The sequence below is a fragment of the Symphalangus syndactylus genome, chromosome 21, assembly GCF_028878055.3.
Source record: "Symphalangus syndactylus isolate Jambi chromosome 21, NHGRI_mSymSyn1-v2.1_pri, whole genome shotgun sequence".
Classification (NCBI taxonomy): Eukaryota; Metazoa; Chordata; class Mammalia; order Primates; family Hylobatidae; genus Symphalangus; species Symphalangus syndactylus.
Window position 1 is genome coordinate 54953749 of NC_072443.2, and position 70974 is coordinate 55024722.

At 50.5% G+C, this 70974-nt stretch overlaps 1 protein-coding gene and 1 pseudogene across 5 annotated transcripts; one reads left to right on the forward strand and one right to left on the reverse strand.

Annotated features, from left to right (window-relative positions):
- Window positions 1-7411: 7411 nt before the first annotated feature.
- On the reverse strand, window positions 7412-31730 carry HDAC11 (histone deacetylase 11). Of its 5 annotated transcripts, XM_063630701.1 has the most exons (11): window positions 31355-31415; window positions 30310-30458; window positions 28431-28531; window positions 16943-17059; window positions 15275-15317; window positions 13034-13110; window positions 11890-11952; window positions 10840-10936; window positions 9542-9720; window positions 9271-9346; window positions 7412-7618 (listed from the first exon to the last, which is right to left on the reverse strand). In XM_063630701.1, coding segments are annotated over exons 1-11 (984 nt in total). In that variant the 5' UTR covers window positions 31357-31415; the 3' UTR covers window positions 7412-7538. The 5 variants fall into 5 exon arrangements, with proteins under 5 accessions (XP_063486771.1, XP_055115744.2, XP_055115742.2 ...); XM_055259769.2 differs by lacking the exon at window positions 31355-31415 and adding an exon at window positions 31594-31730 and having other exon boundaries at window positions 7412-9346; XM_055259767.2 differs by having other exon boundaries at window positions 7412-9346.
- A 19738-nt stretch (window positions 31731-51468) lies between these two features.
- Window positions 51469-52059, forward strand: LOC129471520 (proline-rich protein 3-like; annotated as a pseudogene).
- The last annotated feature ends 18915 nt before the right edge of the window (window positions 52060-70974 follow it).

A 70974-nucleotide genomic window follows, 5' to 3' on the forward strand; every position in this document is an offset into this window, starting at 1 on the left:
ACCTACCACGCACCAGGCTGCATTCCATTCTCAGGAGTTCCCGTCCCCAGGACACAGGCGAGAAAGCGCAGAGGCCGGGCACATCGCAGTCAAGCGGGCCCAGCCCCGAAGCATCTGCCCTCCCCACATCACTCTCTAGGTAATGGGGTTGGGAGGGACCCTTTGGGGTTGGGGAGCAAAGGGGAAAGAGCAGCAGTCCTTTTTTAAAGGACGATGAGTGTGACACGTGACCAAGGAACTCGTGCACCAAGTGGGCGTCTGCCGGCTCGTGTTTAAGGCACATTCCTGAGCTCCAAAAGGAGAAATAAAACTGTTCCCTTGTCTGTGAGCTGAAGAGGCAGCAATATTGTGGGGTAACTAGGACCAGATGGGCTCCAGGAATTTCCAAAGGCCTTTTAGCATATTAGACAAAATAGCCTCCCAGACACACACCGTAACTTTGTCTGGCCGCCTGGTATCGGTTACCGAGACAACCAGCGGGCTGTGCATGCTGGCTGGAGGGTCCCAGAAGGGAGCGGGCCTCTGGCAAGGCCCCGGCACACTCCCTACTGCCGCAGCAGGAGCCCCCCTCACACTTGATCCCTTCCCTCTGGTTCCAAGACCAGGGCACACCCTGAGAAACTCAGCCTCTCAGGGTTGGCAGGGGCTAGGAAAGTCCCAGAAACTGGGAAGTCCCAGATGGCTCCCACAGCCTCAAGCCTCCACTTGCACCCCTTTGAGGGGTGTGAGAGGTCACACCCCGCAGGGCACCCAGAGTGGGGGTGACTGCGGCCAGCTAGGTGTCAGCCCGGGGCTCTACCACCCTGGCTGGGAGAGCCTTGGCGGGCCATCAAACCTCCCCCAGTCCACTTTCCTCATCTGCAAAACACAGTTACGTGAGGACAAAGCCATTTGATACAAGCGTGGCGCCTAGAGTGTGCCAAAACTAGCAAGTGCTCCTTCTGCACTGGCCACTATCATGGTGCTCTGTGCACAGTTCTGGCTATGAGAAAGTCTTTTCTCACTCTGACTTAGGTAATATTATTAGCTAAAATTAACTGAGCATTTGCCACGTGCCAGGGCATTTGATGGGGGAAATGGCTGAGGCTTAAGATGGTGGTTGCCTTACCCAATGCAGCACAGCTAGACCCAAGCTCTACTCACTGTGGACACTGCCCTGCTGAACCCACCTCCCCATGGGTTCCAGCTCCTGCTCTCTCTGGGTCTCAGTTTCCCTCTCTGTGCAAGGAGAAGTTGGACTGCATGGACCATGAGAGTTCTTCCCACACTGGCCCTCTAGACCCTCATCCTGTCCTCAAATGACCCAGAGATGCAACAGGTCTGGAGAAACTTGGAGACCAGTAGGAGGGAAGACACAGTCTGTGTGCTGGCACCCAACACAGGGCCTGGCACCCAGAAAATAGCAGAGAGGTCACTGAATACAGCAGGTCCTCAAATAACATCATTTTGTTCAACATCGTCTCGTTGATAAGAAAAAAATGTCAATTTCTGGCCATGCCCGCTGTCTGTGTGGAGTTTGCAACCTTCCCCCAACATCTGCATGGGTTCCCTCCACATACTCTGGCTTCTTCCCACATCCTGCAGATGTGGGTGTTCGGTGAACCAGTGTGTCTACATGGCCCCAGTCTGAGTGTGAGTGTGTCTGTGAGTGTGCCCTACAGTGATAATGGGGTGATATCCAGCTCAGGGCTGGTTCCCATCTTGTGCTCTTGGGACAGGCTCCAGCCGCCCCAGAGCCGAAACTGGAATAAGTGGGTACTTATCTTGTTTTTACTACTCTTTCTTAAATGTATGTATACCTCACATTTATTTCAATGTTTAATATTAGTGGTGCTTCGTATTAGAGAAGTTTGATGTTGTTTTTGTGGCCAAAAATATGCTGTAGGAACTTAACTCTTGTTTATATCAATTAGCCTATGGTAAAATTGGTTTTCTTATAGCTGGTGTGTTAGTCCATTCTCCAACTGCTATAAAGAAATACCTGAGACTGGATAATTTATAAAGGAAGGAGGGTTAATTGGCTCAGGGTTTGGCAGGCTCTACAGGAAGCATAGCGCCTGCATCTGCGCAGCTTCTGAGGAAGCCTCAGGAAACTTACAACCATGGTGGAAGGCAAAGAGGGAGCCCACAGGTCACATGGCCAGAGCAGGAGCAAGGGAGAGAGGAGGGAGGTACCATACACTTTTAAATGACCAGATCTCATGACAACTCACTCACTGTCATGAGGACAGTACCAAGAGGATGATACGAAACCATTCATAAGAAAACCACCCCCATGATCCAATCACCTCCCACCAGGCCTCACCTCCAACACTGGGGATTACGTGAAATTACATTTCAACATGAGATTTGGAAGGGGACACAGAGCCAAACTTTTTTTTTTTTTTTTTTGAGATGGAATCCCAATCAATCTGTCACCCAGGCTAGAGTGCAGTGGCACAATCTCAGCTCACTAAAACCTCCACCTCCCCAGTTCAGGCGATTCTCCTGCCTCAGCCTCCCCAGTAGCTGTGATTACAGGCACACACCACCATGCCTGGCTAATTTTTGTATTTTTAGTAGAGACGGGATTTCACCATGTTGGCCAGGCTGGTCTTGAACTCCTGACCTCAAGTGACCCGTCCACAGCCTCCCAAAGTGCTGGGATTACAGGTGTGAACCACTGGCCTGGCCTGATTCAAACGATTTCATGTGGTTTCACTTAAAGTCAGTTTCCAATAACCTATCAAGGACTTAAATGTGGACTTACTGTACTGCTTTGCAGGGTAAATAAAGTTGGAGGTGTTGATTACAGTAATGTTGGCAACCCCTGCCCCTCAGTGATACAAGAGCTGAGGCTGATTAGGTGCAGTTCTGATGCTTAAATGGGTTCATTCCTTCTCACAACCACTCTGTGAGGCCGGTGCTAGCGTGAACCCCATTTGACAGATGGGAAAACTGAGGCACGAGGAGCTGTCACCTGTCCAAGGCCACATAGAGGGTAGAGGCAGCAGTGGGACTTGAATCTGCTGCCCTGGCTCCCAGAGTATGCATGCACTGGTCACGCTACCTGCTTCTTTCAGAAGGTCACTGTCGGCTGGGGGCGGTGGCTCATGCTTGTAATCCCAGCACTTTGGGAGGCCGAGGCGGGCGGATCACCTGAAGTCAGGAGGTCGAGACCAGCCTGGCCAACATGGTGAAATCCCGTCTCTACTAAAAATACAAAAATAGCCTGGCGTGGTGGCAGGTGCCTGTAATCCCAGCTACTTGGGCAGGCTGAGGCAGGAGAATCACTCGAACCTGGGAGGCGGAGGCTGCAGTGAGCCGAGATCACGCCACTGCACTGCACTCCTTCCTGGGTGACAGAGTGAGACTCTGTCTCAAAAAAAAAAAAAAAAAAAAAAAAAAAGACAAGAAAGAACGTCACTGTCTCAGGACCACCAGCAGGGGTAACCTGCAAATTCTGGATGTGAGGGGGACCCAGACTGGTGCTTTACCTGCCTAGCCTCCTTGACCCTCAAGCCACCCTAGGGAAGGAAGGGATTATCATCCCTATTTACAGAGCAGGAAACTGAGGCACAAAGCGTGAAGTGATTTGCCTACAGCCACCAAGAGCCTAGATTCAAACACAGATCCAAGTCCAGGCCTGAATTTTCCCTGTATGAGACCACCCTCCCCGAGGAAAGATGGCTGTCTTCCCACAGTTTAGAGATGGTGACCTGCCCAGCCCCATTCCCCAGGGCCAAGGATGGGGAGGTGCAGCAGGCTTCAGGGAGGCTCCCCAGCATGCCAGGGGCCAGGCCTGATGATATGTGTCCCCGGGTCCTTTCAGCTGAACAGACCCTGCCAACTCTCCAGCCAGGAGCCTGGAGCCATGGGAGGGTTGGGGGTGCTCAGGCCCAGCCCTAGGTGGGTGCATGCGAGGACTGGGCAAGCCTTGGCCTGGGGCCCTGCCTAAAAGGGCTGCCCTGCAGCTCACTGGGAGGCCCCACACCAGAGATGGAAACAGGACTTTGCCCTGTTTCTGAGTCAAAGACGTGATGAGAACAGAAGAGGGTAAAGAAGCCCCGGGCCAGTGTCACATGTATTATGCACCCGCTGTATGCCAGCCTCATTCCCACTATTTACCAGAGTCCTCTATAGAGGAGGCAGTAAGGCTCAGCCCAGGGCCACAGCGCAGGTATACAGCAGAGGCAGGACTGAAACCCTGGCTGGACAACTACAGAGCTGCGTTCTTTCTCCGGAGGCCACTCTCCACCCTGAGCTGAGGTCACCCTGAGCTAAGGTCCTGGCTTTTACCTGCCCTGTCCACTGTGCCTCAGCCCTAATAAAATCAGGGAGTTCAGAGGTCAACACCCGGGGTGGTGGTAAAGACTGACCACTCTGCCACTCCACCGTGTGTGGCCATGGGCGAGGGCCTGCAGGCCCCTCTGAGCCTTGGTGTTCCAGCCTGGACAATGGAGCTCCAGGACCGTGCACAGGGAGGCTGCTGTGAGGATAAACAAGGACCAGGCACGCAGAGAGTGGCATGGGCCTCGCCGTGCACGGGCCTCTGCAATCCTCTCACACACGTGGCCTGGCACATGGCACATGCTCACCACAGCCACCCCCTGGAAGGAGGCTGCCAGGTGAGGAGGAGAGGAGGCCGGGGTTCTGCTTTGCTTGCCAGGGGGTGCCAGGCTCCTTCAAGCCCTCCACAAATCGACAACGCTGACAGCCAGCACTGAGCCAGCACTGAGCTAGGGTGAGCAGGCCTCCTCAAAGGACACCTCCCTTCTTGTCCACCCCCGCATGCCCTGTCCAGCTGCAGCGCCGAGGCTGGGCCTCTGCGGGTGGAACAGGCAGGTGGAACAGGTACTCTTCAGGGCCCCGGCCCCAGCTGCACGCGCCAATCCATGATGCATTTCTCAGCTGCCTGCTCTGTTTTACGACTATTTTTAAATTCACTTTGCACTTTGAAAGTTCAAGCTGAAAGCCAATGGCCCTTTAGAAAGCCCAGTGTATGTTTTCCAGCTGAACAGCATTTCCAGGGCAGGACATGGGAGCGCCCATCTCTGTGGGCACCAGCCTGAGTAGACAACCATGTACCCACAGGTGCCACACTTCCCTCCACCGGGCCCTGCCACCACCGCTGAGGGGCCGTGGGACTGCCTTTCCCATCTGGGTCCCTGTCTCATCTGGAAAACAGCGGTGCGGAGGCCTGCCTCTCCCAGGGTTGCTGGTAAGGGTATGAGCTGGGGAAGGGCGTGGAAGTCCAGGCAGCGTGCAAGATGCCATGCTCACCAAGACACTCTTTGCCAGAGGGCCTGGCCATGGGGAAAGGGCACTAGTGTTGGAGTCGGATGGATGTGGGTGCATTCCCTGGCTTTGCCATTGCCCAACTGTGCAGTCTTTGGCAAGCAATTTCACCTGAGTTTCTGTTTCCCATCAGTAACATGGTGGTGGTGACGATGGTGATGATGAGTGCCGACAGCCACAATCAAGCATGCTTGATTGAGTGCTTACTCTTGCTTTAAACCCTTCACAAACATTCACTCATTTAATTCTCCAACACCTAGGAGGTAGGTGCTATCATCCCCATTTTGCAGATGAGTAAACTAAGGCACACGGCTATCGAGGGGAGGAGGCAGGACTCAGAGCCAGACTGGAGGGACTGGAGCCCACGAGTCCGCTCCCTGGGCCTCCCTATCAATCACGTGACGGTGTCACTCCCAGAGTGGTGCAGAGCCTCTCGCGTTGGCCCTGGGCATGAGCAGGGTGTCCCCAGCCAGTGCTGGCTGAGCTGAATGAAACCAACCCAAGGGCAGGCTGCCCTGGAGGAGTTCCTGGCCCTAAACCCCAAATGTTTGGCTGAGCAGCCAGGGAGGCATCATAAAAGTCTTCCTTTAGGTCTGCCCAGGAGTCCTGCTAGGCAGGGAGGGGCCCCGTGCCAGCAACCGCCTTTGTTTATGCCTGAGGCAGCAGAGTAGGGATGGTCATGCCTGCCTCTGCCCCCGCTGGGGCCCTATTAGCCTAGCCTGGAGGGGTGGGTTCCGGGCAGGGGCCAGGTTACAGCCGGGCACTGCTGCTTCCTGCTGTAACCTCCCTGCGTCTGTCCCGTAGAGAACAGAGCTGTGTCTCCCAAGATGAAATCCCTCTCCCCAAGCCTCAGCCGGCTCACTGGCCAGGCATGGTGCAAGGTCATGCCTCCCAAGGTCCCCCCAGATCACGAGTCTGATGGCCAGTCGTCCTCAGCCTGTCCCTGCTCTTATCCAGGGCTGCCAGCAGCCACTGGGGCATCAGGGCTGCTGTGCCACCTCTCAGCCACTTCATGAAGCTGACCTGCTCCACTGGGATTGATTTAACTTGTGGCGTAATTTACACACAGCAAAATGCACAGATCCTGCAAACAGGTCCAAACACTTCACCTGGCCTCAATTCTTCCACCTGACCTACAGGACATTCCTCCCCCTCACCCTGACAGTTACTGGGAGCAGCAGAAAGCCACCCAGTGTCCTGAGTGCCTTCCAGGTACTGAGGCTCTTATTCCCAGGACAACCTCTTCCACGAGCATCTTTAAGGAAGAAACAGCTCACAGGTTCTGGAGCTTGGGCCTGGGCTCCAGTCCTCACTCCTCCACTTAGGGGCTGCGGGTGCTCAGCAAGTAACTAACCTCTTTCCTGCCTCTGCTTCTACACCTGTGAAGTAGGCATGGAAACAGGTCTCACCTCGGAGCGCCATGAAGTTCCATATGCAATTCCTAGCCAGAGTCTGGATAGGGCCTGGCCCTTAGTACCACCCGGTCAGCATCAGCCTTTATCAGTCTCCTCCTACCCAGCACAGGGCCAAGCGGGACCCCTGCCTGCTACCCCATGTCCTTGTCCCTGGCACCCTGTCTGACCCTCAAGGGGCCACCCTGCCCCCGACCCAGGCTGTGCCACTGATACTGGGGATGCTCTGGTCACTCTGCCCGGCCAAGGCTCTGCCTTTCCCCCTGCCTGGATACCCCACCCCCCACCCCAGCGCAGCCTCATCTCAGGGCAGCCCAACCCCATAAGTGCTCCAAAAGCACCCCAGGCCTGGAAGACACCCCATCCACCCACTGTCCTGCCAGGGCCCCCTCCCACTGTGCAGCAGAGCCACCATCACAGCCCAGCTGTGCCTGCCCACCCATTCCCAGGCTGTCCCAGACCCCAGCTCAGTGACCTTATCACCCTGGGATCCTAGACCCTTCTCTGTCCAGAGTAACTCCCCCCACCCCACCCCCCTGCCAAGTGTGAGGCAGCTGAGAACTTTTACTTTGGGATCTGGCAGAGCTGGATTCAAGCCTGGCTCTACCACTGTTGAGATCTGCTGAGAGGTGTGGCCTGGGGCAAATTTCTCACCCCTGCCAAGCCTCAGTTTCCTCATCTGTGAAATGGGAATCATTACCAACTCCACAGGACTCAGAGGATGGAATAACACACTAGCATTTATTGAGCAGCTACCCATGTCAGGCCAAGAACTTTCCATTTTCATTTCCTTTCACCCCTAGGAGGTAGGAATTCTTCGCCTCCAGCACACACAGCAGCCTGGGCCAATCAAGTCTCTAGGATTCTCCAGGAACAGAAGCTCAACAGTGACAAACCGTGTCTGTAGCTGAGCCCCAGAAGTCGCTGGCCTGTGTTGGGTGTGAACGGATGTTAGGTGCCTCAAGTCAGCAACAGAGACCAACGGCAAGGGTAGGGATCTGAGTGCATTGTTAGAGCCTCGGGGTCTGGTCCAGGAGGCCAGCATTATTGACATTTTGTGATCTTGGAACGCTTCTCCCTGCAGCAGAGGGAGCATGAGAGGGGCCGGGAGACAGTGGGAGCACCCCCTCACTGTAATGAACACAAGTCCCGTAGGGGGCTGATGGAGCAGGGCCACCTCAATGGACCCACTTTCCCTTCTCAGCCCCTGATTTGATCAGGGCCACAGCTGCTGGCTAGCAGGGGTGGATGCTCCCCTGCCCACTTCCTGGAGGTCCCTCAATGTCCCCGTGAGTAGGGCTTGAGGAACAGGCCAGAGGTCTGGCCCACCTGGGGGCCCTGGGCATGGAGAAGGATTGGGGCCCAGGCACTTTGGTGAGGCCAGTGGAGGCCACAGTCCCACCCAGGGCCCTGCCCCAGCTACCTATGTTCACAATCCCCAGGCCAGGATAGAGATCCTCGCTGCCCTCTCTCCAGGAAGCCCTGCCCCGCCTCACCAGTGTCTGGGTCCCTCCCTGGGCCTGGGTTCCTGCAGGACCTGGCTTGGGCACCACCCTGCATCCCTGATTTCCACCTGTGAGCCTGGCCTGCCCATGTCCCCCACCCTTCTTCTGCCCCCTCTCCACCTGGGTCAGCGGCCCCCTGGAGGCGATAGGGCTGAGGCCTGTCCTTGAGCTAAGAATTCCTCCCCCAAAACCTGCCCCTTGCACTGGACAGGCAAGACTGCTGCTAAGGCAGTGATCTGGGGGCTGCAGGCCTTCCCCACCTTCACCCCCACAGAAGGGCCTGGGAAGGCAGGTCCGACCTTGCTTTATTGAGGGGGAACTCCAGATGAGGGAACCCACCTGTGCCCCTTCCTGACCGCCTCTCACAGCCAGGTTCAGGGTGCCCACATGCTGCCTGGGAACCAGGCCCACCTGGAGGCCTAGCTCTAGCACCTCCCGGCCATCCACACCAGCACCCATAGCTTTCAGCTCTGGGGCAAAGAGGGCAGCAAATCCCATGACCAAGGGGAGGGAGGGAGGCCCAGTCAGGATGCAGGCCTAGTCAGGATGGAGGTGGAAGCTTCCTCACTCTGACCTGGCTCTGCCATTCTCAAAACCAGAACACCCCAAGCCCAGGGCCCTCGCTGTGCCTGGGACCTAGCCTGTCCTCTCCGATTCTCAGTTAACTGCCTGCCTCCCTGGACCCATGGGCCGGTGACTTCGTGTGGGTCCCCCTGGGACACAGGCTCTGCCTTCTGCCCCCACCCATAGAGGCCTCAAGCCCTTCTGGCTTCCAGCAGGGAAAAGTAGAGGAAGGGCCAGCTCCAGGCCCCAGCCAGGGATGGCCCTGCCCCTCCATGCTCACTGAAGACTGCCTCTACCACCCCATGAGGTTAGAAAACAAAAAGCACTAAGGGGCGGATAGGCGGGGCCAAGTGACAGGCAGGGCAGCGAGGGTCAGGGCACTGCAAGGGGAAGCAGCGGTGTGTCTGAGTTCTGTGCAGAGATGCTGGGTGACTCAGGCCCAATGAGCCCCAGGTCAAACAGATTAAGGATGGAGTCAGCAATGATGCGGGCTGTGCGCTTCTGGTACCCGCCTGAGGTCACCATAAGGATGGGCACCCGGCGGCCACGGACCATCCGGAACACCAGCTCATCCCGCTTCACGATGCCCTGTTAGGGGAAGAGGAGGGTGACTCAGGCAGGCCAGACCCCCACGGTGTCAGGAAGTCCTGCTGCAGGGCTAGCCCTGCTCCAAACTGCTGTTGCTTCAGCCCATCTCCTCCCTGACATGAGGCCGCCCACCTTTCCTGCTGCTGCTAAGTCCATAGAGCAGACCCTCCCACGGCCCCAAGGGTCAGGACGTACCGCTGGGCTGATGGACAGCCCCCCAAGGCGGTCCCCCTCGAGGATGTCGGTGCCTGCATTGTATACCACCACGTCAGGCAGGTGCTCCTGGAGGGATTTCTTGATGTTCCTCTCCACCTTATCCAGGTACTCATCATCCTCTGTGCCCCACTCCAGCTCCACCTTCCGCCTGATGGCCTCTGGGAGAGAGACATGGATGGCCTCAATTTATAGAGAAGGGAAACTGAGGCTCAGGACAAGACTGTGGACACCAGGCAAGACTGGAAACTGGTCTGTCGGATTCAGCACTGCTCGGCCTCATTCCACCCAAAACTAAGCTGAAAAGAGCACCAAGAGCTGCAAAAAGGGGGACTCAAAGGAGAGAAGGGGCATTGAAGCTGAGACACTGCCCTGGGGGTGTGGAGATCTGTATTCGCAATGTCAGATTTCACTGCCTCCTCCGGGTCTTGCCTACACACATGGACACCCTGTCCTGCCCTTAAGCCCAGGCTCAGCACACGTGAGGTTCTGTTCGGAAACTGGTTCCTTGGGCCATACTAGCTGCTGACTTAGCCATACCAGACTCATCGCAACTGGTGCAAAAATGTCCCCTACCTGCAAAGGTGGCAGCCCTGTTTTTAAATCTCATCTGAGAGTCTCTGCCTTTTGATTGATGAGTTTAATGCATTTTCATTTTAACGATTATACATGAATTTCTTTCTTTCTTTCTTTTTTGAGATGGAGTTTCGCTCTTGTTGCCCAGGCTGGAGTGCAATGGCGTGATCTCGGCTCACCGCAACCTCCGCCTCCCAGGTTCAAGCAATTCTCCTGTCTCAGCCTCCCGAGTAGCTGGGATTACAGGCATGCGCCACCACGCCCGGCTAATTTTGTATTTTTAGTAGAGATGGGGTTTCTCCATGTTGGTCAGGCTGGTCTCAAACTCCCGACCTCAGGTGATCCGCCCACTTCAGCCTCCCAAAGTGCTGGGATTACAGGCATGAGCCACCACGCCCAGCCTATGTGAATTTATTTCTTATTTCGTACTTTCAAATTTATCCTATTTTTCTTTTTTTTCTTTCATCCTTTCCTGCTTTTTGCCAGACAGACGCATGTTTATTGGAAGGGTTATGTGATCTTGGGTGGGTCGAATGACTTCTCCAGGTCTCGGTTTCCTCATCTGTAAAATGGAAAGGATCACCTCACAGGGATGCTGTGAACCACTGCAGTGGCTTCTGCAGGGCCTAGCAGGCAGGAGACACTCAGGAGAGAGCCTCATCCACAAGGACACACCCAAGACGAGGGTAGGGGCAGCAGCTTACGCTTGGCAAAGCGGTCCCCGGGGTAGATGTGGCGGTTGTAGACATCCATGATGTACACACGCTTGTCGTCCATGAAGTCTCGCTCATGCCCATTGCCCTGTGGGGAGGTCACAGTAGCTGCCCTCGGGTAGGTGCCCTAGGCAAGGCTGGGGCTCCGCCACCCACCCCTCCGCTCAGGAAACTCCCCATTTGCCAGGGCAGCACGGCCTGCTCTCGGGGGCAGCAGGTCTCATGGCTGTTAAGGGGCAGAGCTGGGATTCAACCTTAAAACCAGGCCCCGACACCTTCTAGCATGGGCTTGAGCAAGCCCAGCCCTCTTAGGTTCCCTATCAGAGGAAGAAATCCTGCTCTGCCGCCCTCTCAAGTCTGTGGTGGGACTGGTTGGGATCAGGGATATGAAAAGCAAACTGTAAAGGACTGTCCACATGCGACCTGGCTCAGGAGTTCGGGGTCACAAGAACCCAAGACAGGGCCCCAACTAGCACAAAGCCACAGCAGTAATGGTGCGGGGGCGGTGCCTTCCGGAGCCCACCGGGTCCCCTCCCTGTCTGAACAGAGGCACTGGCCTCATTAGGGGTCCTGAGGAGGAGGTAACCCTCTGCTTTGACACTTTACTTCCTAGGCGCCGAGTTCTTAAATGGTGACCCCAGGTGCCTGAGCTAAGCTATGTGTGTGGGCATCCGCCTGAGGGGCAGGTGGCCAGTGCTCAGCAGCTCTGGGCAGGGGGCAGCGCCCCAAATTATTCGTAAGCAATGGGGACCCACAGAAGAGCTCTGCACACAAGAGCAGTCCCATCAGAGTGGGCTTCAGGAAGAGCCTCATGTGGGGGCAGTCAGGAGGAGGGAGGGAGGACTCTTGGGAGCAATGAGGAGGACCCGCTGTCCTGGATAGAGCAACAAAGACAGACCCTGCATTTGTAGCCCGAGAGACAGAAGACAGAAGCCGTGAGAGCCGTGGGGACATGAGGAGGGAGACTCTCCTGCCCCGGGGAGATTCTGGAACTGGGGGTGGCAGGTCCCCCAAGAGTCCAAGCCCCTGCAGGGCACTCACCTGATGGGCATCCAGATCAATGATGGTAGCCCTGGAGATGCCCTCCACACGCTCAAACAGAAACTGTCAGGGAGGAGAGGGTAGACATGAGGACCTGGGGTGGCCAGAGGACCCAGCCCTATAGCAACTCCCAGCTGGCTGGCAAGGGGCGGGGAGGGGGGCCTAATGCTTGTGGGTAATCAGGACACCCAGCAAAGATGTCACTTGCCAGGGAGAGCTGTGCAGCTCCAGCTGTGGGGCTCCATGTGTGCATGCAGGAGGTGGTCAGGGAAGGCTCCCTGGAGGAGGGGGCATGTCCTGTGCCCTGAAGGGTCATAGGTCAGGAGGTAAGTGGGTCATTCAGGCCCTGGATTTTCCCAGATTCCCTGGGAAATGTGTAGGGGTTAAGGAGAGAATCCCCACAGCCCTGGGACTTCAGTCCCCAACCTCTGCCTCATCCTACAAGGCCAAGTCCTAAATGTCCCTTCTTCCAGGAAGCCTTCATTGCCTCCTCCCCAGGAAGGTCTCCTGTGCTTCCCCCTTCTCCTAATGGCCTGCCTCCCCCTATCAGTCTATGTGCCCCATGAAAACAGGGACACATAGGAACAGGTCAGTCTGTTCCTGATGCCCAGCACGAGGCCAGGCACAGAGTGGCAGGGGAGTTGCGGGGCCCCACAGACCAGAGGCCAGCGCCAATTCTGCCCCTGCTAGCTGCATGCCCTCACCTCTGTGGGCGCCTGTCTGTCTGCGAGGATTCAGGGAGTGAGTCCTGGAGCACAGCGCGGGTTGGAGCATGCAGAGGTGCCAGGTGCTATCAGCACCATCATTCTTTCCACTCCCTACTCCCTTTGCCAGCCATGCCCTTCTTCCTACAACTTAATACGTGGCTATACAGCAGATCCTGGCCCTCTCTAGTCCCCTGGCTCTGTGGGAGGCTGGAATAACTCCCTTCCACCACAGGCAACCCTTCTAAGCAACATGGAAGAGGAGCAAGTGTCAGATCTGGATTCAGTTCCAGCCTGGCTGAACAACCCAGACAAGCCCCCTCCTTGCTCCAGCATAGGCCCCTTGTCTATAATTCAGGGTGAGAACAGTTAATTTGGAGCTATGGGGAGGATTTCAGGAGGGCTCTTGGAGGCGAGACCCCACTTGCTCATAGACACACCTTGATGGCGAGCGTGATGTCTGCATAGGCACAGAAGCCCCCGCCACGGTCGCTGGAGCAGTGGTGGAAGCCACCCCCTGCGGAAGGGCAGAGAGCGGTGCTGCTCAGAGCCAGGCTCCCAGGCTCAGTCCAGGAGCACCTCCATCCCTTCACCTCCCCCAGCTTCCTCCCTGCTCAGCTCTCAGGGACCTGTGCCTCGGACTCTGGGTTGGCAAACTAAGCTGAGTGCTGGGGCACGTCACCATCCCCAGGCCAGAAGGCAGCCGCATCTTCAGGGTGTCCCCAGCAAGTCCTCAGTGCCACTCACACCCCTAAGCAACAGAGAGCTCATCATTCCAGAGGCAGAAAGCTGCTCCTTGTCCCCACCAAGCTGGGCCTGCCTCCATGTGGCTCCCCACACCAAGAAGGAGTGGTGGTATGGGGGCCACGCGGACTCTGCCAGTGGCCAAAGGGGGTGGTCAGGAAGGGCACCCTCTGCTGGTCATGACTGCCTACAGCCACCAGGAGGGCCCTAGAGCCCGGGATCCATCACCCCTCAACCCTGAGACACAGCCTCAGAGCCCTAGGGCCCATAGAGACCCCTTCCCCTGCAGCCCCTGGGATGGCCTGAATTGCAGGGACCCTGTGAAATTGAGCCCAACAACTGCTCCGTCAGACAGTGTGCAGCTGGCCCTGTGGATACCAGGAACTTGCCTCTCCCACCCCCCAGGAGGCTACTGTTGGCTCGTAATGATGAGACGACAGCCACAGTAAACACCTGACTGAGCAACTGAGCTTGCTGAATGAAGACTCCCTCCAGCCCGACGAGGGGCATTAGTATCATCATCCCCATTTTACCAACGAGGAGACTGAGCCACAGAGGAGGTCAGCAACTTGCCCAGGGTCACACAGCCAGGTAATGGCAGAACCAGGATCAAACCCAGGGTGGATCGGGATCCAGGCTCTTAACCTCTACCAGGCAGTAACACCTGCCATGGGGAGGGCCATCCAGGCCCTCCTCGGAACCCTGCTGTAGACACGCAGGGCACAGATCACTCCCAGGTTTGTGCAGCAGAGTACCATAACATCATTACTATGCCAGACCGAATGCTAGGAACCTGGTAATACCAAGATGGAAGAGACCCAGCCCCTGCAGAGTGGGGCTCCCCTCAACTGCGCAGTGGCCCAAGGTGGACTCTCCCTTGCAGAGTTCAGAGCCAAAGGCTGGGGGACCCTGCTTTAGGGCTCTACACAAGCCAGTACGCATCTCTCCATGTCCATTTCCTCATCAGTGAGACAGGCCTGACAATTATGCCCAGCTCAAATAAGAGTCTGGGTGAAGGCCGGGTGTGGTGTCTCATGCCTGTAATCTTAGCACTTTGGGAGGCCGAGGCAGGCGTATCACCTGAGGTCGGGAGTTCAAGACCCAGCCTGACCAACATGGAGAAGCCCTGTCTCTACTGAAAATACAAAATTAGCCGGGCATGGTGGTGCATGCCTGTAATCTCAGCTACCCAGGAGGCTGAGGCAGGAGAATTGTTTGAACCTAGAGGCAGAGGTTGCGGTGAGCCGAGATCACGCCATTGTACCACTCCAGCCTGGGCAACAAGACAGAAACTCCGTCTCAAAAAAAAAAAAAAAGAGCCTGGTGAAAAAGAGCTTTGTAAACTGTCAAGTGCTGTGCCTCCAGGAGGGACAATTACAGGGACAAGGGAGCCTCCTCGTTGCGTGCAGCCCTCCCATGAGCCAATCTTGTGGGAGATTCAAGGGGGCTGGGGAGCTCGGGCACTCTGGACCCTTGAGAAAGTGGTGGTATTGACCCTGGATGTGCCCACCCAACCCAACATGACCACGCCTCTGTGGGCTGTCCTGGGCCCCAGGACACAGGTGGAGTCCTTCAGGAAGACACAAGGCAGGCTTCAAACCATGCTGAGCCGCCCAGGGATGGCACAGGCTCTCTGGAAGGGAGGAAGCTCCCTGCCACTGGAAGTGTGCAAAGGAGGGGCTGGGGAACCACCCGGGGACCTCCTTAGACAAGGATCTCACGTCAGATGGAGGCACTGGTCAGTCTCTCCCAGGTACTAGGAGGCTACACATCAACCTCCAGTCCACTCCACAAGGAGGCTAGGGTGACTTGGGAAAACCAGAGCTTCTGAATTCACAGCTGCCACCTCCAGGATCCTCCCGCCCTCCCCCAGCCCCCTTTCAGGCCAGTTCCACCAAGCCGGGCTGGACATTCCCAAGGACATTCCCAGCACTCACCCACATTGATGGCCCAGCCTCGCTCCACGGCCAGCTTCCCTGCCTTTGGAGACAAGCAGAGGGTGAGGGGGTGCAGGCAGCCGATCCACCAGTCATTCATTCACTGATTCATGCACTCATTCCAGAAACACTGCTTCTAGCCAGCTCTGGGGGAAGGATGAGCTGAGCTACAAGGTAGGGGTATAGAAGAAACTCCCTACCCCAAGCAACAGTCCAGGAAGTTAAGTGCCAGCTTGGCTGGCATATGAGATATACAGTGCATAAGCACCTTTGCAATTGTGCAAGGAAACTGGAAAAAATAAAAGTACTTATCATCCATCACATATGAGCTGACAATAATTTTGATATGGCTTTCAAAGGGAAAATAGGCAAAGTTTTGCTCATAGAAATACAGTAGACTGGGCCGGGTGCAGTGGCTCATGCCTGTAATCCCAGCACTTTGGGAGGCCGAGGCAGGCGGATCACTTGAGGTCAGGAGTTCAAGACCAACATGTTGAAACCCTGTCTCTACTAAAAATACAAAAATTAGCCAGGCGGGGTGGCATGTGCCTGTAATCCCAGCTACTCAGGAGGCTGAGGCAGGAGAATCACTTGAACCTAGGAGGCAGAGGTTGCAGTGAGCCAAGGTCACACCACTGCACTCCAGCCTGGAGGACAGAGCGAGACTCTGTCTCAAAAACAAACAAACAAACAAAAAAAGAAATACAGTAGACTAACTACTGAAATCTTCCAGGAAATCGTAATTTTGGGGATGGGCAGTAATATTCTACTAAGCTAAAAAAAAAAAGTACAAATTCACAAACATAACAGAACTGTAGGGGATCAGTAGGTAGTGATCCAGGGCTGGGTTAGATCCTCATACATTTGCATGTGAAACATTCCTCTATCTCCAAATAACTAGGCAGTCTGTGGCACATTTTTTTAAAAAAAACCACACACACAATGTGAAACCTAATTTTGCTGTGGGGATTCTTTGTTGCCACACCCACGGTGGGGGAGAGGTGGAGCCTTATTCATCACTGAAGTCATGGAGGGTGAGTTCTCCATCTTAATTTTGGGTGCATTAGGGCTGGGCGTGGTGGCTCAAAGCCTGTAATCCCAGTACTTTGGGAGGCCAAGGTGAGTGGATCATTTGAGGTCAGGAGTTCAAGACCAGCCTGGCCAACATGGTGAAACACCGTCTCTACTAAAAATACAAAAATTAGCCAGGCATGATGGCGAACACCTGTACTCCCAGCTACTCAGGAGCCTGAGGCAAGAGAATCGCTTGAACCTAGGAGGCAGAGGTTGCAGTGAGCCAAGATCACACCACTGCACTCCAGCCTGGGCGACAGAGCGAGACTCTACTCAAAAAAAAAAAAAAATTGGCAAGGGGGTGTGCATTAGAGCCATAGTGCTAGGATATCCACTTTTGTGGGTGGAGAGATATATACTAGCAATTACGGTAACAAATAGGAGGTCATAGGAGAAGGAACGATGAGAATTCTAATGTCTCAAGATGGGGAAAAAAGGCTTTTGGAGAAAGGGTCATTGTTGCCGAGCCTTGAGGAATATTTAGGATTCTGTTCAACTACTAAGTGGGAGGAGGGCATTCCAGGGCAAAGGAGGTGAGAAGGACCCTGGGGTGTGGGGGCCCCCAGCCCAGCCGTGTCCCCCCACCCCACCTACCATTATGGTTCCTCCTGTCTGGGTCCGAAGGGGCCTCAGCACCTTCCTCTGCACAAGGAAGTTGGGGAGGAAGATAACAGGGGGGATTTCTGTGATGGTAGCAACAGCAAAGGACCACTGCGGAAAAAGACACGGGCTGTTGGCCTCCGCTGCCCCACCCCGAGGCAACCCGTGAGAAATCGGTTCCCCGGGAAATGCCTTGAGGACAGTTTCCAGGTGCCCTTGGATGAACTCCCTGGTCAAGCACACTTCCTTTGGTAGAAAAGAGAGCCAGAGCCACAACCCTACCGGGCTCCTGACAAGCTCTGGGCTCAGTAAAGAGCAGTTTACACAATGCATTTCTTAAAGCTAGTTGGCCAGGGTTCCTCAGCGTTCTGAGGCCCTTGGCTGCCCTCTTGTGCCCAGAACAGGAGCTGCAGAGGGCTCCAAGTCAGCAGTGCAGGTCTAGGACTGCTTTGGGATAACAAATTGGTCTAGACCACCCACTGTACAGAAGGGGACACTGAGGCCTAGGCAGCGAGGATCTTCCCAAGGCCACACAATGAGTCACTGACAGAGCTGGGATGGGAGCCCTGGCCTCTTGCTCCCTCGCACTGCATTGCCTCTTCGTCCATTGGGAATCGGACCTTCCTGGCAAAAGGGATGCACTGCCCTCATCTCCAGCTGCTGAGGCTGGGGGGTCTAGGGTACCTGAAAGGTATCTGCACTAAGATCAGGACAGAGTGTGCCCTGTGACCTCCAAGTCCACCAGGTAAACATCCATGGCACTGGCTGCCCAGCTGCACCCAAACCCCAAGCCATCTCCTGGCTGAAAACGCATCCCTGCTCCCCACCCACGCTAGGCAGAGCCACCCACTTTGTAAATATTTACTAAGTGCCTGCTAGGTGCCCCAGGTGGACACTGGTGGGCCCATTCTCATGCCAGGACACTTGCAGACACTTATTTGAAGTGTGATGAGTGTGGTGATGAAGAGGAGAACTGGGTGGGGGTTATTAGAGAGGCTTTCTGGTAGGTGGTGGCATCTGCGGGAGGTAAAGTGTGAATACGAGTTATCCAGATGCAGAGGTCAAAGGAAAATGGTATCTGTGGGCAGAGAAGTGTGTCCATGATCCAGAGAAGGTGGGTGCAGCTGGAACAGGGCAGGCTGAGCTTATCACACAGGGCCTGGTCTGCTAGCACAGGCTCACACATTGTCGTCACAGCAGTAGGGAGCCATAGATGGTGCTGTCCCAAGCTGCTCTAGCTGCAGCAAGGAGAACCAATTAGGGGAACAAGAATAGAGAAGCAGCAGCCCCAGGGGAAGCGTGAGATAAGAAGGGTCTGGGGTGGTAAAAGGAGCAGATATTAGCATGCAGCATGCAGGGACAAGGGGTAGAGGGCCCAGGTGTCGGGTCTGGGGCCTGTGAGGGTAATGGCACTTGGAGGTGAACCTGAAGCAGGGTACAGGGGTGGCACTAGGTTCTGCTCTCCATGGGCCAAGTCAGCCCCTGGGGCAGCCAGGTGAGACAGCTGAGGTTTAAATGAGGCTGGAGCTCAGAACAGGGGTGGGAGAGTGGGAGGTGAAGGGCTGGGTTGGGACTGCAGGCTTCCCATGCTGAAGGGCAAGGCCTAGACAGAGAACCCCTGGGGACGATCAAGGGCTTCCCTGGGACAGGGTGAGGTGTGGAAAGACCTGAGGTGCAGTGCTCAGGAGGCCAGGTGGAGAGAGGGTGGCTGGAAGGAGCGGGTGGAGGGAGGCACCAAGCTGCAGAGACATTCCATGAGAGGAAAGTGGGAAGTGTGGCCATTGCATTCACCAACCAGGAGGAGGAGTTTTAGGATGGGAGAAACACGAGCATGTTCAATGACAGAGAGCAGGCAGCAGGCAGGGAGAGGGTGGCCAGGGATGGGTGTGATGGCAGAGGGGGGACGAACCTCAGAGGGCCAGGAGGTGCTGTAGCCAGGCCACTTGGGGCCGGACAAAAGGCAGGACACATCCTAGGTCAGGCCCCAGGAGGGGCCTCATGGCTTAGGCCCTGGCCACCAGGGGAGGCTTCTGTCATAGTCCTGGGAGTGCCAGGCACCCAGCCTGCCCACACTGCTGGGGAATGCCCGTGGCCACTGGCCCAGGCCTGCAAGGGCAGCTGAAGGCGGGGGAAGCTGGCATCACTCCCTCACTCTGGTAGAGAAGCCAGTGAGCAGGGTCCCACTTGTGGTCGGGAAGGAGAGGTGCCCATGGGGCACCACTTCCATAAGCCCAGGCCCTCTGGTGGTAACATGGAGGCATCACAGGGCCTGGGAAGGGGTGGGAGTGTAAGAGCTGGGACCAGCACAGCCAGACAGCTGCAGGACACACCCATGAGTGTATGTATGTATGTGCATGTGTGTTGTGTATACGTGTGTGCACAGGTATGTCCGTGTGTGTGTGTGCATGTGTGTATGTTGCTGGACAGACCCAGAGAAAGGAAGGTCCCTGCCCGAGGTCATCAGCTCCTCTTGTTCACCACACTCATTCCACTGCCCAGCACAGGCCCCGCATGTGGCCGGCATGGAACCATGGTTTTCCATGAATGAATGAGCAAACAAATGAGCTGCTGAAGGAGCACATGGAGTCACAGCCTCCCTCCCTCCCTGGGAAGTCAGCAGGGGACAGAGACTGGAAGACAATGCAGCCGAGAGCCCAGCATGGACACAAACCACGAGAAAGGCATTCTCTCGTGTGCTCCACAGCCACGGGTCTCGCACAGCACTCCTCGAGAAGGCTTCCACTGGCAAGTCGTTTGGGAAGCACAGCTTATGCCGCCGGCCTCCTGGAGATTCGCAGCACACCCTAGCATGCTAAAGGCTCTGAGAAGTTCTGCAGCAAATAATCCATTCTAACTTTCCTCCCCCAAGATGTCAGAAGATCTGCCTGCCCTCTTTGCTTTTTAAGTCACACACACTAACCTTCTGCAAAACTGTAGTGGCATGGGACCTCAAAGAGGTTCCTTGGTATCCTCCACAGACCGGGCCTGACCTGGTCCAGGGGCCAGGTGCAGCCACCCAGGAGCATGCATGGGACTTGGCCAGCAGGACCAGCCCCCACAGGAGAAAGTATGTGTGTCTGCTGTGCCAACGTTGGCGAGACGAGCCCCTCAGCGGAGCAGCAGGCTTTGGACAGTGAAAAGGAGGCTGGCACTTGGGCCTTCTCCTGGTGCAGCAGTGGTTTCTGCACAAGGCAGTGATGCGGTTGCCAACACCCTAGACCAGCACCATCCAATCCAGTGGCTGCCAGCCACAGGTGGCTACTTACGAATGACTGTAAATTCATCAAAATTTTAAAAATTCAAGTTTTGTTCCTCAGTTATACTCTCCATATTTCAAGAGCCACGTGTGGCCAGTGGCGACTGCACTGTACAGAACAGATCTGAGCATTTCCATCATTGCAGAAGGTTCCACATGGCAGTGCCGCTCTAGGAAAAACCACCCATCAGTGGCCAAGGTGAGAAATAAACAGAGTGGGTGGGACGGACTAGTGGCGGGGCCCTGGGTGAGGGGAGGAGAGGGAAGAGGGCCCGGGCTAGAGCAAGCTCTATGTGGTCAGAGGAGGTGGCAGGTAGGAGGAGCTCAGGGCACCACCAGGTGACATCTGGAGATTCACTTTCTGACCAACACTTCCAGGGATAGCCCCCGAGGGAGCTGTGGGTGGGGTGGGTGGGGGGTGCTGCACTGCTGACAGATACCTTATCTGGGACACACAGCACGCTGCGGTGGGACTGCCCAGATCTGCCAGCAGGTCAGGCTCCCTGATAGTCTCGCCCTGGGCACTGTGGGCGAGGCTAGGACTGGGGTGGGTGAGGCTAGGACTGGGGTGGACAGGCTCAGAAGGTCCCCAGAGTCAAATTGGTCCAAGTCTGGGTTCTGCCACTGGCTATGTGAATTTAGAATTCACTTCTCTATGCCTCTGTCTCATCTACAAAACAAGGCTTTGGATGAGGACTTAGAAGTGGAAACCAGTCAGAGAGGCCTGTCCTCGCCATCTAATCTAAAATCCCCCCACCCGGCCAGGCTTGGTGGCTTACGCCTGTAATCTCAGCACTTTGGGAGGCCGAGGCAGGTGGATTACTTGAGGTCCAGAGTTCGCGACCAGCCTGGCCAATGTGGTGAAATCTGGTGTCCATTAAAAACACAAAAATTAACCGGGCATGGTGGCGGGTGCCTGTAATCCCAGCTACTCAAGAGGCTGAGGCAGGAGAATCGCTTGAACCCAGGGGGCGGAGGTTGCAGTGCACCGAGATCGTACCACTGCACTCCAGCCTAGGTGACAGAGTGAAACTCTGTCTCAAAAAAATTAAATAAAATACTCCCACCTGGGGCCCCCTGGAGCCACCTTGGCTTCATCTTCCCAGATAGCACTTCTCTCCCTGCTACAGACTGTCCCGATTAGTATCTATCTCCCTCAAAAGGATGCCAGCTCCAGGAGGACAGCACGCCTCTGCTCACTGCTGTGCAGACAGTGCTGAGGCCATGCCTGGCACACAGTAGGTGCTGGCCATGCATGCCGTTGATCCCCTTTTCTGACTGGTGCACCAGAGCCCTTCTCCTGATGGAAGCCACCTCACCTGCACCATCCCGGGAGAGCCATGACTGACAAGGGCCTCTAACAGCCAGGCCACATGCTTCTGGGCAGGGCAACCCTGTGGTGACATTCACGCCCCAGAGATCATGGAATCAGGCTGAGGCCACACTTCCAAACCCACATCTGTGCCCAGCTGCTCACTCTGCCCACTCCCCACTGCCTGTGCCTCTTGCAGGTTTCATCTGAAATCACCTACACCATCTCAGCTCTGCTTCTAGGGATGTGGTTATCAGACCAGCAGCATCCACAGCACTTGAGAATGTATTAGAAATGCAGATTCCCAGTCTCTACCCAAGACAACGTGGATCAGAAACTCTGGGAGGGGCCCAGCCATCTGCTGGAACAAGCCCTCCAGGTGTTTCGGATACTTGCTCGGGTTTGAGAGCCACCATTCTAGGGAACCCAACCTAAGGCAGTGCTGGGTGAATGAGCACACTTGTGAGCATGGGAGGTCTGCCCCAGACTGACACCACCACCTGCCAAAGGGCATGGCCTGCATGTAGCCAGCTATGAGGGCCCCCATACCTTGTCAGCCTCTGAGGGACCCCACAGAGAGCAGGACATGACTGGGGCTGGCCACATCTCTGGGACCTACTGCCCCATCCACTCAGCTCCACAAGCCTCCACCTTCCAGACACCTGGTTTCCTCAGGCGGACCCGCTACCCTCAGGTTCAAACCAAGAACTGCTCTCAGGGAAGAGCTAGGCTGCAAACCCTCTAGGGCCCCCACTGCTTGTTTTCGGTGGGTCCTTTCTACCAGTAGAAGGGGAGCAAAAGCAGATAAGGGGAAAACACGATCTCTCAGTTGACGCACAAAAAGCCTTTGACAAAATTCAATGGCCTTTCGTGATAAAATCACTCAACAAACTAGGAACAGAAGGGAACTCCCTCAACATGATAAAAGGCATTAAAAAATTTAACCCCACAGCTGACATTATACTCAACCGTAAAAGATTGAAAGCCCTCTGTCTAAGATCAGGAACAAGAAAAAGATGCCTGCTCCACTACTGCTATTTAACATAGTACTGGAAGTTCCAATCAGAAGAATTAGGCAAGAAAAATACATAAAAGCCATCCAAATTGGAAAGGAAGCTACCTCTCTTCACACACGGTATGATGTTATATATAGAGGATCCTAAAGAATACACATACACACACACACACACACACACAAAACTATTAAAGCTAAGAAACAGGGCAGGCGCAGTGGTTTATGCCTGTAATCCCAGCACTTTGGGAGGCCAAGGTGGGCAGATCATGAGGTCAAGAGATCGAGACCACCCTGGCCAACATGGCGAAACCCCGTCTCTACTAAAAATACAAAAATTAGCTGGGCATGGTGGCGTGCACCTGCAGACCCAGCTACTTGGGAGGCTGAGGAAGGAGAATCGCTTGAACCGGGGAGGTGGAGGTTGCAGTGAGCCGAGATCGTGCCACTGCACTCCAGCCTGGTGACAGAGAGAGACTCTGTCTAAAAAAAAAAAAAAAATGCTAAGAAACAAATTCAGCAAAGTTGTAGGATACAAGATCAATACAAAAAAATCAACTGATTATTGTATATACTAGCAATGAACAATCTTAAAAGGAAATTAAAACAATTTCATTTATAATAACATCAAAAAGAATAAAATGCATGGGAATAGATTTAACCAAGAGGTGCAAGATTTGTCCATTGAAAGCTACAAAACACTACTGAAAGAAATTAAAGACACAAATAAATGGAAAGACATCCCATGTTCATGGATTGAAAGACCGAATATTGTTAAGATGGCAAAACTCCCCAAAGCAATTTACTCAATGGAATTCCTGTCAAAATCCCAATGGCCTTTTTTGCAAAAAATGGAAGTTGATGCTATAATTCACATGGAATCTCAAGAGACCTCAAACAGCCAAAACCATCTTGAAATAGAACAAAGTTGGCCGAGCACGGTGGCTCACACCTGTAATCCCAGCACTTTGGGAGGCAGAGGCAGGCAGATCATGAGGTCAGGAGTTTGAGACCAACCTGACCAACATGGTGAGACCTCATCTCTACTAAAAATAGAAAAATTAGCTGGGCGTTGTGCCAGGCACCTGTAATCGCAGCTACTCGGGAGGCTGAGGCAGGAGAATCACTTGAAACCGGAAGGCGGAGGTTGCAGTGAGCCGAGATCACACCATTGCACTCCAGCATAGGCAACAAAGCGAGACTGCATCTCAAAAAAAAAAAAAAAAGAACAAAGTTGTGGCTCCAAAGCCACAATAACCACAGTAAGCCAAAGTAACAATACCAAAATAGTGTGGTATTAACATAAGAACAGACATATAGATTAAATGAATAGAATTGGTGGGGCGCAGTGGCTCACACATGCCTGTAATCCCAGTACTTTGAGAGGCTGAGGTGAGCAGATCACTTGAGGTCAGGAATTTGGGACCAGCCTAGCCAACATGTTGAAACCCCATCTCTACCAAGAAACATAAAAATTAGCCAGGCATGGTGGCACACGCCTGTAGTCCCAGCTACCTGGGAGGCTGAGATGGGAGAATGGCTTGAACCCAGGAGATGGAGGTTGCAGTGAGCTGAGATGGAGCCACTGCACTCCAGCCTGGGCTGTCGAAAGAGTGCAACCCTTTCTTAAACAAACAAACCAAAAAAAAAATGGATAGAATTGAGAGTCCAGAAATAAATCCATACATCTATGGCCAGTTGATTTTCTACAAAGGTACCAAGACCATTCAGCGGGGTAAAAACAGCCTAACAAATGCTACACGAGTGCAGAGTCAGGCATGAGGCCCAGGCAGGGGTTGGGGGGCAGAATGGGATGAGGCAGGGGAGACAGTGGATGTTACACAGCACACACAGAATGACCAGGGAAAAGCAGCCTGAGAAACCTGAAGGACTCTCTAGGGCAGTCTCTGGGTGCCCACAGCAGAGGAAGGAGAAAAGAAACATTGCAGATATCTGCAGGGAGGTGGGCGATGTTCCTGAGCTGCAGCCCTAGGTGCCAGATGATGTCTGAAATGGGCTTGGGTCCCACCTGGGCAGCAAGGGCATGTCACACCATATCACCCTCCTGCTGAAAACCCTCTTGTGACTGTCAAAGGTCCCTGGAACAAAATATACACTCCTCCCACGGCCTGCAAGACCTAGTGTGGCCTGGGGCTCTGGCCTCCCTGACTGCACCGTGTGTGAGCCACAATGTTTTATTCCCTTCCATCTGACCTCCCAAGCATTCTTCTCCCCTTTGGGAGATCAAGTCCCCTCCACTCTCCAGGCCTGGGATTCTGAAACATTCTTCCTTCAAAGCTATACACGAGGGCCAGGAGCGGTGGCTCACGCCTGTAATCCCAGCACTTTGGGAGGCCGAGGTGGATGGATTGCTTGAGGTCAGGAGTTCAAGACCAGCCTGGCCAACATGGTGAAAACTCCGTCTCTACTACAAATACAAAAATTAGCTGGGTGTGGTGGTGGGTGCCTGTAATCCTAGCTACTTGGGAGGCTGAGGCAGGAGAATCGCTTGAACCAAGAGGCAGAGGTTGCAGTGAGCTGAGATCACGCCACTGTACTGGAGCCTTGACAACAAAGCGAGATTCCTTCTCAAAAAAAAAAACTCTACATGAGTATCACCTGCGCCTTTGTTTAGTCTCAACTCAAATTATCACCTCCTCTGTGAGGCCCTCCCTGACCATCCAATTACCCTCTATTTTTCACTTTCTTCATAGCCCTTGGTGCTCTCTAAAATGCTCTTGGGTGGTTGCTTCCTTAATTTTAATCTTCCACAACTCAAATGCAAATCCATGGTGGCAGGGAGCCTTGCTGTCTTATTCTCTCTGTACTCAGCACACAGTTGGCATTCAATACAGATGCGTTGAATGACTGACTTTTTGTTTGTTTGTTTTGTTTTGAGACGGAGTCTCACTCTGTCGCCCAGGCTGGAGTGCAGTGGCGGGATCTCAGCTCACTGCAAGCTCCGCTTCCCGGGTTCACGCCATTCTCCTGCCTCAGCCTCCTGAGTAGCTGGGACTACAGGCACCCACCACCGCACCCGGCTAATTTTTTGTATTTTTAGTAGAGACGGGGTTTCACCATGGTCTCGATCTCCTGACCTCGTGATCCGCCTGCCTCGGCCTCCCAAAGTGCTGGGATTACAGGTGTGAGCCACAGCGCCCGGCTTAACTACTTCTTCATCTTTTTTTTTTTTTTGAGATAGAGTTTCACTCTTGTTGCCCAAGCTGGAGTGCAATGGTGCAATCTCGGCTCACTGCAACCTCTGCCTCCCAGGTTCAAGAGATTTTCCTGCCTCAGCCTCCCGAGTAGCTGGGATTACAGACATGCGCTACCATGCCTGGCTAATTTTGTATTTAGTAGAGACAGGGTTTCTCCATGTTGGTCAGGCTGATCTCAAACTCCCAACCTCAGGTGATCAGCCCACCTTGTTCTCCCAAAGTGCTGGGATTACAGGCGTGAGTCACCGCACCCGGCCTACTTCTTCATCTTAATAGGTGCTGTAGAAACCATCATGTTTCTCCCTTTGCTCTGGCTGCCAGAGAGCTCCAAGCCAAATATGCAGCTGGATCACCATCTTGGTTAACTTTTTCAGTTAACCTGAAATTCTGAATTATCCTCCTACCCTCGACCTCAGTTTTCTACTTGGGACTCTACCTGTTAATACTTTTGTTATTTTTTTTAAGAGACAGTCTCACTCTGTCATACCAGCTAGAGTGCAGTGGTGCAATCATAGCTCACTACAGCTTCAAACTCCTGTGCTCAAGGTCTCCTGCCTCAGGCTCCCAAGTAGCTAGGACTACAAGTGCATGCCACTACACCCAGCTATTTTGTATTATTATATATCACATAGTAAGCTGCTTTCAGGCTTTTGGGGGACCAAGGCCAGGCATGCAGCCTGCCCTACACAGTTCCCCTGAAGGCCCTTCAAATGGGTGGGACCCTGGAGCCTAGGCCCCCCACCCCCAGCCTGGTTCACTCACACCCTGGCCCCATTCTGTTTTGGTTTCTCCCTGCCCCAGCTGAGCACCTCCTGTCCCTTCCTTTCCCTCACCCTCGGGACTCTGGCAGGCATGTCTCCTGGCCCAGCCCTAGGCTGTGGACTGTGACCACGCATGCCTGGGCCCCAGGAAACCAGGGCAGCCAAGCACTGGGCTTCCTGCCAAGGCCTCACACCCCTCTCTCTCCCAGGAGCCAGGTTTCAACCTCTTCCTGGTAATCCTTCATGTGCTCACACTGTCGTGGCCCTATCTAGAATTCTCACACCTCAGGCTGGAATGGGGGAGCAGGGAGGCAGCAGCCCTGACTGGGAACCTAGAAGACTGGACTGGATGACCTGCCAGGGGTCTCCCCGAGGCCTGGCCAACTTCCCAGGTGACCTTGAGCACAGCCTCTTTCTGGACCTAGGCTTTTCCAACTGTGGAGCAGAGGAGCCTGCTGGCCTCAGGCATCCACTGTGGCTCTGAGTCTAAGGTGAGCTCAGCCAGGGACCTGGGGGTCGGGGCTCCCACATTCTTGGGGCAGATAACCTGAGGCATCCCTGACCCCACCCCCACCAAGGCAGGCTGGCAGTACCAGATTCCAATGCAAGCCCCTGCCCCAACCTCCCCTCTGTTCCCACAAAGAGCACTGAACTGAATGCCTCAGCCCTCAGAACTTCAGCCACTAATGGGAGCTGTGTCCTTCCCTGGAAAGAGGTCACAAGCAGGCAGCTAGTGTGCCCAGTTCGGTCTACAGGTGGGCTTTTACAATCTTATAATCAGTGCCACATTAAGAAATCAGGGCCGGGTGTGGTGGCTCACGCCTGTAATTCCAGCTCCTTGGGAGGCTGAGGCAGAAAAATTGTTTGAACCTGGGAGGCGGAGGTTACAGTGAGCTGAGATCGTGCCACTGCACTCCAGCCTGCTCAACAAGAGCAAGACTCCGTCTCAAAAAAAAAAAATCAGGAAATGTCACTTAATAATCTGGATTCCTGGCTCCTCTTTGAAGACCAGGTGCTCCGGCCATGCCAGGCCCACAGTGGAGCTGAGTAGCAGCCCCTTGGGAAGGGACAGGAGTTCTCCAGTTCACCCCAGACTCTACCACCGGCCCTCCCACTTGTTTCTCTTCTCTGCTGAGCCCTGAGGGTTTCAAATTAGTTTTTAGACCAACAATTTTCAACAAAACTTCAGCAGAAGTACTTAGACCAGAGTCTTAAACTTCAGCCTAATGTAAAAAATAGGGTGGGCGCGGTGGCTCATGCCTGTAATCCCAGCACTTTGGGAGGCCGAGGTGGGCAGATCACTTAAGGTCAGGAGTTCGAGACCAGCTTGGCCAACACGGCGAAACCACGTCTCTACTAAAATACAAAAAAAAATTAGCCAGGCATGATGGCACACGCCTGTAATCCTAGCTACTCACTCAGGGGGGTGAGGCAGGATAATTGCTTGAACCCAGAAGGCGGAGGTTGCAATGAGCCGAGATCACGTCACTGCACTCCAGCCTGGGCGACATTTCAAAACAAAAACAAACAAAAAAAATGAACAAATGAACAAAATAGACCAAAGTGAAAGAGCTATGTATGGTTGGAGGAGGACAGGGGCTGGGGTCTCTGAGGCCTGTCGACAGAGCACAGCTTGAAAGTCATAACGTAGAAGCCTGAAATTCTATGAAGGCTTTCATACGCCCTGGAGAAGGGGAGGTCACCACCCTCAGAGTGGCCTGGCCCAAACTGAGGTCTGCCGTTTTATGACCTCTCTCCTTCTCTTGGGACCACAGACTCCCATGTTCCTCCGACACTAGGGACATGAATGGGTGCCCTGTGAGACTGTGCTTCCCCAGGTTGAGCCACATCCTGCCTCTGGCCACTCCTGGCCAGCAGCCCCCTGCCCCAGGCCCGCAGCCCCCCAGGCCCGACATCCTGTACCTTGAGCTCATTAAGATAGCGCCTCGTGTGCACCACCAGCAGGTCCTCCTCCGAGGCCTCCCGCGCCTCCACCAGCATGCTGTCAGACAGAAGCTTCTCTTCTGAAACCACAGAGGGAGCACCCTGCTTCCCCACTGACCTCAAGGCCATGGCCAGCCCCAGACCCTCCCACAGGCTGCAGACTTGGCCTGTGGCAGCCCCTGCCCCAGGGGTAGGTAGGCACTGCTGGCCTGTGGGCCTTCTGAGAAGGGGCAGCCTCCCCAGCCATTGTGGACAGTGGCCAGTCCCTCTGGCCAGGGAGCACTGAACATTGTACACACAGCAATCCCCATGTTTCCCAAGCCACTGATAGGCACAAGGAGAGCTCAGGTGTGCCAGACAACCTTCAGGGGCAGGTGGCACAAGGGTCAGGGATGTTGACCCTCAGAGTGAGAAAAACTCTTCTTAGGAATTCTCCCTCCACCTTCCCCCCTCTTTTTTTTAATTCTTTTAAAGAGACAGGGTCTTGGCTAGGTGTGGTGGCTCACGCCTGTAATCCCAGCACTTTGGGAGGTTGAGGCAGGTGGACTGCTTGAGCCCAGGAGTTCAAGACCAGCCTAGACAACATAGTGAGACCTCATCTCTACAAACTATCAAAAAAATGAGGTGGGAGGATCACTTAAGCCAGGGAAGTTGAGGAGGCAATGAGCCTTGATTCCACCACTGCACTCTAGCCTGGGTGATGGGAGTGAGACCCTGTCTCAATAAATAAATAAACAAATAAATAAATGTAAGACAAGGTCTTGCTCTGTAGCCCAGGCTGGAGTGCAGTGGCACAACCATAGCTCACTGCACCCTCAAACTTCTGGGCTCAAGTGATCCTCCTGCCTCAGCATTTCAAGTAGCTAGGACTATAGGTGCATACCACCACCCCCAGCTAAGTTTTTTATTTTTATTTTTGTAGAGACAGGGTCTTGCTATGTTGCCCAAGCTAGTCTCAAACTCCTGGCCTCAAGTGATCCCCTAGCCTTGGCCTCCCAGAGTGCTGGGATTACAGGCATGAGCCACTGCGCCCAGCCTCCCACTACCTTCTGATGATATCACAGGAGGCTCATTGTGGCATGGCCTCACAACACCTGCCTGTGCTTTGCTCATCTTCCGTTCAAACCACCAATCAGTCTCACAGCCTGCAGGCAATAGTAACCAGCCTGGATTGAATTATACTGTTGTTTTCATTGCATTTATTTTTTTACCATGACCTATTTATGGCAAGTGAAACTGCCTTTTCCCATTTTGATGACATAATGTTTCCTTTTAAAACAAGTTTAAGTGAATTTCCCACCTAAATCAGGCCCCTCGATTACAAACCACAGTTAAAACGATGTGCTCTTCAAAGCATCATTTTGTTCAGGCGGATGAGCCCTAAAGGTAGGGCGCCTGGAGCTCTGAGTTCCAAACCCAACTCCGCCTCTTAGTAACTGTGTGACTGTGCGCATGTTTCCTAATCTTTCTGGGACACAATTTCCCCCATCTGTAATCAAGGGAGGTGCAGTGGAGGTGCTCTACCTCCTGACTCTCTGAACCTTAGGGAATGGACTCCTCCAAGCTTCACCTTCCCTGTGCCCATCAGTAATCAGCTACCTTTCCACTAGGCCTCTTGGGCAGAGGCAGGACTTAGGTCCACAGGATGGGAAGCCAGGGAGAGTCTGAGTCAGGGACATCATATCGTGCTTAGCAGTCTGTGTTGGAAAAATCATTTTGGGCGGAGGTATGGGTGGAAGGCCGTCCGAGGGCTGAAACTGAAGATGGGAGAGAGCCTGAGGCTTATGTTGGGGATGAGGACGGAGAGGACAGGTGGGTTGGAGGAAGGAGATGAGAGTCCAAGGGGGGCCTTCCATACCTTTTAGGAAATTGATCACTTTGCCCCATTTTCCGGCATCAAAGGGATGCAGCTTCTCCAGGCCCATGAAGGTGATGTTGTAGCGCGGCGAGTACACGATTGGCCAGCGTGTCTCTGGCACATGCTGGTACAGCTGGGTCGTGTGTAGCCTACCGTGTGGAAAAGGACAGACGCACAACTGGCGCAACCTCGGCAGAAAGCAGCTCCCTCCCGAGCCCGCCTGGACTGACCCACCAGCCTTTGCCCAGCACCACTAGCTCCTCAGCCACAGACAAGGGCCGCTCAACAACAGCTGCTTACACTGGCTGTCTTTCCCCGAACCCAATTCCAATCCAGTTCCCACAGCAGCCTCGGGGGCAGGCACCACAATCGCACCAGAGGCTCAGAGAGCAGACCAGGTGTGCCCAAGGTCACAGTGCAGGTCTGTGGAGAAGCAGGCGTGCACTCAGGTGTGTCTGGCTACAAGGCCTCCGCGCATCACCTCTGCACTGTAATAAACGCCCCCACAGCTGTGTGGCACAAGGCTTCGACTGCAAAATGTGTGGCTGTTGTGAGGACTCAGAGAATGCAACTGAGGAGCTGAGCACAGCAAGCACTCAGAAACGCAAGTCGGGACCCAACCGGAGCGAGGGCGGGGGGCGGGGATCCCCTGGCCCCGCTGCGCGGCTAACCCTTCCCATCACACCCTGGCAGTCGTCACCCAGAAACAGAAATCCGCCCCAGTGGCTGCCTCCGTGGGGGCGTCCGCGCAGCCAGGGGGCTGGGCAGCGCAGACGTCAGACCCGCGCATGTCGCCCGACCGCTCCGGGTCCGGGCCCGGGCCCGAGGCCGGCGCGCGTCCCTCGGGCCACCGAGCAGGGGCGCGGGGCTGGCCTGGCGCGCCGGGAGGGCCTGGCAACACCCGTCCCGAGCGTCCCTCACCCCTCACCCGCAAACCTGGGCCCTTAGCTGGCGCGCCCGCCCGGCCGTCCCCGCCCTCGCCCTAGCGCGCCCGCCCACCGGGACCCCTGGGAGCCCACCCCTGCCCTCGCCCCGCGGCACTCACATCCCGGGGCCGGCCCTCCCAACGCTGGCCGCAGCTCCGCGACCGGGCGGGGCGGGGCGGGGCGGGGCGCGGGTGGGGCCAGCCCAGGACACGCCCCCGGGCTTAGCCGCGTCCTCTAGGGGCGGAGCTCTGGCCGACTTGGCCCGCCCCGCCAGTGTCTGCGTCACAGAGGGCCCGCCCGCAGGAAGGCCACCCCCAACGCCCATCAAGCCCGAAGTCCCGCCTCCGCAGGCAAATACCCGGCGGAATCCCGCCTGGCTCGGAAGCTCCGCCCCCTGGCGGGAGGGCCGCGCGGGTTTCGGCCGCGCGGGTTTCAGCCCCGCGTCGCGGAAGGGGCGCGACCACCGTAGGTCTTGTTCCTGCGCTCCGCAAGCTGGGCAGAAAAGGCGAGAGGCTGGGGGTTAGAAACGCCAGGTTCCCGGCGAACTGTGTCGGGCCTTCGCTGTGTGACCTTGGGCTGGCGTCTGCGCTCTCTGGGCCCTTGTTTCCGCGAGTGAAACGTAGGGGCGGGGGAGTTTCTCCGGCCCTGCCGCCTGTGACCTAAGGAGCCCCGTGACCTCTCCGACCCGAGCCCACCCCCGGCCCAGTCTGCGAGCAGCTCCGGGACAAGCACTCCCGGCGAAGACATGTAGGCTCCCAGAGTCTGCGTTTCCCTCTGTAGAGCAGGCCTAGTTACTGTCTTCAGGGTGTATGCGTCTCCGTCCCGGACCCGCACCCTCACCGCCGGGGTAAGCTGAGCCAGGCCCAAGCGACAGCTGGGGGTGTCCGTGGGGCTGCAACCCAGGAGGAGGCCCCAACAATAGAGCCCCAGAGGACGGAGACAATGGGCCTCTCTGTCGGCCCAGTTGCCCCGGCCATCCAAACAGAAGCAGCTGACGGAGGACTGCCGGGCCGGGATCCCTGGGCTCCGCGGGGGCGGCGGTGTGCCAGGGCGGGGCACAAGGGAAGCGCACAGACGTTTTAAGAGTGGCCCCCGTGTGCCTGCCATGATTGCATGATGGCATCTGAGCCTCACAACCTAATCCTGAGAAAGGTGCCATAATCACCCCAACTTTATCGTGGGGGAACTGAGGTTCGGGCCTGGATTAAACCCAGACTCGGCCACCCGTCAGCACAATGGCTTTGGGCAGGTTGCTTCAGCCTTCTGGTCCTTCATGTCCGCATCTGAAAATGAAGTACTGGGCCGGGTGCGGTGGCTCACGCCTGTAATCCCAGCACTTTGGGAGGCCAAGGCGGGTGAATCACTTGAGGTCAGGAGTTCGAGACCATCCTGACCAAAATGGTGAAACCCAGTCTCTACTAAAAATACAAAAAATTAGCTGGGCGTGATGAAGGGCGCCTGTAATCCCAGCTACTCGGGAGGCTGGGGCAGGAGAATCGCTTGAACTGGGGAGGGGAGGTTGCAGTGAGGCCGCGCCATTGCAATCCAGCCTGGGCGACAAGAGTGAGACTCCGTCTCAATAAAAAAAAAAAAAAAAAAAGGAAGAAAATGAAGTTCTGGTTGCACTTCATTCTCTGGATTTCATGGGCAAGTCCAGAGAATCAAGAGACAATAATGTTGATTATTATTCAAAGACCATCTGTCATGTGCTAAGTTGAAGTCCAAATGCTTTTTGCTCATTGAACTCTTATAACATTGCTAGGAGGCAAACTATTGTCATCCCCATTTTATAGATAAAGAAATTGAAGCACAGAATGGTGAAGTAACTCACTCAAAGGTCAGGGATGTGGGCAGATGTAAACCATAGCCACAGAAGGAATAAGTACTATTTTATAAAGTGACAGTGCAGTGGCCCTGTGGCATTCGTGAGACACCGACTTCCTCTCAGGGAACTTGCTCTGTAGTTTGGGAAGCCACACAGATGATCCTCTGGTTGGGAGAATGAGGATCTAGGCAGCCTGGACCTGAAGCTGAGGCCAAAGAGCGTGGGATTGGTCTGGATAAGAGAGTTTTTAAATTTTTTTAATTTTTAAATTATTTTTTAAGAGACACAGCCTCACTGTATTGCTAAGGCTGGTGTCTAACTCCTGGGCTCAAGCAGTCCTCCCACCTTGGCCTTCCAAAGTGTTGGGATTACAGGCATGAGTCACAATGCCTGGCCAAGGGTTTTTTAAGTTGTGTCCTGGTAGCTAAGGAGTTAAGTGGTCTGGGGAGGTCCTGGAGCTTGTGAACACCTTCAAACCACCATGAAAGCCTGGGCCAACTGGCACACATTATCACGTGGGGAAGAAATAAGTGTTATGCACGCTGCTGTGTTTGGGGGCCTGTTTGTTGCAGTATTGTAGTGCGTCTGCTTACTAAGACACAGCTCTGGGGACACAGCTGCACACAGCAGATGAGTTGAGAAAGCCTTTGTCAAGCTAATAGTTTAGTGAGAGAGACAAGCCTTAACCTAGGAAGGAAAATTGTGATTACAAAATTTGGTAACTGCTGTGAAAGGCATAGGCTGAGACTGTGAGAGAGAGAATAATGGGGTCCCTGATTTGGACAGTGGTCAGGGAAGGCCCCTTTGAAGAAATACATTTTTTCACTTTTTAACCATATGTATTTTATTTGTAAGTGGCATTTAATGAAACAAGACACTGACTTATTGAACATTGTATTCTTACTGTTTTTCCCTTTCATGCAATATTGAAATATATTTCAACTTAAATAAGAAAGTCCCGGCCGGGCGCGGTGGCTCACGCTTGTAATCCCAGCACTATGGGAGGCCGAGGCGGGCGGATCACGAGGTCAGGAGATCGAGACCACGGTGAAACCCCGTCTCTACTAAAACTACAAAAAATTAGCCAGGCGTGGTGGCGGGCGCCTGTAGTCCCAGCTACTCGGAGAGGCTGAGGCAGGAGAATGGCGTGAACCCGGGAGGTGGAGCTTGCAGTGAGCCGAGATCGCGCCACTGCACTCCAGCCTGGGCGACAGAGCGAGACTCTGTCTCAAAAAAAAAAAAAAAAAAAAAAGAAAGTCCCAAATATAACACTTCTTTTGAAAAATACAGGCATGGCTGGGCCCGGTGGCTCACGCCTGTAATCCCAGCACTTTGGGAGGCCAAGATGGGCGGTCACCTGAGGTCAGGAGGTCAAGACCAGCCTGGCCAACAAGGCGAAATCCCGTCTCTACTAAAAAGTGCAAAAATTAGCCAGGTGTGGTGGCAGGTGCCTGCAATCCCAGCTACTCAGGAGGCCAAGGCAGGAGGAGCTTGAATCCAGGGGCGGAAGTTGCGGTGAGCTGAGATCGCGCCACTGCACTCCAGCCTGGGCAACAAGAGCAAGACTGTCACAAAAAAAAAAAAGAAAAAAGAAAAATACAGGCACACAAAGGATATTACAGAAATGCATCAAACATGAATTATTGGCACAGATACAATATTTCAAAACATTAGCTAATATTAGATTGAGACATCCTATTACAATATTAAAACCATGCCCTTTCAATTCAAGTGAGCACCTCTATTTCCATTCCAAGACCCTGTGATTTTATACACATTTAACACAACAGTAACAATAACAGTAATGCTAGCTAGTATTTGTTAGGCCCTTAATGAGTGCCAAGCTCGGCTAAATATGTAAAACATGTTTTGTTTGTTTTATTGGTGAAGAAATGATTTCTTAAACAACCAGAGGATACTGCAGGTTCAAAGTCCTAGAGGCCAGAAGGAGCTTGTATTCAAGAAACAGAAAAGGAAATATAAGAAAATATATTTTCTCAAGGAAATATAAGTTGTATTTCTATGTAACTATGCACCAGGAGGGCCCCAGCAAGAAAGAGAGGTCTTACTCCACAGGGATTTCTGAAAAAAGTTTAATGAAGGGGCCATTTACCTGAGATGTGGGCGAGGTTGAGGGAACCAACAGGAGATGGTGCAGCACCTGGGCTGGCAACAGAGGGGAGGGAGCTCTCACCCCTAAACCTGAAGGGTCCAGGAGAGGGAGTGGTTTCCTGGAACCAGTGAGAATAGCTAGCTATGGGTCACGGGGAAGCCTGAGAGGTAATTTGAGGCCACACAGTCACTGCCAAAACTAGGGGTACATGGGGAAAATACCCCAAATTAGCTCTTTTCCCAGCCTCTGATGCCCTGCTGGCACTTCCCATTGGCTGGATCGAACTGGAACCCCAAGATCAAGGAATTCTCTGTGATGGCATCCATGGGGGTCCGCTTCATGGGGAAGCACCGAGCAGGGTGGAAAACCCTGGTGAGTGCGTCTGCAGGTTGGGGGTAAGCAGAGAATGACCACTGATGTTCTGAGCAACCTTGGAGATTCCTCCAGCCTCGTGAGCCAGCTCTGTAACAGGAGTGAGCGGGCATGAAAAATAACCCTGCCTCGTGTCCCCAGTACTGCCTGCAAAGATCTTGTTGACCTGGGACACTCACGTATCCTGTCACCATGGAAACCTGATACTCACTCTTGGCTATCTCTGCCTACCATCTATACCAAACTGGTGACCAGGTGATGGCCAAGGGGATGAGAAATCACTGCACTGCTAGAGCCCCTGTGAGAAGCCCCAGTCTTGGTTTCAACCAGATGAGTTGAGCAGGGCCTCTGGAGACCAGCTGGGATATCTGGACACCCTGGGTGTGTGAAATCATCACTCCCCGCTCTAGGCTCCTGTCAACAAGTGGTTTGCTCCAACTACCAGGACTGGCCCCAAGGGGACTCATTAGTCCACACCATTGCCAGTGACAAACACAGCACATACACTCTGGGGTGTTCCCTCAGCTGCACAGATGGAGGGAGACACAGCCCACAGCTACAGGCACACACCCACGGTGCCAGATTCAGATGCACACACACAGGCACAGACACATACACCCCTACAGTGAGTGCTGCCACACCCAGCCCCATGCCTGGCCACCCCTGCCAATTTCCTAGTCTCCATCTTCCTGATTGTCCCAGGATAAAGCTGGGACACCCCAAAACACTGAGTGTCTTCACTGCTGTGTCCCTTCCCCAGAAAGGGAAGTTCCTAGAGCACAGATATGAAAGGAAGGCACAGATATAGATGTGAATCTAGATATACATACGCCAAGAACAGAGTCAGGGTTTGTCAGGCCTGATGTTCATACAATGAGGGAGGGACGGTTCTTTTTAAACAAAGGCCAGGTGTGGTGGCACGTGCCTGTAATCCCAGCACTTTGGGAAGCCAAAGTGGATCACCGAGGTCAGGAGTTCAAGACCAGCCTGGCCAACATGGTGAAACCCTGTCTCTACTAAAAATACAAAAAACATTTAGCTGCGCGTGGTGGCGGCTGCCTGTAATCCCAGCTACTCAGGAGGCTGAGGCAGGAGAATCGCTTGAACCTGGGAGGCAGAGGTTGCAGTGAGCCGAGATCACGCCATTGCACTCCAGCCTGGGCGACAACAGCGAAACTCTGTCTCAAAAAAAAAGATTAAAACTATGAATACAAAACTAGAGACCTGGGAAGGAGCCCAACTAAAAGAGGAGCCCCAGAGCTTAAGAAGAAATCAGCTTCTGTCGCATGCATGAAACAGAGAGATAACCCCACAAATACATGTGGGAGCACAGACACAGGCACCCCAGGCTCTTAAGCCACACACACTAACACGCACAGACACTGGCATGCATGCGCACACATGTTACGTGCCTCAGGCGCTCTCAGGGAAGCCTAGGGAGGCCTCTGTGCACCAACCTTCAGAGAGGCCCCTGCAGCCCTGGCTTAGATCTTAGGCTTCCCCCAGCTGCTTCTACAGCCACAGGCATCCTCTGAGACCCTGCATTTTGCTGTTTCAGAGGAGCCAACCCTGCTCCCCATTCCAGCTTTCTCACCCTTCACCTCCGGCCCCAGGACAAGATGAGCAGGAGGAGGGGGAGCTGCCCAACACCCACTGAGGAGTCGGCCTCTGGACCTCAGAGCCAGCAACACCCCCCTCCACTAACACCCCCACCTCATCCTGCTGCCTTCTCCTGAGGAGGGGAAACTGAGGCCCAGAGAGGGAAGGCATGAGCTCTAATTCGAGTCCTCTGGGACGACAACAGTACCTCATCACACGCACACAGAGAACCAACACGCATTTTTCTGGACCGCAGGATATTTTAAAAGGTTTTCTTCTTTAATACAGAAAAGCATAAAGACGAAAATGGCCTGTAATGCTGCCACACAGATAATCCCAGGGGTATTTTTAAAATAAAGTTAATGAATGCCCACGTTTGCAAAATTCAAACCATACCAAAGGATTATAAAATGAAAACTAAAACTTTTTCCATCACAGTCGCTCTCCCCAGAAACGATGCCTCTTTGTTTCCTTCCTGAAGACATTGGCATGCCAGCATTTTTTACCTATAAAAAGAAAATCACTTTGCCCACTGTTTTGGACCTTGCCGTTTTTTTCACCTAAAACACATCTCGGCAGATCTTTTCACATCCACACTGCTAATCCGCCTCCTTCTTTCTAACGGCTGTGCTGTACTCTGTTGTATGATTGTGTTTTCCGTGGGCGTGTATTTACCGTATTTCCAGTTTGTTTGCTCTTACAATGCGCCAGCAGATCCCCAAGGTACCTGAATATACTGCAAATATTTCCACAGGGCCAGGCACGAATGCACAGAGGCACCAGGTCAAAGGGTATGTGTTTTTTAATTCTTGGAGGGGCTCTTGGCTCACGTCTGTAATCCCAGCACTTTAGGAGGCAGAGGCAGGTAGATCACATGAGATCAGGAATTCAAAACCAGTCTGGCCAACACAGTGAAACCCCACCTCTACTAAAAATGCAAAAATTAGCCAGGCATGATAGCCTGCGCCTGTAGTCCCAGCTACTTGGGAGGCTGACGCAGGAGAATTGCTTGAACCCAGGAGGCGGAGGTTGTAGTGAGCCAAGATTGCACCATTGCACTCCAGCCTGGGCAACAAGAGCAAAACTCCATCTAAAAAAATAAAAGGCTGGGCGCAGTGGCTCACGCTTGTAATCCCAGCACTTTGGGAGGCCGAGGCGGGCGGATCACGAGGTCAGGAGATCGACACCATGGTGAAACCCCGTCTCTACTAAAAATACAAAAAATTAGCCGGGCGTGGTGGCAGGCACCTGTAGTCCCAGCTACTCAGAGAGGCTGAGGCAGGAGAATGGCGTGAACCCGGGAGGCGGAGCTTGCAGTGAGCCGAGATTGCGCCACTGCACTCCAGCCTGGGTGACAGAGCGAGACTCCGTCTCAAATAAATAAATAAATAAATAAATAATAAAAATTCTAGTAGAGATTGCCAAAATGCTCTTCAAAAAGATGGCATTCATTCACACTTTTAGCAACAATATATGAATTTGTGTCCCTAGACTTTTAATCAATTTTGCCAATCTAAGGCATGAAAAGTCCCATCTCAGTGGTTTTTAACAGGTTTATTGTGATATGATTCACATACTATACAATTCACCATTCAGTGATTTTTAATATAGAGTTGTGCAACTATCACCATCAATTTTAGAACATTTCAATTGCCCCCAAAAGAAGCCCTACACCTTTTAGCAGTCAGTCCCCATTTCCTCCCTCCCAGCAGCCACTGGAAGCCATTAATCCACGTTTTGCATCTATAGATGTGCCTATTCTGGACGTTTCGCATAAATGTGATTGTATAATATGTGGCCTTTTCTGGGAGCAAAGGGGCACAGGAGCTGCTGTGGTTGGAGTGCCCGGTGCCTGGAGCCTTGCTGGTTCACACAGTGCTATGCGATTGGGCACAGAAGGCCTACAGAGCAGAACTTGATGTCTAGCTCTCCACCCCCATTCAACCTTCCTGGTCAAACGCCTGCCCAAGCTTGCCTGCTGTGAGGGAGGGCATGGGGCTGACTTTATGTCCCGTGTCATCTTCCCTAACCTCAGCTGGGTCCCAGCAGGGTGACTGGGCACTGCTTCCTGGTCCTGCAGGGGTAGCATGACTTTAAGGGTTTTTTTCCCCCTTCTTTTTATTATGGAAAATTCCAAACATATGCAAATGTAGACAGAATAGTATAAATGAGCCTTGTGTACCCATCATCTGGCCTCAGTATTGATCAGCTCAATAATGATCAGCTTGGCTGGGCGCGGTGGCTCACACCTGTAATCCTAGCACTTTGGGAGGCCAAGGCAGGCGGATCATTTGAGGTCAGGAGTTCGCAACCAGCTTGGCCAATATGGTGAGACCCCGTCTCTATTAAAAACACAAAAAATTAGCTGGGCGTAGTGGTGCGCACCTGTAATCCCCGCTACTTGGGAGTCTGAGGCAGGAGAATCACTTGAACCTGGGAGGGGGAGGTTGCAGTGAGCCGAGATCGCGCCACTGCACTCCAGCCTGGCGACAGAGTTAGACTCCGTGTCCATAAAAAAAAATCTAAAAAAAAATAATAATAATGATGAACTCACAGCAAACCTGTTTGATCTGTGTCTTCATCCTCTCCCACCTCTGGCCCCTATTCTGAAGCATATCTCAGATAACCTATCCTGAAATTCATCTTTAATCACTACTCTTTCCATACCAGAGGACATTTGTGAAAAGATGACATGTAGCCATTTAAGATAATGAGCACCCTGGAGCCTGCAGTTTATGACCTGTAGACACACACTCCTCAAAGCGGGGATTCATTCACATACAGACCTTTCCAGTCCCACAAGTTGAGATAAATATGAATATGTTTGCCAGCCGCAGTGGTTCGCGCTTGTCATCCCAGCACTTATGGAGGTAGAGGGATGAAGATCACTTAAGCCCAGAAGTTCAAGATCTGCCCAGGCAACACAGCAAGATCCTGTACTCCACAAAAAGGAAAAAAAAAACAAAAACAGACAAAAAAGATATATGAATATGTTTATATGTGCATATTGATACACATATTTCTTCATGTTAAGGAAATATGTGTCTATTCTGATTCTACTAAGGACTTTATTTAATCAAGGAAAAGATGTTGGATTTTGTCAAATAACTTTTTTTTAATCTGTTGAGATAATAGTTTTCTCCCTTTGATTATTTAATATGACATAGTAATAGATGTCATCTAGTGAGCTCTCCTCTCATTCTTAGGGTGAACTCCATGAGGCCATTTAAAGAACTACTGAATTCCATTTGCCAATATTTTATTTTGGATTTTGGCAATATATATGAGATAGGTCTCTACCTTTAATTTGTATCCTATGTTGGTAGAATTTTGGTATCAGTGTTAATATTGGATTTATAAAAATAAATTAAATCATTTAATGTTCTGGAAAAGCTTAAATAACATCTGCATTTTTTGCTCTTTGAAGTTAGAAAGAATTCCACAAAACTATATGGGCCTGGAACTTTTGGGTGGAGGTTTTAATAGCTTTCTCAGTTTCTGGGAAATGGTAGATTCAAATGGGGTCTTCACATATGCTCTTCCAGCCACCACAGCTGTCCCTGCAACACCCTAGCTAACTGGCTCCTTCTTATCCTTCAGGCCTTGGGGTAAATGTCACCTCTGTCTTAGTGTGAGCTCCCCAACAATGAGGCCCTGAGACACAGATTTGATGCAAACGGTTCATTTGGAAGGTGATTCCAGAAGTACTGGTGAGCGAGTGTGAGGCGGTAAGAAAGGGACAGAAGGGAGCCAGTACAAGGTATATCAACAAACAGAAGACAGCTGTGGGTGTGCAGGGCTCCAGTGGCTGGAATATTCATCCTCTAACTCCTGTCCATCATTTGCTGAGGGCTACTGCCAGGGATGTTAAACCCCCACAATTCTGATTTGCCTCACACTGGCCAAGCACACCCCTGAAGCCAGAGGAAGCCCACAGGCTGAGTCACAGGGACATGCAGTCGGAAGCCACCAACAGTGAATGCTGAAGGGTGGGGACTGTGTGCCAATAACTGTGCTACGTGACCGGAGAGGTCTTCCTTGGCCACCAAATGTAAGCAGGACCTCTCCACGCCTGGTGTTCTCCATCGCTGCATCCTGTTCATGCCCTTCAGAGCATTCACCAAACTTTGTACCATTACCCATGCGTACACAGACATATTTGTTTACTCACCTGTTAACTCACTTCCTCCACTAGGTTGAAAGCTTGAAGAGGGCAGAGGTGACATCTCTGTTCACTGCATGTACCCAGCACAGTGCCTGGCACCAATCTGCATCCACTAAACATTTGTGCCTGGATGAACACAGCCTGCATGGGCTTCATCTTCATTATTTGTTCTTACGTCTGTCTCCACCACTAAGTGTGACCTTTCAGAGCCCAGGATCCAGATCCAACCTGCCTATGGGTCCAGACCTAGCTCAAGACCTTAAAGACTGGCCGGGTGCGATGGCTCACGCCTGTAATCCCAGCACTTTGGGAGCCTGACAGGGGTGGATCACTTGAGGTCAGAAGTTCGTGACCAGCCTGGGCAACATGGTGAAACCCCATCTCTACTAAAAATACAAAAATTAGCCAGGCGTGGTGGCAAGTACCTGTAATCCCAGCTACTGGGGAGGCTGAGGAAGGAGAATCATTTAAACCCGGGAGGTGGAGGTTGCAGTGAACTGAGATTGTGCCAGTGCACTCCAGCCTGGGCAACAGAGCAAGACTCCATCTCAAAAAAACAAAAAAACAAAAACACACACACACACACAAAAAGAAATGTGCTTCATGTTACTCCCATCTGAAAAGTTTTCCCAGCTGATGGAACCTACACCAGAAGCTGTGTGAAATAAGCCATCCATGGACTGGACATTGCAGCTTCAGTGACAAGTAGGAATGAATTTGGCAACATGGGAGGGTAAGGGAGGCATGTGAAAATTTAACAAGATTTGGCCACCAGTGTCTGAGTTTTAACTGCAGTAAAAACCAGCCAGGCCAGGCGCAGTAGCTCACGTCTGTAATCCCAGCACTTTGGGAGGCCCAGGCAGGCAGATCACCTGAGGTCAGGAGTTCGAGACGAGCCTGGCCAACATGGTGAAACTCTGTCTCTGCTAAAAAATACAAAAATTAGCCAGGCGTGGTGGCAGGAGCCTTAATCCCAGCTACTTGGGAGGCAGAGGCAGGAGAATCGTTTGAACCTGGGAGGTGGAGGTTGCAGTGAGGTGAGATCGAGCCATTGCACTCAAGCATGGGGCACAAGAGCAAGACTTCTCTCACACACACACACACACACACACATATACACACACACACACACACACACACACACACACACACAAAACACCAGCCAGGCATGGTGTCTCATGCCTGTAATCCCAGCACTTTGGGAGGCCGAGGTTGGCTGATCACCTGAGGTCAGGAGTTCAACACCAGCCTGGCCAACATGGTGAAACCTCATCTCTACTAAAAACACAAAATTAGCCAGGCATGGTAGCACATGTCTGTAATCCCAGCTGCTCGGGAGGCTGAGGCAGGAGAATTGCTTGAACCCAGGGGGCAGTGAGCCGAGATCACACCAGCGCATTCCAGCCTGGGCAAAAAAAGAGCAAAACTCCGTCTCAACAAAACAAATAACAAAAAACAAAAATCATGAACTTTACCATATTAACCATGGGTAAGTATACAGTTCAGTAGTGTTAAATATCCTTGTGCAACAGGTCTCTAGAACTATTTTTTCTTCTTCTTTTACTTCTTTTTTTTTTTTTTTTTTGAGATGGAGTCTCACTCTCTTGCCCAGGCTGGAGTGCAATGGCACAATCTCTGCTTACTGCAACCTCTACCACCTGAGTTCAAGTGATTCTCCTGCCTCAACCTCCTGAATAGCTGGGATTACAGGCACCCGCCACCACCCCCAGCTAATTCTTGTATTTTTAGTAGAGATGGGGTTTCACCATGTTGGTCAGGATGGTCTTGAACTTCTGACCTCAGGTGATCTGCCTACCTCAGCCTCCCAAAGTGCTAGGATTACAGGCTTGAGCCACCATGCCTGGCCCTCTGGAACTTTTTTGTCTTGCAAAACTGAAACTCTCTTCTCCTTATACACTAACTTGCTATTTCCCCTCCCCTTTGCCCCTGGCACCCTCCATTCCATTTTCTGTCTATGAAATTGACTGCCCTAGGTACTTCATGTAAGTGGAATCACACAGTATTTTTCCTTTTGTGACTGGCTTATTCATTTAGCATAATGTCCTCAAGGTTCATCCATGTCGTAGCATGGCTCAGAATTCCATGGCTCATTTTTAAGGCTAAGGAATATTCCATCATATGAACAGAGTACATTTTCTGTATTCATTCATCTGTCGATAGACATTTAAGTTCTTTCCACCTCTTGGCTATTGTGAATAATACTGCTATGAACATGTATGTGCAGATATCCATTTGAGTCTCTGCTTTCACTTCTTTTGGACATGTACCCAGAAGTGGGATTGCTGGATCATATGGCAATTCTATCTGTAATTTTTTGAGGAACCATCATACTGTTTTCCACAGCGATTATACCATTTTACATTCCCACATCAGAACAAGGGTTCTGATTTCTTCACATTCTTGCCAACAGCTGTTATTTTCTTTTTTTTTTCAATAGTGGCCATCCTAATAGGTGTGACATTTCACTTCCTAATAGAAGTGACATTTCACTGTGGGTTTTTAAAAAATTTTTTATTATTATAAATATATTTTTGAGACAGGGTCTCACTCTCTTACCCAGGCTGGAGTGCAATGCAGTGTCTCTATCCCAGCTAACTGCAACCTCCGCCTCACGGATACAAGTGATTCTTCCACCTCAGCCTCCCCAGTAGCTGGGATTACAGGCGTGTGCCACCACTCCCGGCTAATTTTTGTATTTTTTGGTAGAGACGGGGTTTCACCATGTTGGTCCGGCTGATCTCTAACTCCTGACCTCAGGTGACCTGCCCGCCTCAGCCTCCCAAAGTACTGAGATTACAGGCATGAGCCACCACACCTAGCCTTCATTGTGGTTTTGATTTGCACCTCCCTACTGGTTAGTGGTGCTGAGCACCTTTTCGTGTGCTTGTTGGTATTTGTATATCTTCTTTGGAGAAATGTCTATTCAAGACCCTTATTCATTTTTTATGGTGTTGTTGTTAAGTTGTAGGAGTTCTTTATATATTCTGGTTTTTGGCCTCTTGTCATATATATGATTTGTAAATATTTTCTCCTATTCTGTAGGTTGCCTTTTCACTCTGTTGCTTCTTTTGAGGTGCAGAAGTGTTTAAGTTTGATGTAATTCCATTTGTCTATTATTGCTTTTGCTGTCTATCCTTTTGGTATCCTATCCAAGAAATTATTGCCAAACCCAATGTCATGAAGATTTTCCCCTGTGTTTTCTTCTAAGGGTTTTATTGTTTTACCTCTTACATTTAGGTGTTTCATCCGTGTTAGCGTGTGCTTTCATTATTTAAATACGCTCTGCATGGTCAAGCAGTCTGTAGGCTGCAGGGAAATCACTGAGACTCAAATTTGGCCAAGGTTAGGCCTAGACATAGTTCTCTTCAGGTTATGGGATGATGCGGCTCATGAAGCTTTAGTGGGCTCTGGGCTCCTTCCCGGCACCCGAGGACATGCGCACTGGTCCCCATCTTACAACATTCATTGTCCTTATCATCTTCGATGTCACCAGCCTCTCATCCCACAGGTTTGCATCATATTGGTATCAGTGATGAGGCCCATCCCCTCAAATGCTGCCAGGAAGATGGGCCAGGAGTGATGCTCTTTTTGAAGCTGAGAAAAATAAAGCTTCTAGGCATTTTCACCACATAGCAAGTATGGCTCTAAATGCAGAACCGTTTCCACTACACTGAAGTTATTTCTCTCAGAAAAAAAAAAAATTTTTTTAATGGATGACATATAAGGACCCATCCTGGGAGAATTGAGCTGAAAGGAAGAATGTAAGAGAAAACTTAAATCATTGTATATAAAAGGTCTTCCTATCTATTTTGTTTGTAGAAGCAACAAAACTGGAATGGACCCAAATGCCAAGGATAGGGAAATAGTTAAGCCAACAAGTAGAGTACTTTGCAGTTAAGAGAAGTAAGTTCCCGGATGCCTCCAAGGAAATGGAGAAATGTGTATCTTAACCAACAAAACTAAGTGGAGCCCAGGTTTATAAGTAAACACTGACCCTTGTTACTTATAAAAGCCATACATAGCATGCTGGTCAACTGCCCACAGGCACTCGGGTCCATTTCTGCCCTGCCCTTGTCCTCTGGCTTCTCATTCAGTCAGTGGCCACTGGTGCTGGAATGCTGGAGGGTGGGAAGAGAGGATAAAGCAGGGCATTTCTCCCCTGGGTGCCCTTTGACATCTCCAGCAGAGGGAGGGCCTTCTCCTCTGTGGCTTCAGCTCTGCCTGGTCCCCCTGGGAACTTCGGTGGTCCCATCGCCTACAAGAAAGTCCCTTCCCATGGCTCTAGGTCCTACGGGGCACCCCAACCCCTGGGTCCCACCTATTACCTTCTCTTTGTTCCTAGGAATGGGAGTGGCCTCCTGCTGAACTAATCCCTCTAACCTCACTGCCACTGCCTCCACCACCAGAGCAACCAGTTCCCTGTATTAAATTCCATGAGAGAACTTTGTGTTTTCCTGGCTGGCTCCAGGCTGATACTTGCACTAATGGATAAAAATAAGAAGTTTGTTTGTTTGTTTGTTTTGAGACAAAGTCTTGCTCTGTTTCCCAGGCTGGAGTGCAGTGGCTCACTGCAACCTCTGCCTCCCAGGTTTAAGTGATTCTCCTGTCTCAGCCTCCTGAGTAGCTGGGACTACAGATGCGTGCCACCATGCCCAGCTAATTTTTGTATTTTTAGTAGAGATGGAGTTTTGCCATGTTGGCCAGGCTGGACTTGAACTCCTGACCTCAGGTGATCTGCCCACCTCAGCCTCCCAAAGTGCTGGAATGGGCCACTGTGCCAGGCTGCATCCATGGCAGATGGGAATGGGATCTCCATGACAACCAGCAAAGACCACTCCTGAGGCCCAGATGGTACCGAGGATACCTCAGTGGAGGCTACTGACCCCTCCCACTCATGACTTAGCACCACATTTAATCCCTCGAGAGTATAGGTGCATCCCAGAAATAGGAAGAAGGGAAATATTGAGTTGTCACCCTACTGGAATAGGATCTGGAAAGAGAAATTAAGATAGGATATAAAAAATAAAGAAAGGTACGATTTGTATGCACCTGAGTTTATAGACTAGAATTCAAATCCACTACAACTGAGAGAATAATAGGCCTTCAGTGGAATGCAAAGAGGGTGATAAAGACACTAGAATGCAGTGGAAAATGTTCCAGCATTGGAGGGAAAGAATCCTCCCACTCCCTGGAATCGCCCAGTTTGAAGTCAGCAGGATCCTTCAGTATTAAGCAGCATGACCCCTCATTTCATAGTCAAAAAAAACAGATGTCCAGGGAGGCTCGATAGCTGGCCTGACATCTCACAGTCATCTAATGTGGGGAGAAAGAACTCGAGCCTGTGATTTTCTCTGCTACACTTGGGTGGCTGCTGGGGCTTGCTGCAAACACCCAAATTGCTTCTTAATTGGAGTCTCCTGCTTAATTAGCTGCTTCCTGAGCAGCCCGTGCTCCCTGTCTGGAAATCTCAATCAACACCATCTTCTCTAAATTGCTGTGACCTCGCTCTTCTCATCTCTTCCATGCAGGGATTCACTTCTTCGTTTTGCCCAGTGGGACAGCTGGGGAGAGGATGGGCCATGCGGACAGCCTCTGCAGAGAGAAAGCAGCTGTTCTTACCATCACGCCCTGCTCCAGGGACTTCAGAGGGCTTCACAACCATCCCGAGAGGGTCAGGACTGGGGAGCAGGAAGACTGGGTTCAATCCTGGATTTGCCACTAACTCCCTGTGTGATCTTGGGAAACCTCTGTCACTCTAGGGGCTTCAGTGACCATTAAACTACAGTTTCTCCTCTAAATTAGGGTTACTAGGCTTAGCAAATAAAAATGCAAGATACTCAGTTACATTTGAATTTCAGTAAGCAACACCATTTTTTGGTATAAGTGTGTCCCATGCAGTAAGTGTATTTGAGATACACTTATACCAAAAAAATTTTTTGGTATCTGAAATACAAATTTAACTAGGCATCCTGTATTTTATCTGACAATCCTACCCCACATGGAAAAATTCTGTTCCATCTGCTCTGCAGAGGCAGCCTGATGAAGCACACACAGCACAGCTTGAGGGTGAGGCAGTCCTGAGTGTGAATCCCAGAACTGCCACCCAGCCTGTGTGATCTTGGGCAAGTCAGTTCACCTCTCTGAACCTCAGTTGCCCAGAGTAGAAAATGGATATATTAATCACTGAGTGGTCATCTCTCAGGACTAATTAGTTCTCTCTCAAGACTAGCGAAAGAGACTGGAGGCAGTGGCTCACACCTGTAATCCCAACATTTTGGGAGGCAGAGGCAGGAGGATTACTTGAGCCTAGGAGTTTCAGGCCAGCCTGGACAGCATGGGGATACCCCATCTCTACCAAAAAATACAAAAATTAGCCGGGCATGGTGGCACAGGCCTGTAGTCCCAGCTATACTTAGGAGGCCAAGGTGGAAGGATCCCTTGAGCCCAGGAGGTTCAGGCTGCAGTGAGCCATGATCATGCCATTGCACTCCAGACCCTGTCTCAAAAAAAGATTAGTGAAAGGACATAATTAAAAATCCCTTTATAGACTGCAAAGTTTGCAATAAACTTGAACATTTATTAAGAACCTGCTATAAGCAGGTTATACAACACATTCTACCAAATATTATGGGAAATAGAGATAACAGTGCAATTGGAAAGACATTTGTAAGAAAAGCCCGAGACTATCTATTTTTCTCAGAATCCTTCTATAAAGTGAAATCCCATCAAGAATCTGAATTTGGACTGCTACGAACTGATAAGGAATTTGATGCTTCAGGAAAAAAATTTGTGCAGTCTTGGGAAACAGTCATGCCTGGGCTTGACGCCAGAAAGAGCTGGAGCGATTCCCTTAGACCGACTGGACTTTCACGTTCCCACCAGCAAGTATCCCATTTGGGAGGAGACCTGGCTGATCTAGGGTGATCAAAGTCATCAGCTTAGGTGGAATCCTTCTCATCTTGACTTGGGCCTTGGAGATGCCTCTGCGGTCAGGGATGAGCAGACTTCATTTGGTTCCCACCATCCAGAACCCTAGAATGGTGGGGGTCAGCGGAATTGCCAGCCCAGCACCCATCCTCAGGGAACCAGCTGTTCCCCTCAGTCCAGGAGGTTCTCCAGGGGTGGGCATTTAATCCACACGTGGCCACCACAGTGAGTCAGAGACAGGCATGTGAGGAAGACAGGGTCCCAGTATTGTTTGAGCTGGGCCTGAAGCCAGTTCCCTGAGTCAGTAAACTCTCTTTGTACCAGTTTGAGCTGGATTTTCTGTCACTTGCCACTGATGGACACATTACTTCCATATGCTCCCTGCTTGGCTAGCCCCAAAGGGAGAAAACCGCATGAGTTAAAGTATGCAGGGAAAGCTTCAAACAGAGAGAAAAGCCACCCAGGGGCTCAGCCCAAAGTTTGCGAGGGATTCATGCACGATTTTCACACAATCAGCACCTACTCTTGGTGATGATGGGCAGTCTCCACCTATGTTTAGGACCCAAAAGCCACACTTTTTTGGGCAACCTGAGTGGGGCTTTAGTGGATGTGCTGTCTTCCATGTCCTCCCCTCCTCACCAAGCTCACCCCTCATGATAGCATTAGAGGCTTATCCCTAAGTTAGCACCCCCCAACCCAGCTCTCTAATCCAGAGCATCCCCACCACTATATACATCAGCCACACTCTCTAATCCCCAAGAAACAGGCTGTGCTTCCAGCCTCCCCACCTGGCCTCCTCCTATTACCTCTGCCTGACATCCTCTCTGTGCTGTTCACCTCCATCTTGAATTTGTTAAATATCTACAGGAACAAAGCTCCTGGTCGCCCCTCAGAACCATGTCCCTGTTTCCCCTCCCCTGACTGGTGCTTATGCCACTCCGACAGCCTCCAAGAGCCCTTGGTCTGAATCTCAAATGGAGGGCATTCTGCCATGTCTTGGGTGGAAGGGTCCCAGCCTGAGTCTAAGCTGAGTTTGCCCCTGGGGATCAGAGCATCTGATGAGCCAACGGGGCTGGGAAGAGGTCACTACGTGGCCATTCTCGACTCAAAGCTAAATATAGGGCTCTCTCTGAGCTTCAGTTGCCACATTTATAAATAGCAGGCAGGAAAGAATACTACCTGCCTTGTGTAGTTATTACGAGATTAAATGGCATAACACATCCATGACTACTGTGTCCCACATCACCAGTTACTTGCTGGAATTATCATATATGGTCATTTATCTTGCAGCAAATCAGACATTAAGGGTGGAGGGGGATTGGCTTTTTTTTTTGTTTTTTTTTTTTTTGAGACAGAGTTTTGCTCTCGTTGCCCAGAAGGAGTGCAATGGTGCGATCTCGGCTTACTGCAACCTCCGCCTCCCGAGTTCAAGCAATTCTCCTGCCTCAGCCTCCTGTGTAGCTGGGATTACAGGCATGCGCCACCATGCCCGACTAATTTTGTAATTTTAGTAGAGATGGGTTTTCTCCATGTTGGTCAGGCTGGTCTCGAACTACCAAACTCAGGTGATCCGCCTGCCTCAGCCTCCCAAAGTTCTGGGATTACAGCCATGAGTCACCGCGCCCACCCTTTTTTTTTTTCTTTTGAGACAGAGTCTCACTCTGTTGCACACGCTGGAGTGCAGTAGTGGTGCAATCATGGCTCATTGCAGGCTCAATCTCCTGGGCTCAAGTGATCCTCCCAAGTAGTTAATACTACAAGTGCTCACCACCATGCCCAGCGAATTTTTTTTATTTTTCATAGAAACGGGTCTTGCTACGTTTTTGAGACTGTTCTCAAACTCCGGGCCTCAAGCGATTCTCCCTCCTTGGCCTTCCAAACTGCTGGGATTACAGGTGTGAGCCACCGCACCCAGCGCAGGTACGACTATTATGAACCCCTTAGCCTTCCCCTTGTTCCCTCCATTCAGACTAGACCTCGGTCTTCACTGTCCCAGGGCAACTAGACCATAGCCAAGCTGAAAAGAAGAAAAAGTTATTTTTAGCTTTTGAACTCCCAAGGACCCTAAATTCTATTAATTCAGGGCCATTTAAGGAATTTTCACAGGCAAATTGACTATAATGTAAATTGGGTTTAGGCTTTAGCACCTAAATTTCACATAAGGCAGAAGTCCCTTTACATCTCCTTGAGCCTCCTCCTCCAAAACACTGGATTTAGGACCCTGGGGGCTCACTCAGTGCAAACCGGCCAGCCAGTCCAGGTTGCTAAAGCCAGGCAGAGAGGCCCACACTCAAAGTCTACAGCCTTGCTGCTGCCACAAGAGGGCGCTGCAGAACACCGGCGCTGGGAAGTCTGGGGGACCTTCCTCCTCTGCTAAGGTGACTCCCCCTGGCGGGAGGCCCGAACAGTTCTAGGAAGATAAGTGTGCACGTGATGGTCAAGGCCCATGGGGAACAAACCTCATTGTTTACCGTGACAGCTGCTGTGATGATGGGTAATCACTTATTTGGTGTTGCAAGTGTACAATTAGAGAGACTTGAGGTTTGGTTTTAAGTAAAACAAGTGGTATTTTACTTCTTTGTCTAGGTGAACTAAAAAAGTCACTGTAGAACAAATTGTGATTTTGAGAAGAGTCATTAACTGGCTCCTCCGAGGTAAATACAAGCAAGTGTGGAGGGGCACCCATGGCCTTGGGAAAAGGAGATTGTAATGGGACCTGCTAGCTACTCAGAGCTGGTGACTGGGGAAAAGTTGGCAATTTTGCACTGGGGTCGGATTACCTCTTGGACACAAAGTAATCAAGATCTCAGCCCATTCTCCTTTGAGATTCCACTATAGTAAGCCTGTCTGACTGATTGGGGTGTTTGCGAGAATGGACTTCTAGAGCCACCAAGAGAGAAATCACCTTGGGACATAGAGACACATGCTCAATGCCAGCTCTATGTATGTGGAAAGGGGAGCTACACTTTGTGCCCAAACTAGTAACCCTGACATGGTGTGCACCATCTGGGGGCAATGGCTGAACATGAGATTATAAACCAAAGCCAGAAGCCGCGTGGGCAGCACTGTGGCCAGCCTGAGGGTCCAAACCAGTGAGAGCATTAGCGCAGCCCCAGGTTGCATGGGACTGGACATAAGTAATTGCAGCCAGAAACTGTGCCCTGCTGGAGGCTTGGTCCAGTTCCTTCATTAAGAATTCCTCTGGCCAAATCCCAGTGCAGTCTTTGCTGCTGCCACGATGCCAAAATGAAAGACGCAGAATCAGCACCAACCCCCGCCACAGCAGCAGCCCCCACTGCCCGAGAGGGAAAAGACTGGAGATGACGAGGATGGGAGTCCCATCGGATCACCCAGCCTTCTGAGCCTCCCCCCATGGCCAGTGGAAAACCTGATGACCCTAAGTCAGCTCCTCACAGAAGTCCTCCAGGAGCAAGGGAATCACTGATTCTACCGCTGCTGAGCCTCCCACCTCCTCCTCAGGGTAGAGGCCCAGTGCCAGGAGGCCTTGGCCCCAGGCCTAACCCATATGATTGTGGTTGGTGGGGAGTCAATGCTGAACCTCCTTTTCCGGGGCCAGGTCATGGGGGTTCCGCCAGGCGAAGCCTTCACAAAGAACAGAGAAACCCTCAAAGGCTCTAAAGCTGGTCTCTTCTCAAGAATACCAGCCCACTAGGATGACCCCCAGGTTATGGAAGACAAATCCCACCGCCTAGTCTGTGGACATTTTGCCAAAAAGGGCCACTGTTTATATGAGGACCTCTGTGCCTTCCACCACCCAGGCATCAATAGCCCTCCTCTGTGAGACTGTGTCCTCCCATCCAGGGTGGAAACAGCCATCTGTGACCAGCAGCCATGTATTTCCCTGTGGCCCTGTGATGGCTACTATGAGGCTCTTCCAGCACTCCCAGCCAGTGACACACCCACTCTATCTGCCCCTCTTCCCCCGTGTGGGGTCCAGGGTTGTGTTGCATCACTGGGGCGAGGCGCACACACTTTCTTCTGACGCAGCCTCCAGAGACTCGCCTTTGGGACCAATCCTTGCTCCCTTCAGCTGCCTCCTGGATCTTCCCCCTGTCAAATGACTGCTGAACAGGAAACCTCTTTGGGGCTGTTTCTTGTGCATCTGTCCACCTGTTCCCAGTATTGCCCTCCGTTCCTGAGAGCCCTAGAGCAGTTTCCTACCCTTCCCTTCTTCTAACTGCTTGTTTTAAGTCCTTTTCATGTGACACCCCTTACTCCCAGTGTTGTCAGCTGCTTGTGGAACTCAGCCAGGTTGTTTAATCTGGGGTCAAGTCTGAGTGACTGATACAGAGTTACTTCCTAAAAGGCCACTCTCCCTGCTTTTGGATTTCGTAGTTTCTCCGTCAGTAGCACGATCCCCACCGCTACCGCCTTTGATCACTGTGCTTTGTGAAACTCTGCATCCCCTCACAGCCTTTCTCAGTGTCTGTGGCATGTCTGTGACTTCCCAACAATAGAGTAAGTTTTTCTGCCAAAATGAGTACGGCTCTTGGTGCCCTCCAGACTTTCCACCTCCCAACATGGGGGAATTGTGACCTCTCCATCGGACTGCCTCCCTGGTCCTCCCCATTCTTCCCATTCTTCTCTTGGTGTTGGTCATCCTGGGTCTGACACATGCCCATGAGACGTCTTAAAAAGCCTCAGATGGCTTTACCCTACCTAGATCCTTTCCAGCCCATTTTAGTTAGACTATGTCATTGGGAGGCCACCAGTCCTTTCATTTGAGTTCTGTGAATCTCCACCTTGCTTATCTTTGGGTGGAACCTGGAAAGTACTGTTGCCCTCTTCCAACCCTCTTTCCCTACATCCCTGGCACTGATTGTTTTCTATGAAAATGGCAGAGAACAGGTTAAGTTTCGAACTGGCCCTCAGGATATGAGTCAGGAGTTGAATGGGCAAAAGGGAGGGATGAGAGCTGTTGGAGAACTGAGAATGAGTTTTTTGTGTGTGTGTGTAACTTTTTTTATATATTAGTAATAAATGCAGTGAAAACAAACCAACAAAAAAGAGAGTTCTGGGTCTGAGCACAGTGGCTCCCTCTTATAATCCCAGCACTTTGGGAGGCTGACACAGGAGGATTGCTTGAAGCCAGGAGTTTAAGACCAGCCTGGGCAAACATAGCAAGACCCCTTTTCTACAATAAAATAAAATAAGAAAAAAAGTTAGCTGGGCATGATGGTGCACACCTGTAGTCCCAGCTACTCAGGAGGCTGAGTTAGGAGGATCATTTGAGCCCAGGAGTTCCACACTGCACTCCAGCCTGGGTGACCGAGCGAGACTCTGTCTCTAGTAAAAACTTTTAAAAAATAAAAAAGAGTTCCTTTGAATTGCTGGACTGAGTAATTCCCCAAAGCTGTCCCAAAATTTGGGAAGAGAAACAACACTTGTCTAGTATGTGCAGTTTCAGGCCTGTTGTAATTTGCAAAATTAGAGGTGAGCTCGACTATTCCCCCAAGCTGCTAAATAAAGCACAGGCAAGTTTCCCTTCATTTCGTCATTATTATTGTTTCAGTGAAGGCCCCATCCTTTAGACCCAGAGCCCACCTGGGGCTTCTCTTTTCCTTTTCATGTTTGCTCCCACGCCCGTGGCTGTGACTGCAAAGCCATGGGCCTGATTATCGGGATAAGGTTTAATTGTCTCCCATTTAAAATGAAAAGAGTAGACTTGGCCAGGTACACATCTTAGATAATTAATTCCAATTTTTTTTCCAGCCTCAACATGCAGACAGGAGCATGAATTCATCCTCAATTTAAAGGTGATGCCAGATGTGATGGCACTTGCCATAACCCCAGCTACTCAGGAGGCCAAGGTGGGAGGATGGCTTGAGCCCAGGAGGTCAAGACTACAGTGAGCCATTATCACGCTACTGCACTTTAGCCTGGGTGACAGGAGGAGACCCTGTCTCTAATAAACAAGTAAATGAAAATAAAGTTGAGGTCACTGATACTCGAAGAGGTTAATGCAAACTGGGAATGTCCCACAGTTTTAGGACCCAGTTGTGGTGGATCACTTGTGAAAATGGTCCCAATCTTCCACCAGTTATATCCATGCCTGTTTTTAAATTTTATTTTCATTTTGGTAAAATACACATAACATTAATTTACCATCTTAAACATTTTAAAATTAATCCTGTCTAACTGAACTGAAACTTTGTACCCTTTAATCAACATGTCCCTATTTTCCTCTCTGAGGCATTTTTGTGTCCACCTCAGCGACGTGAAGTACATTCACATTGTTGTGCAATCATCACCACCATCTGTCTCAGAATGTGTTTATCTTCCCAAACTGAAACTGTTCCCATGAAAACACTAACTCCCATCCTCACTTCTCCAGCCCCTGGAACCTACCATTCCACTTTCTGTCTCTGAGTTTCACTATTCTAGGGACCTCATAAAAGTGGAATTGGCCGGGCACAGCGGCTCACATCTGTAGTCCCAGCACTTTGGGAGGCCAAGGTGGGTGGATCATGAGGTCAGGAGTTCAAGACAAGCCTGGCCAATATGGTGAAACCCTGTCTCTACTGAAAATACAAAAACTAGCCGGGCATGGTGGCACGCACCTGTAATCCCAGCTACTTGGGATGCTGAGGCAGGAGAATCACTTGAACCCGGGAGGCGGAGGTTGCAGTGAGCCGAGATCATGCCACCGCACTCCAGCCTGGGCAATGGAGCGAGATTCCGTCTCAAAAAAATAAAAAAGTGGAATCATACAGTATTTGTCTTTTTATGACTGGTTTATTTCACTGAGCTTGTATTTAAGTTTCATCCATGTGGTAGCATGGGTCATAATTTCCTTTCTAAGGCTGAATAACATTCCAGTGTATGTATACACCACATTTAGTTTATCCATTCATCTGTCAATAGACGTAGCAGACACCTCTTGGCTGTCATGAATAATGCTGCTATAAACATGGGGGTTCGAATATCTGAGGCCTTGTTTTTCATTCTTTTGAGTATACACCCAGAAGTTGAAGTGCTTAATTGCATGGTAATTTTTTTTTTTTTTTTTTTTGAGACCAAATTTCATTCTTGCCACCCAGGCTGGAGTCCAGTGGCACGATCTCGGCTCACTGCAACCTCCGCCTCCTAGGTTCAAGTGATTCTCCTGCCTCAGCCTCCTGAGTAGCTGGGATTGCAGGCTCCCACCACCACGCCCGGCTAATTTTGCATTTTTAGTATAGATGAGGTTTCACCATGTTGGCAAGGCTGGCCTCGAACTCCTGACCGCAGATGATCTGCCCACCTCAGCCTCCCAAAATGCTGGGATTACAGGTGTGAGCCACCATGCCCGGCCAGTAATTCTAGGTTTCTTTGAGGAACCGCTATACTGTTTCCACAGCACTGCACCATTTACATTCACACCAATAGTGTGCAAGTGTTCCAGTTTCTCCACATCTTCGCCAACAGACTGGTTGGGTTCTGTGTTTTTGATAATATCCGTGCTAGTGAGTGTGAGATGGTATCTCATTGTGGTTTTAATTTGCCTTTGCCTAATATCCATTCCTTTCCCAGTGTGACATGGCAGCTCCTCCCATCAAGCAATGACATCTGTGGTGGCTTCATGCCTTGTTTTGGTCTTTAGAATGTGATGGAGTGAGGTTGTACTGTGAAAGGAAAATAAGTCTCCCGAAAATCACTAAGCCAGAGGGAAAAGCCAAGCTGGGAACTGCATAGGGCAAACCTGCCTCCCATTCTATTCCTAAATAACACAGCTACAGATGTTTTATTTATTTTATTTTATTTATTTACTCTGAGACAGAGTCTCGCTCTGTCACCCAGGCTGGAGTGCAGTGGTGTGATCTCAGCTCACTGCAACCTCCGCCTCCTGGGTTCAAGCAATTCTCCTGCCTCAGCCTCCCGAGTAGCTGGGATTACAGGCGCCCACCACCACACCCAGCTAATTTTTATATTTTTAGTGGAGACCGGGTTTCACCATGTTGGTGAGGCTGGTCTCAAACTCTTGATCTCAAGTGATCCACCCACCTCAGCCTTTGTATTTTTAGTAGAGATGGGCTTTCACCATGTTGGTGAGGCTGGTCTCAAACTCTTGACCCCAAGTGATCCACTTGCCTCAGCCTCCCAAAGTGCTGGGATTACAGGCATGAGCTACTGTACCTGGTTAAGATTTTAAAAAGCTACATACCAGCCTTACAATTTACCCACAAGGAAATTCCTTGAGGACAAAGTCATCCCTCTGCTCATGTGAGACAAATGCATATATGATTGCTTCCTCTGCCCTATTGGTTCACTAAGCCAGACTAAGGCACGTGACTATTCTTGTAAATTGTACATTCAGCGAAAGGCTAATTAGAAACTCAAAAAAATGCAACTGTTTTTCTCTTTTCTATCTATGACCTGAAGTCCTCTTCCCTGTTTCGAGTTGTCCCGCCTTTCTGGGCCAAACCAATGTACATGTTACATATATTGATTGATGTCTCATGTCTCCCTAAACTGTATGAAACCAAGCTGCACCCTGACTACCTTAGACACATGTCGTCAGGACCTCCTGAGGCTGTGTCGCAGGCAAGTCCTTAACCTTGGCAAAATAAACTTTCTAAATTGATTGAGACCTGTCACAGATACTTTCTGGTTTACGGTACCCATTACAAACCTAGGCTTTGGGAGGCCCTGCATGCTCTACTCTCAAGGGAAATAGAGTGTCATCCACTGCCCTAGGATCAAGCCCAGGCTAGCCTGCTGGAGGGAGGGAGACACGGCACCACCCCAGACATCAGCTAGCCAACTGGCAGAGGTGTGTGAGGCTGTGCTAGACCTGCCAGTCCAGCTGAGCTTCTGGATGACTGCAGTTGGGAGCCCAGCCAGGGTCAGCCAAACCTGGCCCAGAGCAGAACCGCTCAGCAGATCCATAGAGTCCTAAACAATAATAAGTCACTGTTTTCTTAAAGCAACAAAGTTTGTGGTGGTTTGTTATGCAACAATTGCTAAATGATACATCAGTGTTCAGCTCCTGCTCCAGGGTTTTTTTTCCACATCCCATGGACAGACTCTCCTGAACTGAGACAAAGCAGGCAAAGCTCTCACCTAACTCTTGGAAGACATTAGAGCAACCCCTTACCTGGTGTGTGGGACACAGGTGGAATGACTCTCTCAGAATCTAATCTTTTTTTTTTTTTTTTGAGACGGAATCTTGCTCTATCACCCAGCCTGGAGTGCAGTGGCGTGATCTCGGCTCACTGCAAGCTCCGCCTCCCAGGTTCACGCCATTCTCCTGCCTCAGCCTCCCAAGTAGCTGGGACTACAGGCACCCGCCACCACGCCCAGCTAATTTTTTTGTATTTCACCGTGTTAGCCAGGATGGTCTCGATATCCTGACCTCATGATCCACCCTCCTTGGCCTCCCAAAGTGCTGGGATTACAGGCATGAGCCACTGTGCCCAGCCTGAATCTAATCTTAAATATTGCTCTTCATGGGACACCTTTAGTCCAGTCCTCCTGTGGGCCTGTAGACCTTCCAACCCCCATCACACCCCAACCTCCCCTTCCTCTCTAGGAGGCAGGTGGAAATTAACCAAGGTGACTAAAATCCATGCAGCTCATGTGTGCCCCTTTCCAGAAGATGAATGAAAGTGAGGAAGGAGAAAAGGCTGCCACCACGTTCCCCTCAGAGGCCTCTGCTTTCCATTTTTGAGACTCTCCACACGGGGATCTGGGAATCTTTACTTTCTTTTTTTCTTTTTCTTTTTTTTTTTTTTTGAGACAGAGTCTCACTCTGTTGCCCAGGCTGGAGTGCAGTGGCGCAATCTCGGCTCATTGCAACCTCTGCCGCCAAGATTCAAGCGATTCTCCTGCCTCAGCCTCCAGAGTAGCTGGGATTACAGGTGCCTGCCACTGCGCCCAGCTAATTTTTGTAGTTTTAGTAGAGACAGGGTTTCACCATGTTGGCCAGGCTGGTCTTGAACTCCTGACCTAGAGATCCACCCGCACCAGCCTCTCAAAGTTCTGGGATTACAGGCGTTAGCCACCGCGCCCAGCCAGAATCTTTACTTTCAGTATGCTCCCCAGGTGGATCCAAGGTGCAGTCAGGTGTGGGCACTGTGGCAGAAGGCCAGGGGGAGTTGTGAAAAGTTCAAGTAGGTGAGGCGCCTGGTCAGATTGTCACCAAACCCAAGTCTGTCTGCTTGCCAATTGGAAGCCAGATACGAGAAGCAATATGTGGTGAAAGGAAAGCAGTTTTAATAATCAAATGGTAGAATCTGGGAAATGGCCAGGCTCATGCCTGCAAAAGACCACTTAATATTTTGGGCTTGGTACAGTATTTAAGAAGGGAAACTTGATATGAGAAGAAAGCAGGAGTGTGCAGGATATAGGGTTTGTGTGTCTCATTCCGATGGCTATCTTGAGTTACTGTCCACCTGGAGCACAGGCTGGGGCCATCTTGACACTGGACAGGTTGTAGATTGACTGCCTTGAGGCCATCTCCAGATGGAAAGAATTCTGCAACTGGGTCTTCACCCCTGGTTCATTTCAAGATTAGCCCCTGGAATTTCTTTTTTCTTTTTCTTTTTTTTTTTTAGATGGAGTCTTGCTCTGTCACCCAGCTGGAGTCGATGGCACAATCTTGGCTCACTACAACCTCTGCCTCCTGGGTGTAAGCAATTCTCCTGCCTCAGCTTCCCGAGTAGCTGGGACTACAGGCACACGCCACCACGCCCGGCGAATGTTTGTATTTTTAGTAGAGATGGGGTTTCACCATATTGGCCAGGCTGGTCTCAAACTCCTGACCTTGTGATCCACCTGCCTTGGCCTCCCGAAGTGCTGGGATTACAAGTGTGAGCCACCGCGCCTGGCCTATTCCCTGGAATTTCTAAGCAAGCCCATAATTAGATAAACTAGCCCAGTGCAGTGCAAAGAGTGTCTAGTGGGAAGGGAGAGAAACAAAGTTTGAATGTTTCAAGGCTAAGACTGGAGAAAGGGGAAAAAAAAGGTTTTAAAATGCATTTTGAAGCTAAGCTGACCAGTTATGAGACCATGTTGTAGGGTGACCCCTACCCCTGCCCCCAGTGGCCCTGAGCTCACTCTCATAACAGAGCTTCTCCCATACCCACTCTCATCCTCCCAGGTGGAGTTAGGACCTTGCCCCATCCATCCCACAGGGACTAGGCATGCCCACACACTGTCTCCTCCTCTGGCCTGTGGGGTCTATGAAGGCTCCCAGTAGTCAGCCCAGGGCCCAGAACAGGTAGTGCTCAGATCAGGAGCACAAACCCCTCATTCACCTTCCTGTCCTGCAAACCTTGGGCAAGTGTAGCTCAGGTATTTTGCATTTGCGTTTTCTCATCTAAACAAAGGGAATAGTAATAGTACCCACTTAAGGAGGTGTTGGAAGGATTCAGTGATAGCCACACACAGGATGAGCTCAATAAATTGGGACATAATGGGTGTGTCCATGTCCAAATGTGTTTAGTTGATTATTAAATTTTCAAATCCAAAAGAATTATATTTTAGTGAAGGTATAATATGCAGGTCTTAAGTATATATGTATGTGCTCAATCTCCAAATCAAGATATAGAACCTTTCCTTCGCTGCAGAAATTGTCTCTTTTTAATGAATTTCCTTTCCCACTAGAGGCCACCACTGCTCTTATTTATAATGTGATCGGCTAGTTTTGCCTGTTATTCAACTTAACATAACGGAATCTAGAGTCCACATTCTCTTTGCGTCTGGCATTTTTCATTCAACAGTGGCCGCGGATGGTGGTGTGAACCTGTAATCCCAGTGCCTTGGAAGGCCGAGGCTCCTGGGACCATTGCTTGAGCCCGGGAGTCTGAGGCTCCAGTGAGCTATAATCTCACCACTGCATACTCCAGCCTGAGCGACAGAGCAAGATGGCCTCTAAAAAACAAAACAGCCATTATGCCTATGGGATTTGTTCATGCCTTCAAGTTTATTAGTAACTACTGATAATCCATAATCCTTTTTATTGCTGACTAGTATTCATTTTATGAATATACCACAACTTATGCATTCTCCTGGTTTTTTTTGTTTGTTTGTTGTTGTTGTTGTTTTTGAGACGGAGTCTTGCTCTGTTGCCCAGGCTGTAATGCAGTGGTACAATCTCGGCTCACTGCAACCTCCGCCGGCCGGGTTCAAGCAATTCTCCTGCCTCAGCCTCCCAAGTGGCTGGGACTACAGGCATATGCCACCACGCCCGGCTAATTTTTGTATCTTTAGTAGAGACGGGGTTTCAACATGTTGGCCAGTCTGGTCTTGAACTCCTGACCTCTGATCCGCCCGCCTCGAGCTCCCAAAGTGCTTGGATTACAGGCGTAAGTCACCGCGCCCAGCCGCATTCTCCTGTTGACGGAGATTTGGGTTACTTCCAGTTAGACTACTGTGAACCTGCCCTACTGATGCAGGGCAGGTTCTTGGCTTGCCCAGGAAGACTTGAAGAGCCAGATGGAGGTAGAAGAAAACAGCCTTGCTGAGGCGGCGTGGCACTATTATAGCTCCAATGACGACTGCTCTGGCACAGCAAGACTACCCCCACGGGAACTGTGCAGAGGGTAGCAGCCTAGGGGCAGTTTTGTAGGCGTATTTAGGTCCACTTTAAAACACATGCTAATCAAGAAGGGGGTCATTCGGAATTCGCTAGAAAGTGGGCGGGAACTTCCGGTGTTGCCCCGGCAAGGGGAGCAACTTCCGGGTGTTGCCACGGCAATGGTAAACTGTCATGGCGGTGGTGGGCGTGTCTTATGGAGAGGGACTTCAAGCGCCTCTCCCCAGTTTCCGCCAGTCTTCGATCTGATCCGGAGTCCGGTCCCGGCTGCTTCCTACCTTACAGTGAACATTTATTTGTGCTCATTATTTTTTGGTAACGTATCATTTTACGTGGGTGAGTAGCTAGAGTTGCTTAAGTCATAGAATTTGTTTAACTTTATAAGAAACTGCCAAACAGTTGTCCAAAGCAGTTGTACAGTTTCAAACTCACGCCTGCTGGCCGGGCTCAGTGGCTCACGCCTGTAATCCCAGCACTTTGAGAAGCCGAGGTGGGAGGATCACTTGAGGTCAGGACTTCGAGATCAAACTCAGGCCTGCAGTGTATGGGATCCCGTTCCAGTCGTTCCACAACGTTGGCAGCATTTGATGCCACTCTTCATTTGAGATGGTGCTGATAGGTAGGAAATGGTGTCTTATGGTGGTATTACTTTGCATTTCTCTGATGACTAATGATTATGAATTTCATGTACTTAATGGCCATTCGTAGATCTTTTATGAAGTGTCTGTTCATTTTTAACCACTTTTTTTTTTTTTTTTGAGACAGGGTCTTGCTTTGTCACCCAGGCTGGAGTGCAGTGGCCTGATCATGGCTCACTGCAGTCCTAACCTCCCTGGCTCAAGCAGTCCTCCCACCTCAGCCTCCCAAGTAGCTGGGACCACAGGCCCACACCTCCCCTGCCCGGGTAATTATTTTAATTTTAATTTTTTTAATTTTTAATTTTTTTTTTTGAGACGGAATTTTGCTCTTATTGCTCAGCTGGAGTGCAATGGTGCGATCTCGGCTCACTGCAACCTCCGCGTCCCGGGTTCAAGCAATTCCCCTGCCTCAGCCTCCCAAGAGGCTGGGATTACCATGTGGCACCACGCCTGGCTAATTTTGTATTTTTTTAGTAGAGACAGGGTTTCACCATGTTAGCCAAGCTGGTCTCGAACTCCTGACCTCAAGTGATCCACTCGCCTCAGCCTCACAAAGTGCTGGAATTACAGGCGTGGGCCACCTCGCCCAACCGATTTTTTTTATTTTTTGTAGAGACGGGGTCTCCTGATGTTGCCCAGGCTGGTCTTGAACTCCTGGGCTCAAGCAATTCTCCTGCTTCCACCTCCCAAAGTGTTAGGATTTCAGGCATAAGCCACTGTGCCCTGCGTTTTTCCATTTTAACCATCTTAATTGCTATGTAGTAGTATCACATAGTTTAATTTTCTTTTCTTTTTCTTTTTCTTTTTTTTTTTTTTTTTTTTTGTGAAACAGAGATCCATTCTTGTTGCCCAGGCTGGAGTGCAGTGGCGCAATCTTGGCTCACAGCAACCTCTGCCTCCTGAGTTCAAGTGATTCTCCTGCTTCAGCCTCCTGAGTAGCTGGATTACAGGCATGCCCGACCATGCCCAGCTAATTTTGTATTTTTAGTAGAGACGGGGGTTCACCATGTTGGTCAGGCCGGTCTCGAACTCCTGACCTCAGGTGATCCGCCTGCCTTAGCCTCCCAAAGTGCTGGGATTACAGGTGTGAGCCACCACACCGGGCCCTAATTTGCATTTCTATGATGACTAATGATGTTGAGTATCTTTTCATGTCACCCATGTGATTTTCTTTTTTTTTGAGACGGAGTCTCGCTCTGTCACCCAGGCTGGAGTGCAGCGGCATGATCTAGGTTCACTGCAAGCTCCACCTCCTCCCGGGTTCACGCCATTCTCCTGCCTCAGTTGAGTAGCTGGAACTACAGGTGCCCGCCATGCCTGGCTAATGTTTTTATTTTATTTTTTATTTTTAGTAGAGACAGGGTTTCACCATGTTAGCCAGGATGTCACCCATGTAATTTTCATAGTGAATATCTGCTCAAATCTGTTGTGCATTTTTCATTTTTTACTTTTTTATTTTTATTTTTTAGAGACAGTCTCCCTCTGTCACCCAGTCTAGAGTGCAGTGGTGTGATCGTGGCTTACTGTAACCTCGATCTCCTGGGCTCAAGTGATCTTCCCACCTCAGCCTCAGAAGTAGCTAGGAATACAGACATGCACCATTACACCTGGCTAATTTTTTTTTTTTAGTAGAGGCAGAGTTTCATCATGTTGCCCAGACTGGCTTCCTAGTCCTGGGCTCAAGCAGTCCTCCTGCCTTGGCCTCCCAGAGTGCTGGGATTACAGCATTAGCCATGCACCTGGCGTGTTGTGCATTTTTAAATTCGATTTTTAAAATTGAGTTTTAAGAGTTCTTTATATATTCTGGATATAAGTCCTTTATCAGGTGTATTATTTGCAAGTATTTTCTCCAGTCTGTTTGTCTTTTTATTCTCTTATCAGTGTTTTCAAAAGAGCAGAAATGTTAAATATTGGTAAAGTTCATTTTATCCAATTTTTTTTTCTTTTTTTTTTTTTTTTGAGACGGAGTCTCGCTCTGTTGCCCAGGCTGTAGTGCAGTGGCACGATCTCGGCTCACTGCAAGCTCCGCCTCCGGGGTTCGCGCCATTCTCCTGCCTCAGCCTCTCCAAGTAGCTGGGCCTACAGGCGCCTGCCACCACGCCCGGCTAATTTTTTTTGTATTTTTAGTAGATACGGGGTTTCACCGTGGTCTCGATCTCCTGACCTCGTGATCCGCCTGCCTCAACCTCCCAAAGTGCTGGGATTACAAGCGTGAGCCACCGCGCCCGGCCATTTTATCCAATTTTTCTTGCGTGGTTTTGTGACGTAGAGGAAGGCCAGGCATGGTGGCTCAGGCCTGTAATCCCAGCACTTTGGGAGGCGGAGGCGGGAGGACCACCCTGAGGTCAGGAGTTTGAGATCAGCCTGCCCAACATGGCAGAAACTCCGTCTCTACTAAAACTACAAGAATTAGCCTGGCATGGTGGTGTGCACCTGTAATCACAGCTACTCAGGAGGCTGAGGCAGGAGAATTGCTTGAACCTGAGAGGCGGAGGTTGCAGTGAGCCAAGATCACGCCACTGCACTCCGGGCTGGGCGACAGAGTGAGACTCCATCTCTAAATAAATAAATAAATAAAATAAAATTTTAAAAAAGAAGAAATCTCTGCCTACTGCAAGCTCACAAAGGTATTTTCCTTGCTTTCTTATGGAAGATTCATGGTCGCAGCTATGATGTATCTCAAATTATTTTTTATGTGTGGATCTGATTATCCAGATGTTGTAGGACCACTCATTGAAAAGCCTTTATTTCCCAGTTGAATCATCCTTGTCAAAAATCATTTGACTATATGTAAGGGTCTATTGTCTGACTCTAATTTGTTCTGTAGATCTATTTGTCTGTTTTGTTTTGTTTTGTTTTGTTTTCTGAGACAGAGTTTTGCTCTTGTTGCCCAGGCTGGAGTGCAATGGTATGATCTCGGCTCACTGAAACCTCCGCCTGCCGAGTTCAAGCGATTCTTCTGCCTCAGCCTCCCAAGTAGCTGGGATTACAGGCGCCTACCACTACGCCCAGCTAATTTTTTTGTATTTGGTAGAGACAAGGTTTCACCATGTTGGCCAGGCTGGTCTCGAACTCTTGACCTCAGGAAGGTGAGTCCTCCAAATTTATTGTTTTCCAAAATTGTTCTGGCTATTCTAGACTCTGCATTTTCAAATAAATTTTAGGGCCAGGCACGGTGGTTTATGCCAGTAATTCCAGCGCTTTGGGAGGCCAAGGCAGGGGGATTGCTTGAGCCCAGGAGTTGAGACCAGCCTCGGCAACATGGTGAAACCCCGTTTCTAACCAAAATAGAAAAAAATTAGCCAGGCAGTAGTGGTGTGCATCTGTAGTCCCAGCTACTTGGGAGGCTGAGGCGGGAGGATCATTTGAGCCCAGAAGGTCAAGGCTGCAGTGAGCCATGATCATGCCACTGCACTCCAGCCTCAGCAACAGTGAGACCTTGTCTCCAACAAACAAACAAAAATTTAGGATCAGCTTGCCAATTTCTGCTAAATAGCCTGCTGGGGTTTTAAATTGAATTTCTGCTGAAACTATAGGTGAATTTGGGGAAAATGAACGTCTTAAAAATATTTAGTCCAGTCCGGGCGTGATGGCTCACACCTATAATCCCAGCACTTTGCGAGGCCAAGGTAGGTGGATCCCCTGAGGTCGGAACTTCGAGACTAGCTGGAGCAACATGGAGAAACTCTGTCTCTGCTAAAAAAAATACAAAATTAGCTGGGTGTGGTGGTGCCTGTCTGTAATCCTAGCTATCCGGGAGGCTGAGGCAGGAGAATCACTTGAACCCAGGAGGTAGAGATTGCGGTGAGCTGAGATCGCGCCACTGCATTCCAGCCTGGTCAACAAGAGCGAAACTCTGTCTCAAAAAAAAAAAAAAATTTAGTCCTCTCATCCATGAACATAGTGTATCTCCACATTTATTTAAATATTCTTTAGGCTGGGCACGGTGGCTCACACCTGTAATCTCAGCACTTTAGGAGGCCGAGGTGGGCAGATCACGAGGTCAGGAGATCGAGACTATCCTGGCTAACACGGTGAAACCCCGTCTCTACTAAAAATACAAAAAAAATTAGCCGGGCATGGTGGCAGGCACCTGTAGTCCCAGCTACTCAGGAGGCTGAGGCAGGAGAATGATGTGAACCTGGGAGGCGGAGCTGGCAGTGAGCCGAGATTGTGCCACTGCATTACATCCTGGGCAACAGAGCGAGACTCTGTCTCAAAACAACAAAACAAAACAAAAAACAAAATAAATACTCTTTAATTTCTGTAAGCACTGTTTTATAGTTTTCAGTGTAGAAATTATGCATTTACTCATTAAAAGCTGATATTTTTTATGCCATTACGAATGGTGTCTTATATTTTTCCAGTTGCATGGTGCTAGTATATATAAATATGATTTTTTGTTATATTGATCTTGTAGCCTGCAGCCTTGCTAAGTTCACTTATTAGTTCTTGTATGTTTTGTCCTTTTTGTAAATAAAATTCTTTGAGGTTTTCTATACATAGTATCATCTTGCCTGCAGATAGAAACATTTTTATTGCTTCCTTTCAAATCTGTTTTTTTTTTTCTTACCTTGTAGCACTGGCTGAAACTTTCAGTACAATGTTGAACAGAAGTAGTAAGATTAGATTTCCTTGCTTTATTGCTGATGCAAGGGAAAGATTTCAATGTTTCACTAGTAGGCATGCAGTTAATTATATATCTCATGGATGCACTTTATTAGATTGTGGAGGTTCTCATTGCCTTGAAAGTTGTTAGTATGAGTGGGTATTGATGGCCTCAAATGTTTTTGTCTGTCTCAATGAGATGGTCATATGATTTCTCCTTTTTTCTTGTTGTTTTTTTTTTTTTTGAGACGGAGTCTCGCTCTGTCGCCCAGGCTGGAGTGCAGTGGCGCAATCTGGGCTCACTGCAAGCTCCGCCTCCCGGGTTCACGCCATTCTCCTGCCTCAGCCTCTCCGAGTAGCTGGGACTACAGGTGCCCGCCACCATGCCTGGCTAATTTTTTTGTATTTTTAGTAGAGACAGGGTTTCACCGTGGTCTCGATCTCCTGACCTCGTGATCCGCCTGCCTCGGCCTCCCAAAGTGCTGGGATTACAAGCGTGAGCCACTGCACCCGGCCTTTTCTTGTTAATGATATATATTGATTGAGGTTTTTTTTTTTTTTTTTTGAGATGGAGTCTCGCTCTGTCACCCAGGCTGGAGGGCAGTGGCCCGATCTCGGCTCACTGCGACCTCCACATCCTAGATTCAAGCAATTCTCCTGTCTCAGCCTTCCAAGTAGCTGGGGCTACAGGCGCATGCCACTTCACCCGGCTAATTTTTGTATTTTTAGTAGAGATGGTGTTTCACTATATTGGTCAGGCTGGTCTTGAACTCCTGACCTCAGGTGATCCACCTGCCTTGGCCTCCCAGAATGCTGAGATTACAGGCGTGAGCCACTGTGCACAGCTATATTGATTGAGTTTTAAATGGTAAACCATTTTTGCATTCGTGGGATAAGCCCTACTTGGTCATAATATATTCTTTTTTTTTTTTTTGAGATGGACTCTCACTCTGTCACTCAGGCTGGAGTTCAGTAGCGTGATCTCGGCTCACTGCAACCTCTGCTTCTCAGGTTCAAGCAATTCTCGTGCCTCCGCCTCTCAAGTAGCTGGGATTACAGGTGCCCACCATCATGCTCGGCTAATTTTTGTATTTTTAGTAGAGACAGGGTTTCACCATGTTGGCCAGGCTGGTCTCGAACTCCTGACCTCAAGTGATCCGCCTGCCTTGACCTCCCAAAGTGCTGGGATTACAGGCGTGAGCCACCGCACCAGGCCCATGATGTATTATATTCTTATATTACTGGATTCTGTCTCCTAATATTTTGTTAAACATTGTTATGTTCAAGAGGGATATTGATTTGTATTTTTCCATTCTTGTAATGTCTTTGTCAACATTTGGTATCAGGGTTCTGCTGGCCCATTAAAAAGTAGAGAAAGCCAGACATGGTGGCATATGCCTGTAGTCTCATCTACTAGGGAGGCTGAGGCAAGAGGATTGCTTGAGCCCAGGAGTTAGAGGCCAGGCTGGGCAACATAGTGAGACCCTGTCTCTTGAAAAAAAAAAAAAAAAAAAGAATAGAGGATCATGTCCACTTCCTCTATGCTCTAAAAAGGATTGTGTAAATTTGTATTATTTCTTCCATAAATGTGTGATAGAACTCCCCAGAGACGCCATCTTGACCTGGAGTTTTCTTTGTGGCAAAATATTTTATTATAAATTTAATTTATTTTTTACAGATAAAGAACTATTGATATTTTAAATTCCTTTTTGTGTCTATTTTGTTAATTTTTTTGTTTTTTGTTTTTTTTTTGAGACAAAGTCTGACTCTGTTGCCCAGACTAGAGTGCAGTGGCACGATCTCGGCTCACTGCAAGCTCCGCCTCCCAGGTTCACGCCATTCTTCTGTCTCAGCCTCCTGAGTAGCTGGGACTACAGGTGCCTGCCACCATGCCCAGCTAATTTTTTTTGTATTTTTAGTAGAGACGGGGTTTCACCATGTTAGCCAGGATAGTCTCGATCTCCTGACCTCGTGATCTGCCCACCTCGGCCTCCCAAAGTGCTGGGATTACAGGCGTCAGCCACCAGCGCCCAGCCTAAGTTATGTTTTTAAAAGTATTTGTTAATGTCATCTAGGTAGCCAAATTGTTAGCATAAAGTTAGTTGTTCACAATACTGAAGATTTTAACACCTCCCTTCAATAGATGAAAAAGTACATGAAACATTAGGAAGCATATATTAATAGAATATTTAAAAAACGCTATCAAGAAACTTGTCCTAATTGATATTTGTAGAATATTACACTGAACAGTTGTAGAATACACATTATTTTCAATTGATCATAAAATATTTACTGCACAGAGAGTACATTGTTATAAAACAAGTCTCAAAAATTACATTAAATTAGATAATAATAAAAAATACACTCTGTGATGGTTAATACTGAGTGTCAACTTGATTGAAGGATGCAAAGCATTGATCCTGGGTGTGTCTGTGAGGGTGTTGCCAAAGGAGATTAACCATTTGAGTCAGGGGGCTGGGAAAGGCAGACCCACCCTTAATCTGGGTGGACACCATGTAATCAGCTGCCACCTAGAATATAAAGCAGGCAGAAAAATGTGAAAAGACTAGACTGGCCTAGCCTCCCAGGCTACATCTTTTCTCCCGTGCTGGATGCTTCCTGCCCTTGAACATCGGACTCCAGGTTCTTCAGTTTGGGACTCAGACCGGCTCTCCTTGCTCCTCAGCTTGCAGACGGCCTATTGTGGGACCTTATGATTGTGATTTTTATTTTTTGAGACAGAATCTCACTCTGTCACCCAGGTGGGAGTGCAGTGGCACGATCTCAGCTTACTGCAACCTCCACCTCCCAGGTTCAAGCAAATCTCCTGCCTCAGCCTCTCAAGTAGCTGGGATTACAGGCGTGCACCACCACGCCCAGCTTATTTTTTGTATTTTTAGTGGAGACAGGGTTTCACCATGTTGGTCTGGCTGGTCTTGAACTCCTGACCTCAAATGATCTACCTGCCTTGGCCTCCCAAAGTGCTGGGATTACAGGCATGAACCACCATGTCCGGCCCAACTACTATTTTTTTTTAAAAGAACAAACAAGTGAAAGAACAAAAAGAAAATAACAAGTGATGATGAGGATGAGGAGAAATTGGAACCCTTTTCATTGTTGGTGGGAATGTAAAATGGCACAGCTGCTGTGGAAAGCAGTATAGTGATTCCTTAAAAAGTTAAAGATAGAATTACCATAGCAATCTCACTTCTGGGTATATGCTCAAAAGAATGGAAAGCAGGGTCCCTAAGAGATATTTGTACACCCGTGTTCATAGCAGTATTATTCACAAGAGCCAAAATATGTAAGCAACCCCAGTGTCCATCAACAAATGAATGGATAAACCAAATGTGGTCTATCCATACAACAGGATATTATTTAGCCTTAAAAAGAAAAAAATTCTGTCACATGCTACAACACGGATGAAACTTAAGAACATTGTGCTAAGTGAAATAAGCCAGTCACAAAAGGATCAATGCTGGATGATTCCACTTATATGAGGTACATAGAGTAGTCATATCCATAGAGACAGAAAAAAGAATACCAGGGGCTGGGAGGCTGGGGGTTGGGGGTTTGTTTTAATGGGTACAGAGTTTCAGTTTGAGAGATGCAAAGTTCTGGAAATGGATGGTGGTGATGGTTACATAACAATGTGAATGTGCTTAATGCCACTGAATTGCACTCTTAAAAATGGTTAAGTGGCTCACGCATCTAATCCCAGCACTTTGGGAGGCCGTGGTGGGTTGATCACTTGAGGTCAGGAGTTCGAGACCAGCCTGACCAAGATGGTGAAACCCCATCTCTACTAAAAATACAAAATTAGTCGAGCGTGGTGCCTATAATCCCAGCTACTCGGGAGGCTGAGGCAGGAGAATCGCTTGAAACCGGGAGGTTGAGGTTGCAGTGAGCCAAGATTGCACCATTGCACTCCAGTCTGGGTGACAAGAACAGAAACTCTGTCTCAGAAAAAAAAAAAAATATTAAGATGGGCTGAGCATAGTGGTGTGCCCCTATAGTCCCAGCTATTCAGGAGGCTGAAGCTGAAGGATCTCTTGAGCCCAGGAATTCAGGGATGTAGGACACTATGATCACACTTGTGACTAGCTATTGTACTTCAGCCTGGGCAACATAATGAGACTCCATCTCTTAAAAAAAATAAATGGTGGCCGGGCGCTGTGGCTCACGCTTGTAATCCCAGCACTTTGGGAGGCCGAGGCGGGTGGATCCCGAGGTCAGGAGATCGAGACCACGGTGAAACCCCGTCTCTACTAAAAATACAAAAAATTAGCCGGGCGTGGTGGCGGGCGCCTGTAGTCCCAGCTACTCGGAGAGGCTGAGGCAGGAGAATGGCGTGAACCCGGGAAGCGGAGCTTGCAGTGAGCCGAGATTGTGCCACTGCACTCCAGCCTGGGCGACAGAGCGAGACTCCGTCTCAAAAAATAAATAAATAAATGAATAAATAAATAAATAAATAAATGGTTAATATGGTAAATTTTGTGTTATCTGTATTTTACCACAATTAAAAATAAAAAGCTATTCACAAAATCCCCAAGACATTTGAAAATCAAGCAACCCACTTATACATAAAAAATGAATAAAAAACAAAGTCACAAGGGAAATTTGAAAATATTTTGAACTGAATGGTAGTGAAAACACAGCGTTTCAGAATGTGTGGGAAGTCAAGAAAGCAGTGCTTAGAGGAAATGGATGGCTCTGCTGATGGTAGATTGTATGTGTCAACTTGACTGGGCCATGAGTACACAGACATTTGGTCAAACATCATTCTGGATGCGTCTGTGAGGGTGTTTCTGGATGAGATTAGTATTTGAACCTATAGACTACATAAAACAGATTGCCCTCACTAATGTAAGTGGGCCGCATCCAATCACCTGAAAACCTGGATAGAATGAAAGGCTGAGCAAGAGCGACTCCT

Coding starts and splice junctions, on each gene's coding strand:
- HDAC11 (XM_055259767.2), bottom strand. Junction 10,937..11,889: donor TTGATCTGGATGCCCATCAG/GTGAGTGCCCTG, acceptor ACCTCCCCACAG/GGCAATGGGCATGAGCGAGA. Junction 9,721..10,839: donor CGGGGACCGCTTTGCCAAGC/GTAAGCTGCTGC, acceptor TCTCTCTCCCAG/AGGCCATCAGGCGGAAGGTG.